Source organism: Salarias fasciatus, chromosome 14 (genome assembly GCF_902148845.1).
Source record: "Salarias fasciatus chromosome 14, fSalaFa1.1, whole genome shotgun sequence".
NCBI classification, from domain to species: Eukaryota; Metazoa; Chordata; class Actinopteri; order Blenniiformes; family Blenniidae; genus Salarias; species Salarias fasciatus.
This window is the reverse complement of record NC_043758.1, coordinates 36,885,369-36,956,645: the sequence shown is the minus strand read 5'-3', so window position 1 is coordinate 36,956,645 and position 71,277 is coordinate 36,885,369. Positions and strand designations below refer to the sequence as shown.

Sequence of the window (71,277 nt, the reverse complement as noted above, 5' to 3'; positions counted from 1 at the left end):
AAACTTGAAAAAAGTTGAAAAAGTTTGAAAATGTTGCAAAAAGTTGAACAACATTGAAAAAGGTTGAAAACACTGCAAAAAGTTGAATAAACCTGAAAAAGTTTGAAAACACTGCAAAAAGTTGAAAATCGTTGAAAAAGTTGAAAAACGCTGCAAAAACGTGAAAAAAGTTGAAAAAGTTGAAAAACGCTGCAAAAAGTTGAAAATCGTTGAAAAAGTTTGAAAACGTTGCAAAAAGTTGAAAAAACTTTTAAGAAAGTTGAAGAAACAACAGAGTCAGTGTCAGAGTAACAGAGGATCAATAGAGCTCCAGTCTGAATGGAAAAGTCCAGACTCATCAAGCAGCAGTCAGCACAACAGGTGTGTCTGTTGCTATGGAGACCAGCTGCACAGCAGCCATGACAGTGAACCAGCAGTTCTTATGGAGTGCGCATGGTTGAGAAAATGTCATTCCTCGAGGACCCAGAGGTGACATTGAAAAAGATTTTTTCACAATCAGATTCAGAAGTCTTTCATGAATTTAATGGTGCAGGAATCATGTCTGTAGGATCATCCATTCAGCCACCGCGATGGTGCGAACATGAGAGAAGTTTTGGATTTGAGTGAGAAAATCTCTCTCCAAAATGCATTGGAGCGGATGGGAGAAAATCCTGCGCTCTCCTCACAGAAATGCAGCTGGAGAGAGAACCGTTTGAGATAGAGACAAAATGACTCAATTGTACGGGTCACAAGAAAAGTGGCTACGTTTAGAGAGGTAATTGTGTAGATTGAGCTAGAAATGTGGCCAGGGGGACGAGAAAAGAATTATTTTTTTGGTTTGAATCCAGAGCCTCCCGCACTCTAAATTCCTTTCTCCCACTCTAGCTTTTCCAATACACACCCATTGTAAACTCCAAAAACGGCTGAAATGCTCTCCGTACTTGAAGGCTCACAGTTTGAATTTGGTAAAAGATGTGGACATGATATAACACACCTAAATAGTGGACAAAAATGCCTACATTTTGCAAGTAAAATGACGTGTCTACGTCAAAGTATGACAAAGTTGTAAGGGGTCAAAGTTGAAGGAGTTGAAAGGTCAGTTGAAGGGTTTTCCCATTGACTTCAATGTTAAAAATAATTTTAAAAAGTTGAAATATTTCAAAAAGTTGAACCAAGTTGAAAAAGTTGAAAAAGGTTGAAGAAAGGGTTTAAAAAGTTGAATATTTTAAAAGTTGAATGGTTAAAATCGGTTAAGATTTGAAGAAGTTATACGGTTCCAAAGTTTGAAAAAATCTCCATCCGTTAACATGGTGCAAAAAGTTGCACAAAAGTTGAAATATTTCAAAAAGTTGAAAAGATATTAAAAAGTTAGAACATTGCCAGAGTGTCCTTAAAAAGCTGCACAATTTGATATATGAATGGTTCAAATCGGACAAGATTTGAAGGAGTAGAAGCGTGTCGAAAAACGGCGGAAGAAGTCAGAATAATAATAATAATAAAGAAACAGGAAAATAAACGTGTGAATGCCTCAGGCATTCACACAACTAGAAAAAATTTGCAGTTCCTGAAGAAACTGCAAGTGTGAATGCTGAGCTGAAAATGTTAAACTGTAATGCAGAAAAACTGAATAAGAAAAGGTGACAAACCCTGAAATGAAGTTGAAAAATGTTGAAAAACTTTGAAAACACGGCAAAAAGTCGAAAAAGGTTGAAAAAGGTTGAAAAACAATGAAAAAAGTTGATAAGCGTTGAAAAAAGTTGAAAAAGTTTGAAAAAATTTGAAAACACTGCAAAAGTTGAAAAGGATTGAAAAAAGTTGAGAAAGGTTGAAAATTTTTGAAAAATGTTGAAAACACTGCAAGAAGTTAAAGGTTAAAAAAAAAGTTGAAAAGGTTGAAAAAGTTTGAAAACACTGCAAAAAGTTGAAAAGCGTTGAAAAAAGTTGAAAAAGTTTGAAAAAGTTTGAAAAAGTTTGAAAACACTGCAAAAAGTCTAAAAGGGTTGAAAAAAGTTGAAAAGGTTAAAAACACTGCAAAAAATTTAAAAACGTTGAAATACCTTGAAGAAGCAGTGGAGTCAGTGTCAGAGTAACAGAGGATCAATAGAGCTCCAGTCTGAATGGAAAAATCCAGACTAATCAAGCAGCAGCAGCACAACAGGTGTGTCTGTTGCTATGGAGACCAGCTGCACAGCAGTCATGACAGTGAATCAGCACTTTTTAATGGAGTGCGCATGGTTGAAGAAATGGCATTTCTCGGGGACCGAAAGGAGAAATTGAAAAAGATTTTCACACAGTCAGATTCAGAAGCCTTTCATGAATTTAATGGTGCAGGAATCATGTCTGTGGGATCTTCCATTCAGCCACGGCGATTGTGCGAACACGAGTGAAGTTTTGGATTCAGGCGTCTCGAAATGCATTGGAGCGGATGGGAGAAAATTCTGCACTCTCCTCAAACAAATGCCTCTGGAGAGAGAACCGTTTGAGATAGAGACAAAGTGACTCAATTGTACGGGTCACAAGAAAAATTCCTACGTTTTAAGGGGTTATTGTGCAGATTGAGCCAGAAATGTGGCCGTACGGACGAGAAAATAAATTTTTTTTTGGTTAAAATTCAGAGCTTCCCCCACTCTAAATTCGAATCTCCCACTCTAGCTTTTCCAATACACACCCATTGTAAACTCCAAAAATGGCTGAAATTCTCTCTGTACTTTAAGGCCCACAGTTTGAATTTGGTAAAAGATCTTGAGATGATACTACATACCTGAATAAAGGACAAAAATGCCTACGTTTTAAAAGTTAAATGACTTGTCCATGTGAAAGTATGACAAAGTAGTAAGGGTTCAAAGTTGAAGGAGTTGAAAGGTCAGTTGAAGGGTTTTCCCATCCACTTCAATGTTAAAAATAATTTTAAAAAGTTGAAATATTTCAAAAAGTTGAACAAAGTTTAAAAAGTTTAAAAAGGTTTAAGAAAGGGTTTAAAAAGTTGAATATTTTAAAAGTTGAATGGTTAAAATCGGTTAAGATTTGAAGAAGTTATAAGGTTCCAAATTTTGAAAAAATCTCCATCCGTTAACATGGGGCAAAAAGTTGCACAAAAGTTGAAATATTTCAAAAAGTTTAAAAGGTTTTAAAAAGCTAGAACACAGCAGGAATGTCCTTAAAAAGCTGAACATTTTGATACTTGAATGGTTCAAATCGGACAAAAACTGTAGGAGGAGTTAAGCGTCAAAAAACAGGGGAAGAAGTCAGAATAATCTTAAAGAGAAACAGGAAAATAAAGGTGTGAATGCCTTCAGCATTCACACAACTAGAAAAAATTTGCAGGTCCTGAAGAAACTGCAAGTGTGAATGCTGAGCTGAAAATGTTAAACTGTAATGCAGAAAAAGCTCAATAAGAAAAGGTGAAAAACCCTGAAATAAAGTTGAAAAAGGTTGAAAAAGGTAGAAAAACACTGCAAAAAGTTGAAAAAGTTTGAAAACACTGCAAAAAGTTGAAAAGGGTTGAAAAAGTTGATAAAGGTTGAAAAATGTTGAAAAGGTTGAAAAATGTTGAAAACACTGCAAAAAGTTGAAAAGGGTTGAAAAATGTTGAAAAATGTTGAAAACACTGCAAAAAGTTGAAAAAAGGTTGAAAAAGGTTGAAAACACTGCAAAAATTTGAAAAAGTTTTAAAAAGTTGAAAAAGTTTGAAAAAGTTTGAAAACACTGCAAAAAATTGAAAAAGGTTGAAAAAATTTGAAAAGGTTGAAAAAGTTTGAAAACACTGCAAAAAGTTGAAAAAAGTTGAAAAACTTTGAAAAAGTTTGAAAACTCTGCAAAAAGTTGAAAATGGTTGAAAAAAGTTGAAAAAGGTTGAAAACACTGCAAAAAGTTGAAAAGGTTTAAAAAAGTTTGAAAACACTGCAAAAAGTTGAAAAAGTTTAAAAAAGGTTGAAAACACTGCAAAAAAAACTTTACAAGGTTGAAAAAGGTTGAAAACACTGCAAAAAGTTGAAAAAGGTTGAAAAATGTTGAAAACACTGTAAAAAGTTGAAAAAGGAAGAAAAATGTTGAAAAAGTTTAAAAACAAAGCATAAAGTTGAAAAATGTTGAAAAAGGTTGAAAACACTTCAAAAAGTTGAAAAAAGTTTTAAAAAAAATTGTAAACACTGCAAAAAAAACTTGAAAAATGTTGAAAAAGGTTGAAAACACTGCAAAAAGTTGAAAAAGGTTGAAAAAGGTTGAAAAATGTTGAAAACACTGCAAAAAGTTGAAAAAAGGTTGAAAAAGGTTGAAAACACTGCAAAAAGTTGAAAAAGGTTAAAAAATTTTTGAAAAGGTTGAAAAAGTTTGAAAACACTGCAAAAAGTTGAAAAGAGTTGAAAAAAGTTGAAAAACTTTGAAAAAGTTCGAAAACTCTGCAAAAAGTTGAAAATGGTTGAAAAAAGTTGAAAAAGGTTGAAAACACTGCAAAAAGTTGAAAAAGTTTGAAAAAGGGTTAAAAACACTGCAAAAAGTTGAAAAAGTTTGAAAAAGGTTGAAAACACTGCAAAAACTTTTAAAAAGTTGATAGAGGTAGAAGGAGCAGTGGAGTCAGTGTCAGAGTAACAGAGGATCAATAGAGCTCCAGGCTTAATGGAAAAATCCAGACTAATCAAGCTGCAGCAGCACAACAGGTGTGTCTGTTGCTATGGAGACCAGCTGCACAGCAGCCATGACAGTGAATCAGCACTTTTTAATGGAGTGCGCATGGTTGAAGAAATGGCATTTCTCGGGGACCGAGATGTGAAATTGAAAAAGATTTTCACACAGTCAGATTCAGAAGCCTTTCATGAATTTAATGGTGCAGGAATCATGTCTGTAGGATCATCCATTCAGCCACGGTGATTGTGCGAACACGAGTGAAGTTTTGGATTCAGGCGTCTCGAAAATGCATTGGAGCGGATGGGAGAAAATTCTGCACTCTCCTCAAACAAATGCCTCTGGAGAGAGAACGGTTTGAGATAGAGACAAAGTGACTCAATTTTACGGGTCACAAGAAAAATTCCTACGTTTTGAGGGGTTATTGTGCAGATTGAGCCAGAAATGTGGCCGTACGGACGAGAAAAGAATGTTTTTTTTGGTTAAAATTCAGAGCCTCCCGCACTCTAAATTCCTTTCTCCCACTCTAGCTTTTCCAATACACACCCATTGTAAACTCCAAAAATGGCTGAAATTCTCTCCGTACTTGAAGGCTCACAGTTTAAATTTGGTAGAAGATCTTGCAATGATATTACATACCTGAATGGAGGACAAAAATGCCTATGTTTTAAACGTTCAATGACTTTTCTATGTGAAAGTATGACAAAGTTTTAAGGGTTAAAAGTTGAAGGAGTTGAAAGGTCAGTTGAAGGGGTTTTCCATCCACTTCAATGTTAAAAATAATTTTAAAAAGTTGAAATATTTCAAAAAGTTTAAAAAGGTTTAAAAAGTTTAAAAAGGTTTAAGAAAGGGTTTAAAAAGTTGAATATTTTAAAAGTTGAATGGTTAAAATCGGTTAAGATTTGAAGGAGTTGAAGGGTTTCAAAGTTTGAAAAAATCTCCATCCGTTAACATGGGGCAAAAAGTTGCACAAAAGTTGAAATATTTCAAAAAGTTTAAAAGGTTTTAAAAAGCTAGAACATAGCAGGAATGTCCTTAAAAAGCTGAACATTTTGATACTTGAATGGTTCAAATCGGACAAAAACTGTAAGAGGAGTTAAGTGTCAAAAAACGGCGGAAGAATACAGAAAAATAACTAGAAAAAATTTGCAGTTCCTGAAGAAACTGCAAGTGTGAATGCTGAGCTGAAAATGTTAAACTGTAATGCAGAAAAACTGAAAAAGAAAAGGTGAAAACCCCTGAAATAAAGTTGAAAATGGTAGAAAAACACGGCAAAAAGTTGAAAAAGGTTGAAAACACTGCAAAACGTTGAAAATTGTTGAAAAAGGTTCAAAACACTGCAAAAAGTTGAAAAGGGTTGAAAAAAGTTCAAAAACGTTGAAAAAGTTTGAAAACACTGCAAAGAGTTGAAAAAGTTTGAAAAAGGTTGAAAACACTGCAAAAAGTTGAAAAATGTTGAAAAAGGTTCAAAACACTGCAAAAACTTGAAAAGTGTTGAAAAAAGTTGAAAAAGTTTGCAAAAGGTTGAAAACACTGCAAAAAGTTGAAAAATGTTGAAAAAGGTCGAAAACACTGCAGAAAGTTGAAAAAGTTTAAAAAAGGTTGAAAACACGGAAAAAAAACTGGAAAATGTTGAAAAAGGTTGCTGCAAAAAGTTGAAAAGGGGTGAAAAAAGTTGAAAAAGGTTGAAAAAGTTGAAAAAGGTTGAAAACACTGCAAAAAGTTGAAAAATATTGAAAAAGTTTGAAAACACTGCAAAAAGTTGAAAAAGGTTGAAAAAAGGTGAAAAATTTTGAAAAATTTTGAAAAAGTTTGAAAACACTGCAAAAAGTTGAAAAATGTTGAAAACACTGTAAAAAGTTGAAAAGGGTTGAAAAAAGTTGAAAAATATTGAAAAAGTTTGAAAACACTGCAAAACGTTGAAAATTGTTGAAAAAGGTTCAAAACACTGCAAAAAGTTGAAAAGGGTTGAAAAAAGTTCAAAAACGTTGAAAAAGTTTGAAAACACTGCAAAGAGTTGAAAAAGTTTGAAAAAGGTTGAAAACACTGCAAAAAGTTGAAAAAGGTTGAAAAAAGGTGAAAAATGTTGAAAAATTTTGAAAAAGTTTGAAAACACTGCAAAAAGTTGAAAAAGGTTGAAAAATGTTGAAAACACTGTAAAAAGTTGAAAAGGGTCAAAAAAAGTTGAAAAAGGTTGAAAACACTGCAAAAAGTTGAAAAAGTTTGAAAAAAGTTCAAAACACTGCAAAAAGTTGAAAAAGTTTGAAAAAGGTTCAAAACACTGCAAAAAGTTGAAAAAGTTTTAAAAAGGTTGAAAACACTGCAAAAAGTTGAAAAAGGTTGAAAAAGGTAGAAGGAGTAGTGGAGTCAGTGTCAGAGTAACAGAGGATCAATAGAGCTCCAGTCTTAATGGAAAAATCCAGACTAATCAAGCAGCAGTCAGCACAACAGGTGTGTCTGTTGCTATGGAGACCAGCTGCACAGCAGCCATGACAGTGAATCAGCACTTTTTAATGGAGTGCGCATGGTTGAAGAAATGGCATTTCTCAGGGACCGAAAGGTGAAATTGAAAAAGATTTTCACACAGTCAGATTCAGAAGCTTTTCATGAATTTAATGGTGCAGGAATCATGTCTGTAGGATCTTCCATTCAGCCACAGCGATTGTGCGAACATGAGAGAAGTTTTGGATTCAGGCGTCTCGAAAATGCATTGGAGCGGATGGGAGAAAAATCTGCACTTTCCTCAAACAAATGCCTCTGGAGAGAGAACCGTTTGAGATAGAGAAAAAGTGACTCAATTTTACGAGTCACAAGAAAAATTCCTACGTTTTTGAGGGGTTATTGTGCAGATTGAGCCAGAAATGTGGCCAGGAGGACGAGAAAATAATTTTTTTTTGGTTAAAATTCAGAGCCTCCCGCACTCTAACTGCCACTCTCCCACTCTAGCTTTTCCAATACACACCCATTGTAAACTCCAAAAACGGCTGAAATTCTGTCCGTACTTGAAGGCTCACAATTTAAATTTGGTACAAGATCTTGCAATGATATTACATACCTCAATAGAGGACAAAAATGCCTACATTTTAAAAGTTAAATGACTTTTCTAGGTGAAAGTATGACAAAGCTTTAAGGGTTCAAAGTTGAAGGAGTTGAAAGGTCAGTTGAAGGGGTTTTCCATCCAATTCAATGTTAAAAATAATTTTAAAAAGTTGAAATATTTCAAAAAGTTTAAAAAGGTTTAAAGAGTTTAAAAAGGTTTAAGAAAGGGTTTAAAAAGTTGAATATTTTAAAAGTTGAATGGTTAAAATCGGTTAAGATTTGAAGGAGTTGAAGGGTTTCAAAGTTTGAAAAAATCTCCATCCGTTAACATGGGGCAAAAAGTTGCACAAAAGTTGAAATATTTCAAAAAGTTTAAAAGGTTTTAAAAAGCTAGAACATAGCAGGAATGTCCTTAAAAAGCTGAACATTTTGATACCTGAATGGTTCAAATAGGACAAAAACTGTAGGAGGAGTTAAGTGCCAAAAAATGGGGGAAGAAGTCAGAATAAAAATAAAGAAACAGGAAAATAAAGGTGTGAATGCCTTCAGCATTCACACAATAAATAAACAGGAAAACAAAGGTGTGAATGCCTTCAGCATTCACACAATAATAAAGAAACAGGAAAACAAAGGTGTGAATGCCTTCAGCATTCACACAATAAAGAAACAGGAAAACAAAGGTGTGAATGCCTTCAGCATTCACACAATAATAAAGATAAGGAATGTAATAGTGTGAATGCCTTCAGCATTCACACAACTAGAAAAAATTTGCAGTTCCTGAAGAAACTGCAAGTGTGAATGCTGAGCTGAAAATGTTAAACTGTAATGCAGAAAAACTGAATAAGAAAAGGTGAAAACCCCTGAAATAAAGTTGAAAAAGGCTGAAAAAGGTAGAAAAACACTGCAAAAAGTTGAAAAAGGTTGAAAACACTGCAAAAAGTTGAAAAATGTTGAAAAATGTTGAAATCACTGCAAAAAGTTGAAAAGGGTTAAAAAAAATTGAAAAAGGTTGAAAAAGTTTGAAAACACTGCAAAAAGTTGAAAAAGTTTGAAAAAGGTTGAAAACACTGCAAAAAGTTGAAAAAGGTTTAAAAAAAGTTGAAAAGGTTAAAGTTTGAAAACACTGCAAAAAGTTGAAAAGGGTTGAAAAAAGTTGAAAAAGGTTGAAAACACTGCAAAAAGTTGAAAAAGGTTGAAAACACTGCAAAAAGTTGAAAAGGGTTAAAAAAAGGTTGAAAACACTGCAAAAAGTTGAAAAAGTTTGAAAAAAGTTGAAAAAGTTTGAAAAAGGTTGAAAACACTGCAAAAAATTATAAAAGTTGATAAAGGTAGAAGGAGCAGTGGAGTCAGTGTCAGAGTAACAGAGGATCAATAGAGCTCCAGTCTTAATGGAAAAATCCAGACTAATCAAGCAGCAGTCAGCACAACAGGTGTGTCTGTTGCTATGGAGACCAGCTGCACAGCAGCCATGACAGTGAATCAGCACTTTTTAATGGAGTGCGCATGGTTGAAGAAATGGCATTTCTCGGGGACCGAGATGTGAAATTGAAAAAGATTTTCACACAGTCAGATTCAGAAGCCTTTCATGAATGTAATGGTGCAGGAATCATGTCTGTAGGATCATCCATTCAGCCACGGCGATTGTGCGAACACGGGTGAATTTTGAATTCAGGCGTCTCGAAAATGCATTGGAGCGGATGGGAGAAAATTCTGCACTCTCCTCAAACAAATGCCTCTGGGGAGAGAACCGTTTGAGATAGAGACTGTTATGGCAATTTTATTTAATAAAATTCATCAGCCGGCGAGTTCGTTTTGGTCTTTTTATTAAGCTGTACAGCAGGAGAAGTCACACAGTCAACAGAGTAACAAAGTGAGTTCTGCCCTCGCAGGGGCGTGCAAGCCTCTAATAACTATCTGCTGCGTTCACTCCCAGGGGCCTTGACTGCACCCAGCCGCAGGCTGGATACAGGAAGACTCCCACGAGTGCCCGCAGCTGCTACGCTAAGATTATCAGGAAAAGTAAATTCTAGACAAAGCAGTCGCGGTTCCCCACACATCGGAGTGTGGGAGCTACGGTTGTTTATAAAAAATACCTCTGTGAGCACTACAAGTGAGAAAAAGCATGCATACATGAGAAATTTCCATTACATTCCCCCCTTTTGATTAAATCAACCATGGTTTAATCAACTTCAACACATGGGAGATGCCAACAGACCCCCCCCCACATCAGTCAATCAACCCCAAATCATCAGCAGGATCAACATCAGAATCATCAGAGAGATGAGCGAAAAAGGATGCAGACAACTCAGCGGAATGAAGCAAACTATAATGAGCCAAAGAAGCCGTGAACATGCGAGCAACCAGACAACGGACCAGGGGAACAATGCAGCAGGAGAAAACCCCCAGAATCGATAGGAAAACAGCTAGCATGCCAGCGACTTTAGTAAGCCAAGCCCGCCAGCCGGCCCCAGCCAGCCAGCCCCAGAAGTCCCATCCAGACGAGGGGACACCCGTCTCCTGAGCATGTAGTTCAGCCAGGAGAGAGGACAGCTGAGCATGGATATTAGTCATGTTATCAGAGACGTCAGGAACCCAGGTGCAGCAGCGATCACCTATGAGAGCACAGACCCCTCCCTTCTCAGCGAGAAGGAGGTCCAGGGCCACCCTGTTCTGCAGGCCCATGACACGCTCGGCCTTCTGCTCATCTGTGAGGAGATCAAAACCTTCAGTGACGAGACCGGTGAGGTTCTCCAACTCCCATGCAAGCGAGTTAATCTCATGCTGGTTACGAACAGTGCCATGCCAAGGGAAAAACCCCCCCCAGAACGCCTGCCCCCACCCTATGCGTCTCTTGTCCTCCGGAACTGCAACAGCCCGCTTCCGGAGACGATGGACACCTGGGATATCAGCAGCAGAGGAATGCACAGTCACAGCAGGAATCAAATGGGCCAAATAGCAGGTACCAGACCAGTCTCTCGGCAGATAAATGTAGGATCTATGGCCACAAACCCACACCACGTCCGTGGGACACCCATAGCCCGCCCTGCTGGGGAAGGATACGATGTCCCCTTTCAGAACAGTTTTAGCATCCCATTGGAGAAACAACGAAGACATGTTAGCAAAAACAGAGTAGTTCAAGTAGATCATAGACCAGAGCGGTGAACCACTCCACCAGGTCGACGCATGGGGAGAGGTAGCATTAGGACATGGCTGATGATCCACAGAACAGGACACATTGAGAGTGAACGCACAGCCAACAGTGTCACCCAAATGGGAACGGGTCCGAGCAGGTTGCCGCACGCACAAGGGAGGTGGGCCAAAAGGAGAATGTAGGCCCCTGAGCTCGTAAATAGTACCTGTGTGTGCACACGTGAAATTAGTAATATTAGAAAAATGCATGGGCTCTCGGAAAGGGGTCAGCGGGGGAACAGTTGCATTCGGGTATCGCAGTGTAAGCAGGGTTTGATTTTTGCGGTAGCGGATAAAGGTGTATAGAGAGTCGGAGAGGTAGACGGGATGTGGGATCAGCAGAGTGTTAGCAGGGGTAGCATGAGGCATAAAAGCACACACAATACAACTAGAATTATGCAGTCCCCGAGCTACCGCGCGGGCAGCTCTCCACCACAGGTTGTCCTGGGGCCCGGCGAGGTCCTCCACCACGTGCCCACGGTGCGGAGCCACTGCCAGCACTGGCAGCAGCATCATCAGGACCAGGAACATCTCCATCGTTGCCTCGTGGAGGGTGGACTACCTCACACGGGAGCTGACCTCAGGGATTATTCTGCCCTGTGGCTGGGAGATCAGCTGTCGGAGCCGGCGGTGGCACCGTAAGGAGCTTACAGTGACTCGCGTGGATCCAGGTAGCTCGCTCTGCTACCTTCATGGCAGTGTGAGTCACCAGCAGGACTTGGAACGGACCGAGCCACCGTCTGGCTTTCCAGTGCTTCCTGCGGAAGTCCTTCACCAGGATCCAGTCCCCTGGGTTCAGTCGGTGTAGAGGGCCTTCAGCCGGGCGCGGAAGAGCCTCCTTCACGGTCTGCCTGATCTGAAACAGAGTCTTGGAGAGATCGGCACAATAAGACACCATGCTGCTGTCACACATATCAGTAGACAAGGTTTGCCAGCGCGGAGGCTCCAAGCCTGTCTGACGCGGGCGCGCGAACAGTGTCTCAAATGGACTGAGACCTGTTCTGGCTCTCGGACGCATGCGCATGGCCATCAGCACAAGAGGAAGAGCTTTAGGCCACGAAAGGCCCGTGTCCTCACAACATTTAGCCAGCTTGGCCTTCAAAGTGCCATTTTCTCTTTCCACTGCTCCTCCAGACTGTGGATGATAAGAGCAGTGTGTGCGTAACTGGAACCCCAATCTGTTGCTGACCTCCGTCAGCGCCTTATTTACAAAATGGGTTCCGTTATCACTCGTGATTCTGGTGGGAATGCCCCACCTCGGAATGATTTCAGTCAGGAGTGCTTTGGCTACCGCTCCGCTGTCCGCATGTTTGGTGGGAAAAGCCTCCACCCATTTGGAAAACATGTCAACAACCACCAGGCAGTATTTCTTACCCTCTGCAGGAGTCAGTTCCACAAAGTCCATCATCAGGTGGTCAAAAGGGAACTCAGACGGCAGGTGAGCAGCGCTCCCCACAGGCCGGACATGGCCGACATTGTGAGCTGCACACACCAAACATGTCTTACAGTGCCGGTGGCTCAAACCACCACCTCTGACCGACGTGGACGGCGGCGCGTCTGGAGGAGCAGACGACACGATGGCTGGCTTCCTGTGCTCAGGGATTTTGCTCGTCACCCTGATTCTTGGTACAAGTTACAGTTTCCCGTACAAGAAAGGTGCAGGTTCGGACTCCCAGAGCACCGGTCACGGCGGCGCCCAGGTCGGGGTGACGTACTCCCGGGTGGGCGTCGGGAGACCGCCGGTGGCGCCTCCGGCCGGCCCGGTGTACTACGGTGGCAGCTACCCTGTCGGTCCGCTGCCGGAGAACCGGGGACCGGCCGCGGTCCAAGATGTGACCTGTTGTACCATTCCCCCCTTGGAGACATGATCAACACCATGAGCAAGCTTAGCAAAATGAGGGAAGAGGCGGCGAGGGAGACAGGGACGTCCATCCGAAGACACCCACACCCCGTCAGCGAACCTGCACCCGCTTGAGGACCAAAGCCGGCGATCATCAGGCGTAGCTAGCGATTGAACCTCAGCAAGAGAAGCGGAGGGGGCCTCGGAGTCAGCAACAGTCAGCTGAGGAGCCGGAGGTGCACTCGCCGCCCGTCTGGCAGCTGCATCAGCAGCAGCGTTCCCCCTGGAGACTGAATCCGCAGAGCCTGTGTGTGCAGAGCATTTCACAACAGCAACAGCAGAGGGTAACAAAATAGCATCCAACAGATCAGAAACTTGAGATGCATTCAGGATCGGTTTACCACCAGACGTCAGAAAATTCCTGTGCTTCCACAGGACACCAAAGTCGTGCACCACGCCAAAGGCGTAGCGAGAGTCCGTGCAAATGGTGACAGTTTTCCCCCTGGAGAGCTTACAGGCCTCAGTAAGGGCCACTAGCTCCGCAGTCTGAGCCGAGAAGTGAGCCGGAAGGGAGCCGGACACCAGGGTGTCGTGATCGGAGCAAACAGCAAAACCCACCCGGTTTCTTCCGGTCACATCGCGAGAGGAGGAGCCATCTACATACAAGATGAGATCAGAATTAGGCAAAGGAGAGTCAGAAAGATCCACCCGCGGGGTGCAGACCTGTGACAAGACCTGATCACATTGGTGAGGCTCCCCATCTTCCTCGGTGGGGAGGAGGGTTGCCGCGTTAAGCCTGGTGCACCGCTGAACAGTGATGTTAGGCATGTCCAGCAAAACAGTAGTATACCTGAGCCAACGCGCCGCAGAAAGGTGCGAGGTACGCTGTTCAAGTAGAATGACCGACACAGAGTGTGGTACCATAACAGTGAGCTGAGAATAACCCACTATGTCTCTGGATGCCAAAACCGCCTTCTCCGCCGCCGCAACAGCACGCAGGCAGTGTGGGAGCCCCGCAGCCACCGCATCTAGCCGCGAGGAGTAGTACCCCACCGGACGAAGCAGGTCCCCATGAGCCTGTAAAAGAACAGATGACATGAAGCCATTCTTCTCATCCACCATCTGTGTGAATGGTTTGGTTGGATCAGGCAGAGCCAGAGCCGGAGCAGAGAGGAGGGCCTCCTTCAAAGCCACAAATGCAGCCTCGGCCTCCGTGGTCCACGGGACTGGTTCTTGCGCCGCAAGGTGTGACCCATAGATACACCTGGTAAGAGGGGACTCAAGAAATGAATAGTTAGGAATAAAATTCCTACAATAACCAGTCATGCCTAAGAAGGACATCATTTGTTTCTTAGTGACGGGTTTTGGAATGTTGCGTATCGCAGAAACGCGGGAGTCTGACAGCTTCCGAGCGGAGCAGGAGATCACATGCCCCAAGAAGGTGACAGTGGGGAGAACATACTGCAGTTTCCTCCTGCTGACCTTGTGACCCTGCTCACAAAGATGACGCAACAATGCAAGTGTGTCAGTTTGACACTGCTCCTCCGTAGGCGCACAGACCAGGAGATCATCCACATACTGCAGAAGGACCGAACCTGGGGACAGCACAAGGGAGGAGAGAGAATCACGCAGTGCCGCATTATAGATGGTGGGAGACTCACAATAACCTTGACACAGCCGTGTGAAGGTGTACGGTTTTCCTTCGAATTCAAATGCAAACCAGTACTGTGAATCCGGGTGAACTGGAACAGAGAAAAATGCATTTGACAGGTCAATCACAGAAAAAAACGTAGCTGTGGACGGTATCTGAGATAAAATGGTGTGTGGGTTAGGAACGGTGGGAGACCTGGGGACCACCGCCCTATTCACAGCTTGCAGATCCTGAACAAATCGCCACTCCACTGGTTCACCAGGGCCCCTAATTTTCTTCACAGGAAACAGCGGAGTGCGCACTGGTGAGGAGGGGCAGGGCACAATCACCCCTGCTTTTAGCAACGAATCAAACACAGGAGTTATGCCTGCCACGGCCTCCTGTTTCAGCGGATACTGCTTCTGACAGGGCCGGAAAGAAGATTTGGGTGTGATGACTGTTACGACCCAGGGTCGTTGGGAGGTCACAGGGAGTGGTCTGTTGTGCTCTGCTGCTGCTCCGGCCTCTCCCCTCTGCACAGGTGCTCCAGATTACGGTGATTGCTCCATGGAGCAGTATAAAAGCCAGACCGTGCATGCGCTCGGGGTGGTCATTGTCTGGTGGTCGTTGTCTGTGGGTCGTCGTCGCTGCCTGGCTCCTCCGTTGGCTCCACCCGATGACGTTCTCCTGCGGGGTTCCATTCCTGCTTGTCGGCTGCGGGCTCCTGACCTCCTGATGGCCTCCTCCTGCGGCGTCCTGCTCCTGCTCATCGGCTGTGGGCCTCGGCCTTCCTGATGGCATCCACCATTCACCTTTTTGGTTATGTTAATGGATCTTTTGTTTACGTTATTTCATTAAATCTTCCTTTTACGCACAGTCCCCAGTCTCTGTCTCCCTCGTTTTGTTGCGGCTTTGAGCCGGCCGTAACAAACGTGGGGGCTCGTCCAATCAAGCGGCGGTGTGTTTGCTCACATGTGGCAGACGTGGGAGTTTTCATCCGCATTTTGTTTTGGTTGTGTTTCGGCTTGGTTTGTTGTTTGTATTGATTTGAAGTTTGAGCGCGTCCGTGGAGCAATCCTTTGTTTTGTTTTTTGGTCTCTGGTCAGGATTGTCTGCGTGTCTGGCAGTCGGGGAGTCCCCCGTGACGTCATTGCCCTTATTTGGGATTTGTTTGCGCTCTTGGGGAGACACGGCTGGGAATGCGTTTTGCTTCCGGGTTTGGCGGCGCTGTGAAGTCATCCGTGGTTTTTGGTCTAGTCTGTTTGGGAGACATTATGGTAAGTGTGTTACTTCTGATGTATAGCTTTTGTTTTTGGTTGTAAAAGACGAGGATTATCCTTGTAGGCTTAAGGCTCCGTTCTCACAAGGAGAGCGTGCGCAGTGGGTGGTTTTAGGGACGGAGACAAGCTGCGGGTTGTAGCATCCCATTCCCTTTCCCCTTACATCGGCTCGGGGTGTGTGCAGGGCGTTTTCGCCGCTGCGAGCAACACGTAATTCCCACCGCCACGTCTCCAGAAGACTAGGGAGGAGTTAGCCTAGGTTTTTTTTTGGTTTTGTTGGTTAGATAGCGGATATCCTCGGCTTTGTTTGTTTTGGCTGTACATCAGGTCGTTATCACTTGAGCTTTGTGGTCTCCAGGTTGGTTTGTTGGGCCATGGATGACGTTGTGGAAACTTTTGTTGCGTCGCCAAGCATTGGTAAATTGGAGTTTTGTGATAAAAAGCAGATTTCTGCCATTGGGAGGCATTATCAGGTGGATGTTGGGGATTTGAGAAAAGGTGTGGATCAGGTTAGAGGAATTTTGAGAGCTGCTCTGATGGAGAAAGGCGTGTTGAAGGAGGAGCAAATCGTGGATCCACCTGGGGCATCAGCGGGTGCCATGTTAACTTTTGAACAGCAGAAGGAGTTGTTGCTGTTACGGTCACAAGCTGACGAGCAAAGAGGTCGTTTGGAAATTGAAAAACTGAGGCTTGAAAATGAGAGGCAAAGAATGGAGCTAATCCGTGACGGCAGATTGGAGGGTGACATGCGTCCACAGGGACTGCGTGGAAGTCAATCAGATGATCTGAGTGATCTGCGGCTGGTTCCACGGTTTAATGAGGAGGACCCTGAGAGTTTCTTTTCTCTATTCGAGCGTGTCGCGGAGGCCAGGAATTGGTCGGATTCGACTCGTGTGCTTTTGTTGCAGTGTGTGCTAGTTGGGAAAGCGCAGCAGGCATGCTCTGTTTTGAGTGGTGTTGACGGCGCCCGGTACTCGACGGTTAAAGCTGCGGTTCTAAAAGCTTACGAACTGGTTCCCGAGGCGTACAGACAACGTTTTCGTGGTACGAAACGGGGTGATAAGTCACACTTGGAGTTTATGCGCGTCTTGGTGTCGAATTTTGATTGCTGGTGCTCTTCAGCAGGTGTGAAAACCAAGGAGGATCTGCGTGAGCTTATTTTGTTGGAGCAATTCAAGAATTCAGTGTCTGAGCAGATTGCCGTTTATGTCAGTGAGCGTGGAGCTACGTCTGTGGCAGAGGCTGCTGCTCTCGCGGATGATTACCATCTTATTCACTTGGGCAAAACGTGCGATTTTGGCTACCGTGACAAGTTTAAAAGGTCAGATGGAGCGGAGTTTACGTCTGGTCGTGTTCGTGACTCTGATCAGATCTGCAACTATTGTCACAAGCGTGGACACTGGAAGAAGGATTGTTTGGCACTGAAGTCTCGTTTGAAAGCTGCACCTTCTAAGCCTGTGATGTGTGCTGCATCGGCTGTTGGTCCTGTTGGTCCTGGTTTTTCGGAGGCTACTACTGGGGTTGCTCCAGAGTTGAAATCTTACATGCCGTTCATTACTGAGGGCTTTGTCTCTCTTGTGGGCAGTCGTGAGCGTGTGCGTGTGAAGATCTTGCGTGACACTGGCTCGGTTGATTCCTTCATTGTAGCTTCTGTGTTACCGTTTTCTGAAAAAACCTCTCTCGGCACATGTGTGCCTATAGTGGGTATGGGCATGAGTGTTTTGAGGGTTCCGCAACATAAAGTGATGCTTGACTGTGATTTCTTTCAGGGTGAAGTCTCCATTGGTGTTCGTCCAGCATTACCAGTGGATGGAGTAGCTCTGATTTTGGGGAATGACATTGCCGGTAGCAGGGTGTGGGCCGGTATTCCCCCTCCAGTCAAAGTAATCAGTGAACCAGGCGAATGCACTCATGAAGATGAAGTTCAGATGCCTGAAATCCTTGGGGCTTGTGTGGTTACTCGGTCAAAGAAGAATGTCAACACGGTCGGAGATGATTCTGCTCATGATTTTGCACTGCCTGTTGCTCCGTGGTCCATTTCTCGCAGTGAGCTTGTGAAGGAGCAGGAGGCGGATGGTACCTTGAAGGAGCTCTTGGATCAGGTTGGCTCTCCTTCTGAGGTTAGAAGCCGTTCTCATTGTTACCTTTTGCACGAGGGCGTGCTTATGAGAAAATGGACACCTCAGTTTGAAGGTTTTGTTGGAGGACCTGTTTACCAAGTTGTTGTGCCAGTGCAATTTCGTCAGATTGTCTTGCAGATTTCTCATGACCAGTGTGGCCATCTTGGCATCAGGAAAACATATGACAGAGTTTTGAGGTATTTCTTTTGGCCTCGCCTGAAAAAGGATGTCTCTGCATACTGCAAGTCCTGCCATACATGCCAGATGACGAGTAAACCAAACCAGATTCTCAAGCCTGTGCCTCTCAGTCCGATTCCACCTATTAGTCAGCCTTTTGAGCATCTGCTGATCGACTGTGTTGGCCCTTTGCCACTGTCTAGGTCAGGTGCTAGCTTCCTGCTGACGGTGGTGGAAAAGTGCTCTGATCTGGATTGTTTGAGCTCTACTCTGGAGCGTGGAGCTAAAACTCGGCTTTGTTCTGTCGACTTGCTGAAACCGTTCTTCTCTCCAGACACCGGACTGCAATGGGGGGAAAGCCCGTCAGATGCTCATCCTCAGTGTGTGGCTTCGGCTCCAGTGGTGGCAGAGCTGGGGGCCGGAGATCCGCCTGAGTCGGATGAAGCGGTGGTGTCTGGACGATTGAGGAACAGTGGGTTATTGCGGCAGTTGGACATGGCTTTGGCTTATGTGTGTCTGTGTAAATGCGCTCAGGTTGTTGGTTGGATTGAGGATTTCCTGTGTCTGTTTGGTGTTGTTTCATCATGTAACACCTTGACTAAATACGACAGTGATGTCGGTGATTCACCACCAATTAGGCAGAGGTTCTGGTGGTGGTCCGGTGGTCGTGTCCGCGGACCTTGACCTGCTCACCTTCCTCGGCAACCTGCAGTCGCCAAACCGGCGGCTGATGTGATGGGCCTTTTCCTCCAATCCTACACGTTGGAGATCAGACACATAAAAGGCCGTGACAATGTCGCTGACGCATTGTCTAGGTCCCCTCTACGTGACAAGGTGGGTTGATGAACACTCGTAAGTCCTACTACTCAACCCAAGAACTGTTTAGTATGTTTTTTTCCCACTGGTTTTTTTTTATAGGTTCTTGGGACTGGGTTAGTTAGGGCCCCTACTCGGGTCCCTTTTTTGTAGGGGGGGGGTGTTACGACCCAGGGTCGTTGGGAGGTCACAGGGAGTGGTCTGTTGTGCTCTGCTGCTGCTCCGGCCTCTCCCCTCTGCACAGGTGCTCCAGATTACGGTGATTGCTCCATGGAGCAGTATAAAAGCCAGACCGTGCATGCGCTCGGGGTGGTCATTGTCTGGTGGTCGTTGTCTGTGGGTCGTCGTCGCTGCCTGGCTCCTCCGTTGGCTCCACCCGATGACGTTCTCCTGCGGGGTTCCATTCCTGCTTGTCGGCTGCGGGCTCCTGACCTCCTGATGGCCTCCTCCTGCGGCGTCCTGCTCCTGCTCATCGGCTGTGGGCCTCGGCCTTCCTGATGGCATCCACCATTCACCTTTTTGGTTATGTTAATGGATCTTTTGTTTACGTTATTTCATTAAATCTTCCTTTTACGCACAGTCCCCAGTCTCTGTCTCCCTCGTTTTGTTGCGGCTTTGAGCCGGCCGTAACAATGACGACAGGCTCACACCCCCTTATCAGTCCGACGTCATATTTGTTTTCAGCCCACAGCTGCTTTGGCAGCGAGTCAAGGGCTGCTGCTGTGGAGGGAGAGGCACAAGGAGAGAGAGAGAGAAGTGAATCATACTGGCACTCCAGCCGCACAGTACGCTGACAGTGAACAGCACTAGGGAGTGCTTGACAATACACGCGAGCTGATGAGGAGTATAAAACATGTGGGTCAGAAGTGGGCTCCCAATCTTTAGCTCTGGAAGCCTTCAGCATAAATGCCCCTAAGTGTTTCCAAGCCCGGTTCGACGGTCGAGCCAGCGAAATGTGAGGTGAGGAACCTCCCCACCCTCGAAATAAGGGACTCTGAGTCGGTGTGAGTTGGACCGAGAGAGCACAGAAAGATTTGTCCCACACCAAGCACTGAAGGATGAGTCTATCATGTGTTTGCTTAAAGAACTGCTCCTCATACTCGTCATCTGGACCTTCACGACAGAAATAAGACGTGCAGTGCAAATCTGCCGCCTCCATGAAAACTGAGGAGGGCGCCACTCTAGCCCGACATAATTCCAGCCAATGCAAACTTGTCGGTTGTTGACCAATCTTCCATTGATACACATAGTTTGGGGTCAAAGGGCAATATTTGACCATTGTGAGTGTGCTCATGTTGTCCTCCTCAGGGCCAGTGGGGGGTCCCGAAATAGACAACCCCTCAGGTCCTGACACAACCGTGAGCCTGAGTTGACACATCAGATCCCTGCCCAGCAAATTGATCGGGCATAATTTAGAGAGGAGAAATTTATGAGTGAACTGCGATCCTGTAGAGGGTGAACAGGTTAATGGAACCGTAAACCGCTCCCTCTGCTGATGTCCAGATGCCGATATGGACAGGATGGAATCCCCACTCAGTCCTGGGGCGGGAGTGAGGACACCATCCTGAATAACAGAATGGGTGGCACCCGTGTCCACCATAAAATGTACATTTTGGCCATTAACCACCAGGATGTAAATGGGAAACTTCTTGTATTGCTCTTGTGATAGGAAGATGGGTGTGTGCATCTCATCCACATTGACCGTGTGTGTGTGTGTCGTCTCAGCATCTACTGTGTGTGTGTGTGGCGTCTCGCTATCTACTGTGTGTGTGTGTGTGGTGTCTCACTTCCCTGTACCGCTGCAGCTGAAATATCAGCGGTGTAATCCTCCGTCCCTGGGATCGCCTCCCCCCACTCGCACCGTCAGTCCGCGTGTGGAGCTTCCTTGCCACTCTCGCGTTCCTCCCGGGCCTGGGGGCATTTTTTTGCCCAGTGTCCACGTTGCCCACATAGAAAACAGCAATCCCTGTCGACCGATTGACGATATTGCTTGCGCTGGCATGTACCACGTCCCCCGCTCCTGCGACCTCCTCGTCCTTTACCCCGACCCCCCGCTGGTGGGGGTCCCGAGTACATGGTCAAGGCAGCCTTATGAAGATCAGCATCCCGTCTCCCGGCCTGCTTGTTCACCTTATCTCTGATGATGTCCTGAGCGTGGCAGCAATGCCGTCTCAGGGTTGCGAGGCGGACTTCGTGTCTCATGCCCACATACAGCTGTCGTACGAGGGCCCCCATCTCGGGTAACAGTCCGTCCACAATAGTGGCACACAAGAGCTTCTCCCAGGGTTCAGCATCATCTCCCAGCCTAGGAGGACGCTGTAGTCCAGAATGGCGATTGAAGACCTCTTCAGCTCTGTGCAGAAAATCCTCAACCAGCTCCTGAGGCCCCTGTTTCAGAGTACGCAGTGCAGCGAGATTGGTGCGGTGGGGAAACGCCGTATTTATCGATGCGGTAAGTACTGTGATGGCATTACGGAAACCCGCATTGACCACATGGGCCCAGTCCGGATCTTTCAGACGGGCTTCATCCCCGGGTATACTGTCCCGTATCTTGGCCAGGTCACAGGGCTTCAGCTTCAGGGCAAGAATTTTTCTTATCTCCGCTCCGGTAGGTCTGTATTCTTGGCAGAACGCTGCAAATTCAAGCCCGAATTTCTGTCCATTGTCAACCGGATCAGGGAGTTGCTTTCCGTGCAGCTGAACTTCCTCTGGAGACCATGGGTGGTACACCAGAATTGGACCGTCAGCACCAGCAACCTCCACCATCGGAGCGGTCACAGTGGATGAAACCGCGTGTGGAGATGGAGATGTAGAACGCTGCTGGCGCCGGCTGCGGGTGCCGATAGGAGACCTGGTGGGACTCGGAGTCGTAGTTGAATCCGGGGCAGCTCCTCCTCCCATAGCTCCATCTAGCAGTGGTGGTGGCTGGTCTTGAGGATGACGGCGTCGAGGGGGGTGCGAGTCCAGGTCGGGGTCCACCTTCATGGCAGCCAATGCCTGTACAGCGGGAGCATAAGGCGAGGAAAGTGAAACATCATATGTTGGCGGTACCGATTTCAACGCATTATCTTTTCTGTTTCCCACATCTCCACTCATATCCAATGCCCCCCCCAGTTTGCGCATAGTCGCTTTCTTCTCTCTGTTTTCTGCTTCCGTTTTCCAAATTGTAATACACTTCTTGTGCATCTCCAGTCGCTGCACATGTTCAGGCTTCAACTTCCCCTTCGAAGTCATCATTTTATCCCATTCCGCCTGAATGTCTCTTTCGACCTTCTTTATCTGATTCACAATCAAACTGCCCCCCTCGGGGAAACCAAACCTTTCACTCCATTCTCTCACACAGACCACACACTCAGACCCATATTTTTTCGACATGTCGTTACATATTGGGGTGTCTGGAGGACTCTTCTCTTTAACAGATCTGTTACCCATTTTCAATTGGACGTCTCCAACGGCCTTTTCGCCTCTACGGTCCCAGCCCAGACCCGAGGGTGCAAAAGTGCTAAAAAACCCTCTCCAATCTCTCTCCCACTCCAAACACTAACACTCTGGGAGGATTGAAGTTTTATGCTGTTATTATAGTGACCGGCACTACATCAGTCACTCGCCCTCCAACCAATCCAATATGAAAAGAACTCACCGGGTGCTTGTAGGAGTTTTCCCTCAAAGGGGGGAAAACCAGTTCGTGGATCCTAGCGGTGGTCCGGTCGGCAGGTGCGAACCCAGTCCCCGTAGAGTCCGTCAATGGCGGTAGGGCTGCAGCAATTTGTCCGCAGGATGGCCGATCACCGGGTCCCCGTCCCCCGCCGGATTCCACTCGTAGGATCCTGTTCGTGACGCCAACTGTTATGGCAATTTTATTTAATAAAATTCATCAGCCGGCGAGTTCGTTTTGGTCTTTTTATTAAGCTGTACAGCAGGAGAAGTCACACTGTCAACAGAGTAACAGAGTGAGTTCTGCCCTCGCAGGGGCGTGCAAGCCTCTAATAACTATCTGCTGCGTTCACTCCCAGGGGCCTTGACTGCACCCAGCCGCAGGCTGGATACAGGAAGACTCCCACGAGTGCCCGCAGCTGCTACGCTAAGATTATCAGGAAAAGTAAATTCTAGACAAAGCAGTCGCGGTTCCCCACACATCGGAGTGTGGGAGCTACGGTTGTTTATAAAAAATACCTCTGTGAGCACTACAAGTGAGAAAAAGCATGCATACATGAGAAATTTCCATTACAAGACAAAGTGACTCAATTTTACGGGTCACAAGAAAAATTCCTACGTTTTGAGGGGTTATTGTGCAGATTGAGCCAGAAATGTGGCCAGGAGGACGAGAAAATATTATTTTTTTTTGGTTAAAATTCAGAGCCTCCCGCACTCTAACTGCCACTCTCCCACTCTAGCTTTTCCAATACACACCCATTGTAAACTCCAAAAGTGACTGAAATTCTCTCTGTACTTGAAGGCCCACAGTTTAAATTTGGTAGAAGATCTGGAAATGATGTTACATACGTGAATAGAGGACAAAAATGCCTATGTTTTAAAAGTTAAATGACTTTTCTATGGGAAAGTATGACAAAGTTTTAAGGGTTCAAAGTTGAAGGAGTTGAAAGGTCAGTTGAAGGGGTTTTCCATCCACTTCAATGTTAAAAATAATTTTAAAAAGTTGAAATATTTCAAAAAGTTTAAAAGATATTAAAAAGCTAGAACATAGCAGGAATGTCCTTAAAAAGCTGCACATTTTGATATCTGAATGGTTCAAATCGGACAAAATTTGTAGGAGGAGAAGCGTGCCAAAAAACGGCGGAAGAAGTCAGAAGAGGAATGTAATCGTGTGAATGCCTTCAGCATTCACACAATATTAACTAGAAAAATTTGCAGTTCCTGAAGAAACTGCAAGTGTGAATGCTGAGCTGAAAATGCTAAACTGTAATGCAGAAGAAGTTCAAGAAGAAAGGTTGAAAAGGAAGTTGACAAATTTTGACAAAGCTTGAAAACACTGCAAAGCGTTGAAAAAGGTTGATAAAGGTTGAAAACCTTTGAAAACACTGCAAAAAGTTGAAAAACCTTGAAAAAGGTGAAAACGCTGCAAAAAGTTGAAAAAGGTTGAAAACACTACAAAAAGTTGAAAAAGGTTGAAAAAAGTTAAAAACAGTTGAAAAAGATTTAAAACACTGCAAAAAGTTGAAAAAGTTTGAGAAATGCTGCAAAAACTTGAAAAAGGTTTAAAAAGTTTTGAAACATTGCAAAAAGTTGAAAAACTTTTAAAAACAGTTGAAAACACTGCAAAAAGTTGAAAAAGGTTGAAAAAGGTTGAAAACACTGTAAAAAGTTGAAAAAAGTTGAGAAAGGTTGAAAACGCTGCAAAAAGTTGAAAACAGTTGAAAAAGGTTGAAAACGCTGCAAAAAGTTGAAAAAGGTTGAAAACGCTGCAAAAACTTGAAAAAAGTTGGAAAAGTTTGAAAACACTGCAAAAAGTTGAAAATCGTTGAAAAAGTTGAAAAGCGCTGCAAAAACTTGAAAAAAGTTGAAAAAGTTTGAAAATGCTGCAAAAAGTTGAAAAACATTGAAAAAGGTTGAAAACACTGCAAAAAGTTGAATAAACCTGAAAAAGTTTGAAAACACTGCAAAAAGTTGAAAATCGTTGAAAAAGTTGAAAAATGCTGCAAAAAGTTGAAAAAGGCTGAAAAAATTCAAAAACACTGCAAAAAGTTGTAAAAAGGTTGAAAACACTGCAAAAAGTTGAGAAATGTTGACAAAGGTTGAAAACACTGCAGAAAGTTGAAAAAGTTTTAAAACACTGTAAAAAGTTGAAAAAGGTTGAAAAAGTTTTAAAACACTGCAAAAAGTTAAAAAAGTTTTAAAAAAGTTTAAAAACACTGCAAAAAGTTGAAAAAGTTTGAAAAAGTTGGAAAACACTGTAAAAAGTTGAAAAAAGTTGAGAACGGTTGAGAACGCTGCAACAAGTTGAAAACAGTTGAGAAAGGTTGAAAACACTGCAAAAAGTTGAAAAAGGCTGAAAAAATTCAAAAACACTGCAAAAAGTTGTAAAAAGGTTGAAAACACAGCAAAAAGTTGAGAAATGTTGACAAAGGTTGAAAACACTGCAGAAAGTTGAAAAAGTTTTAAAACACTGTAAAAAGTTGAAAAAGGTTGAAAAAGTTTTAAAACACTGCAAAAAGTTAAAAAAGTTTTAAAAAAGTTTAAAAACACTGCAAAAAGTTGAAAAAGTTTGAAAAAGTTGGAAAACACTGTAAAAAGTTGAAAAAAGTTGAGAACGGTTGAGAACGCTGCAACAAGTTGAAAACAGTTGAGAAAGGTTGAAAACACTGCAAAAAGTTGAAAACAGTTGAAAAAGGTTGAAAACGCTGCAAAAAGTTGAAAAACACTGGAAAAGATTGCAAAAACACTGCAAAAAGTTGAAAATCGTTGAAAAAGTTGAAAAAGGTTGAAAACGTTGCAAAAAGTTGAAAATCATTGAAAAAGTTGAAAAACACTGCACAAAGTTGAAAAGGGTTGAAAAAGTTGGAAAACACTGTAAAAAGTTGAAAATCGTTGAAAAAGTTCAAAAACGCTGCAAAAACTTGAAAAACGTTGAAAAACCTTGAAAACGCTGCAAAAAGTTGAAAATCGTTGAAAAAGTTCAAAAACGCTGCAAAAACTTGAAAAAAGTTGAAAAACCTTGAAAACGCTGCAAAAAGTTGAAAATCGTTGAAAAAGTTGAAAAACGCTGTAAAAACTTGAAAAAAGTTGAAAAAGTTTGAAAACACTGCAAAAAGTTGAAAATTGTTGAAAAAGTTTGAAAACACTACAAAAAGTTGAAAATCGTTGAAAAAATTCAAAAACGCTGCAAAAACTTGAAAAAAGTTGAAAAAGTTTGAGAACGCTGCAAAAAGTTGAAAATCGTTGAAAAAGTTGAAAAACGCTGCAAAAACTTGAAAATCGTTGAAAAAGTTGAAAAATGCTGCAAAAAGTTGAAAAAGGTTGAAAAAGTTTGAAAACGCTGCAAAAAGTTGGAAAAACTTTAAGAAAGTTGAAGAAACAGCAGAGTCAGTGTCAGAGTAACAGAGGATCAATAGAGCTCCAGTCTGAATGGAAAAGTCCAGACTCATCAAGCAGCAGTCAGCACAACAGGTGTGTCTGTTGCTATGGAGACCAGCTGCACAGCAGCCATGACAGTGAACCAGCAGTTCTTATGGAGTGCGCATGGTTGAGAAAATGTCATTCCTCGAGGACCCAGAGGTGAAATTGAAAAAGATTTGTTCACAATCAGATTCAGAAGTCTTTCATGAATGTAATGGTGCAGGAATCATGTCTGTAGGATCATCCATTCAGCCACCGCGATGGTGCGAACATGAGTGAAGTTTTGGATTTGAGTGAGAAAATCTCTCTCCAAAAAACATTGGAGCGGATGGGAGAAAATCCTGCGCTCTCCTCACAGAAATGCAGCTGGAGAGAGAACCGTTTGAGATAGAGACAAAATGACTCAATTGTACGGGTCACAAGAAAAATGGCTACGTTTAGAGAGGTAATTGTGTAGATTGAGCCAGAAATGTGGCCAGGGGGACGAGAAAAGAATTATTTTTTTGGTTTAAATTCAGAGCCTCCCGCACTCTAAATTCCTTTCTCCCACTCTAGCTTTTCCAATACACACCCATTGTAAACTCCAAAAACGGCTGAAATGCTCTCCATACTTGAAGGCTCACAGTTTAAATTTGGTAAAAGATATGGACATGATATAACATACCTGAATAGAGGACAAAATTGCCTACATTTTGCAAGTAAAATGACGTGTCTACGTCAAAGTATGACAAAGTTGTAAGGGGTCAAAGTTGAAGGAGTTGAAAGGTCAGTTGCAGGGTTTTCCCATTGACTTCAATGTTAAAAATAATTTTAAAAAGTTGAAATATTTCAAAAAGTTAAACAAAGTTGAAAAAGTTTAAAAAGGTTGAAGAAAGGGTTTAAAAAGTTGAATATTTTAAAAGTTGAATGGTTAAAATCGGTTAAGATTTGAAGAAGTTATAAGGTTCCAAAGTTTGAAAAAATCTCCATCCGTTAACATGGGGCAAAAAGTTGCACAAAAGTTGAAATATTTCAAAAAGTTTAAAAGATATGAAAAAGTTAGAACACTGCCAGAATGTCCTTAAAAAGCTGCACAATTTGATATATGAATGGTTCAAATCGGACAAGATTTGAAGGAGTAGAAGCGTGTCAAAAAACGGCGGAAGAAGTCAGAATAATAATAACTAGAAAAAATTTGCAGTTCCTGAAGAAACTGCAAGAGTGAATGCTGAGCTGAAAATGTTAAACTGTAATGCAGAAAAAGCTCAATCAGCAAAGTTGAAAAACCCTGAAATAAAGTAGAAAAAGTTTGAAAATGTATGAAAACGCTGCAAAAACTTGAAAAAGGTTAAAAAAGCGGAAAAAAGTTAAAAAAGTTTGAAAAAGTTGAAAAAAGGTTAAAAAAGCAGAAAAAAGTTAAAAAAGTTTGAAAAAGTTGAAAAAAGGTGAAAAAACTTGAAAAAGTTTGAAAAACTTAAAAAAAAAGTCATAAAAGCTGAAAAATTTCAAAATACCTTTAAAGTTGAAAAAGTGGAACAGAGCAGTAAACAGCAGTGGAGTCAGTGTCAGAGTAACAGAGGATCAATAGAGCTCCAGTCTTAATGGAAAAATCCAGACTAATCAAGCAGCAGCAGCACAACAGGTGTGTTTGTTGCTATGGAGACCAGCTGCACAGCAGCCATGACAGTGAACCAGCAGTTCTTATGGAGTGCGCATGGTTGAGAGAATGTCATTCCTCGAGAACCCAGAGGTGAAATTGAAAAAGATTTTCACACAATCAGATTCAGAAGTCTTTCATGAATTTAATGGTGCAGGAATCATGTCTGTAGGATCATCCATTCAGCCACAGCGAGGGTGCGAACATGAGTGAAGTTTTGGATTTGAGCGAGAAAATCTGTCTCCAAAATGCATTGGAGCGGATGGAAGAAAATTCTGCACTCTCCTCTAACAAATGCATCTGGAGAGAGAACCATTTCAGATAGAGACAAAGTGACTCAATTGTACGGGTCACAACAAAAATGCCTACGTTTTGAGGGGTTATTGTGCAGATTGAGCCAGAAATGTGGCCGTACGGACGAGAAAAGATTTTTTTTTTTGGTTAAAATCGAGAGCTTCCCCCACTCTAACTGCCACTCTGCCACTCCAGCTTCTCCAATACACACCCATTGTAAACTCCAAATACGGCTGAAATTCTCTCCGTACTTGAAGGTTCACAGTTTAAATTTGGTAAAAGATCTGGACATGATATAACATACCTGAATAGAGGACAAAAATGCCTACATTTTGCAAGTAAAATGACTTGTCTACGTCAAAGTATGACAAAGTTGTAAGGGGTCAAAGTTGAAGGAGTTCAAAGGTCAGTTGAAGGGTTTTCCCATCCACTTCAATGTTAAAATTAATTATAAAAAGTTGAAATATGTCAAAAAGTTGAACAAAGTTGAAAAGACTGAAGAAATGGTTTAAAAAGTTGAATATTTTAAAAGTTGAATGGTTAAAATCGGTTAAGATTTGAAGAAGTTATAAGGTTCCAAAGTTTGAAAAAATCTCCATCCGTTAACATGGGGAAAAAAGTTGCACAAAAGTTGAAATATTTCAAAAAGTTTAAAAGATATTAAAAAGGTAGAACATAGCCGGAATGTCCTTAAAAAGCAGCACAATTTGATATATGAATGGTTCAAATCGGACAAAATTTGTAGGAGGAGAAGCGTGCCAAAAAACGGCGGAAGAAGTCAGAAGAGGAATGTAATAGTGTGAATGCCTTCAGCATTCACACAATAAAGAAACAGGAAAATAAACGTGTGAATGCCTCAGGCATTCACACAACTAGAAAAAAATTGCAGTTCCTGAAGAAACTGCAAGTGTGAATGCTGAGCTGAAAATGCTAAACTGTATTGCAGATGAAGTTCAAGAGGAAAAGTTGAAAAAACCTGAAACAAAGTTGAAAACAATGAAAAGGTTGAAAAAACCTGTGAAAAGTTCCAAAAAGGTGATTAAAGTGGAAAATGGCTGAAAAAGGTGAGAAAGGTAAAAAAAAAAAAAAAATACAAGTTGGAATAGTTTAAAAAGGTTGACATTACAAAAGCCTGAAAAAAAACTCAAAGTTGAAAAAAATTGAAACACTTGAAAACAGTTGAAAAAACAGGAAAAAGGTAGTAAAAGCTCAAAAAGGTTGAATAATTTATTCCGGTTGAAAAAGCTGAAAAATTTGAAAAAAACCTGAAAAAGTCAGAAAAAACTAATGTAGAAAAATCTTGAAAAATATTCAAAAATATGAAGAACTTTAAAATGTTTACTCAGCTCAGAAATGAAAAGGTTGCTTCAAACTTGAAAAAAAAAAAAAAAACTCGGACAAGTGTATATAAGCATAAATATAGCTGCACTGTTTTCAACAGTTTAAAGAAACAAAGTTGTGTCATAAAGTTGGATGTTAAAATCTGAATTAAAACTTAAATTGTTATAAAACTAATTTGATGTAATGCGATGTTCAAACAAAGTTAAGGCAGAATATTTTTGGAAACTAAAATAAGGCAGCAGTTTTCATGTAAAATACAAACATTTTATTAACTATTTAGCAGTTCTAAACTTGAACATTGACAAAAGAAAATAGCATATATTTAGTGTTAACATCTCACAATTTCACGTTTCAGTGAATAGGCCAACAAAACTGTGTCATTTATCTTGTTGTAAAAGACAACATATGTAACTGAAACCCAACAGATCCACATGAGCAAGCATCAGCGACTGTGGAAAGGAAAAACTCCCTGTTAACAGGAAGAAACCTTTGCAGAACCAGGCTCAGAGGTGGTGGCTTTCTGCTATTCCGGTTGGGCTTCAGGGACAAAGAAGAACATGCAGTCGAGGCTCGTCGTACCTCCCAGATCAGTCAGGACAGCTGTCCTCTTCTGAGTCCTTCAAGAGTCAGACTGAGTTCTAAATGTCCAGCAGCTCAGACCAGCTGTTTCCTCCAGATGAAGCTTGCTCTGTCCTTGGCTGGACGGCTGCTGCTCTCACAGCTCTTGTCCATGTTGTGGGAGAGGCAGAGAGAACAGGAGACCCAACGGGACCCTGTTGTGGTTGGGTTGGTCATGATGGAGGAAACAGGAATCAGTCCTCCTCTTCATCAGCGCTGCAGAGTCCGGTCACTTTGATGAGGAGAGACTTGCAGCAGCAGCAGCAGCTCCACAGTGAGGCCATCAGCATGGAGGCTCCTCTGAGGTGAAGGTGGAGGGCAGAGGGAAACACTCCATCCTGCTGACAGAAGGTGGATGTTAGTCGGAGAACAAGACACATTCAGAGGTTTCACCTTCAACAATCCATGAAATACCTCGAGACGCTGCAGTGCAGGCCCACATCAGGACTGGAGCTGAAGTTTGTTCCTCTTGGTTCAGTCAGAGTGTCTGCAGACAACAAGGCAGGACGGACAGAGGACAGACAAGTGAGGATTCATGAGACATGTGGGAACAATCTCACTGCATGTTTCAGGATTGGTGAAGTACCTGCAGCTCCGCTGAGAGGACACATGGGGACTGACTGGAGGACGTCTGGTCTGGACATCCAGCAGTGTCCTCAGAGCAGCAGGACGTCCTCTGCTCTCAGGGGAGAATGAAGGCCGGCAGGCACCGTCCTGTCTCACTCGCTGGAGAATGTCTGGTGGTACCAGGGACGTCCACGTCTCTCTCATGTCCAGTACTGATGACTGCTTGATGGCTGATGGACATGCTGGGACTAAAGACACTGATGCTCTGCAGGACCTGACAGGTGAATCTGACAGGCACTCTTGGAGACGGCTCAGACAGGTGACTCAGAGGACCACACAGTGGACAATCTGGAGGTCGTCCAGCTCCAGTCCTCAAAGGGGACTGAAGAAGGACTCAAACTACTGGGCAGGTGTTAGTTACACCACAGAGCATGTGACTGAATGAAGCTCTGACCCAGAAGAGTGTTGTGGCCTGTGCATTCACCAACCCTGACCCAGACCCACCCACATGATGAATGCACAGGCCTACAGTCTTTTAGTCATTGAATTTTAGATTTAAATATTGTCAATTAGAAAGTGGGGATCTCAATGCAATAATCACTTCAAGAAAAACATAGTTACCTTTGAAGATTTTCACACACCTTCCCTAATTCATGAATGGTCAAACACAGAACTGAAACATCAGAAAAAGGTTATTCACAGTTAAGGAATTTAATTCAACAATCACTTCAAAAATCACTTCAAAAAAAGCATGATTTCTTCAAAATCAGTTTTTCACATACCTTACCTCATTCATATGCTATCAAACACATAATTGAAACAATAAAATAAAAAAAGTAGGCATGATTCAGTTCTGTTAATTAACAAAGGCCTTACCTCATCAGCCACCTACAGTCTTAATGGAAAACGACAAATGATTAGAACACTGATCAGGCCACTGAATGAAATCAAGACATCCGAAGTCGTTCTCTGCTTCACACGTAGCTGAAAGTCAGGACACAGTAAACAGGATCATGATAGCTGTGATATGTTCTCAGGACACCAGACTGGACACAGTGGTCGGGCTGTGAAATGAAAATCAGGTCCAGCAGTGTGTTCTTCTCTGTGGTGGAAGCAGTGATGAGTTGAGCATAACCTCTGGTCTGAAACAGCTCCAGAATGGGCTTCTTGGCTGTAGATGAAAGGTTTTCATTAAAGTCTCCACAGACAATGATGGGCTGACAGTCGAGAATCTCCAGAGAGTCCAGAAGGCTGCTGAGATTAGCCAGGAAAGAAGTCATCTCATAGTTAGGAGGTCTGTACACTGCTGCGATGATAGCACTCACTGGAGCATCAACCTTCAAGGCCACAAACTCAAGATCAGTGACATTCAGCAGATACTGCTTCTCTCGAGCTTGGATGTGGCTTCTCACATAGATGGCTACTCCTCCACCACCTCTGCTGGCAATCTGAGGGAAGTTGCTGTAGGACAGGTGTCTGTTACGTCTGAACAGGTTGTAGCCTGGTAACTGAAGACTGTCTGCAACAAAGGAGCCCTGCAAATGGGTTTCAGTGAGACACAAGATGTCAGACAAACACATTTCATGGTGGCTCTTGATGTCATTGATGTGAGCCGGTAATCCCTCAGTGTTATGGTGAATGATGGTCAGGGTATCAGGTCTGCTCAGGATTTCTCTCATCTGTAGAAGGGGCATCATCTCAGCTGGACTGGCTTGTCTCATGCTCTCCAGTGCTGCAGTGATCTGTTGACTGGCGTAGAACTTACTCTCATCCATGTCTACAATGTAGAGTCCACTGAGGGAGGTGACTCTGCTCACAGCAACATAAGCCATCCCAGGTTCAAAGATGTTCTTCAGTGACACCACAGCAGACTGCATACTCATTCCCTGGACCTTGTGGATGGTACATGCAAAAGCTAGTTTGATGGGGAACTGTCTGCGCACCACACCTTTCTGCTTCAGGTTGTCTTCCTCTCTCTGAATATAAACCACATCATCATTTTGCTCTGAAGACACATGGCTGTCCATTCGGAGACCCAGCTTAGTGACATGATCATTTTCTGAGATGCAGCGCACCAGAGTGCCAAAACTTCCATTGACAAGACCACTTTGCACATCAATGTTTCTGGTCAGCATGACTCGAACGCCCTCAGCAACCTGTAGAGAGTCTGGTAGCTCATTTCTGCCTCCTTTCACTGGTGTTTGTTTCCGTGTCATTCTGCCAGACTGAGGATCTTTCTCGAAGTCATCTGCATCAATGGTGATTATATTGTCAAACAGTTCAGCCAGCCTTGCAGAGTTGTGTGCATCCACCTGTTTGTTAGTAGCATAGATGTGCAGGACATCAGTTGGACAATGAGCTGGTTCTGTTACAGTCTGATAAATCAAAGCTCTGTCAGCTTCAGACAACTCAGCAGACTTGTCTTTGACTCGGATCCTGTTCAGCATCTCTGCAAAAGCAACATCATCTTTCTGCCGCATGATCTCAGTCAGAGTGATCATCTGGAAATGCTCGTGCCACAAGTCGATTTCAGAGGGGTCAAACACACACAGAGGAGTGGAATGCCTCACTGGAGGAAGTTGATAAAAATCTCCAACAGCAATGACAGAAACTCCTCCAAAAGGTCTCTGACTGCCTTTGATCTGCTTTAGTCGAGCATCAACGTAGACAAACAACGGCCTGGAAACCATGGACACCTCGTCAATGATCAGGATTTCAGCGTTGAGGAGCTCTGCTCTGACTTCATCCAGCTTGTTACCAAGACCTTGGATTGGAGGTTTGAGACTTCTGGGCAGCTTCAGCAGTGAATGGAGAGTTGAACCTGAAATGTTAAACGCTGCTGTTCCAGTGAAAGCCGTGATGTCAACCTCGTCACAATGGCGTGGAACATTTCTCAGGATCTTCGATGCTTCTGAGTGAATACATTTGATTAGATGTGATTTCCCACATCCAGCACCTCCATTAATGTAATAGAAGAACTGCTCTGGACGAAGGCCACAGACTCTGCGAATGCACCATTCTCTCACAGTGTAAAAGAAACTAGCCTGCTTTAGGTTGAGACTCTGATACATGTGTCTTAACACAGCTGGATCGATCACAGGAGGCTCTCTGGTCACTCTGGCTTCACTGACTGCATCAGCTTGACGGCTGTACTCAGGGACATTTTCCTGCTCAGGATCATCAGGATCTGGTTGTTCTGCATTATCATTGTAGTCCAGTCTCACAACTTCAGACTGAGGAGCAAGGTTACACCACTCATCCATCACACCTTGATTCTCTTGAAACTCTTCAACAGCTTTCTCAATCTCTTCACTGTTTTTCTCATATTTTTCTCTGTTCTGTTTGACGATCACTTCCACCGACCGGCCGTGGTTCCAGCCTGGCAGCTGAACCCAGCCGGCTCTGTAAAAGCTCTGGTAGGTTGGAAAGCCTGGTCTCTTCAGTTCCTCATCTGATCTGTGTGGAAGGTACAGCTTCAGTAATCTGCCATGGAAGTTCTCAGAATCTCTTTCCTCTGAGCAGCGGTAATATCTGATCACAGCTGGCTTATCATTCTTTCTCCTCTGTACAAAGCCCATGTCATTCAGCAGTGGAAACACATCTGTTCCTTTGTTCTCACGGACAAACCTGCAGGTGGCAGCAAAATCAGCCATGCACATTTCCTCAAACTCTGCTGTTTCTGGTCTGTTCTTATACTTATCTGCCAAAGATGTCATCCAGATGTTTGTACATTCATCAGTGGTGTTCTCAAGGAAAGACAGAGGGCGACTCATTCTCAGAGGGTTCTCATCTGTTGGTATGAAAACTACAGCTCGGGAACACTTCTTCATCTTCAGTCCACATGCTCTGGCAACACATTCTTGTGCACTGATTTCTCGTTTCTTGGAGTAGGCCTGCATGACTGCCTTCATCTCCTCACTGTCATTCACGTTGCTGCTGTTGGAGTTATTGATCACTGTTTTCAGGTACTCTGAGAGTCCAGCTTCCTTCTTGGTGATGTACTTGGTCAGATAATGAATACAGCCATAAGCATTCAGGATGTAGGACACGTCAATGTTAGCATCCCAGGCTGTGAGCAGGTGTGGATTGTAGGCATTGATCCAGCAATCCTTTGGATCTCGCTTCAACAGGACTGCGCTGGATTTGTTCAGTTCATTCAGGTAAAACTCATATTCAGCCACGGTTAAATCACACTGAGCCAGAAGCTGATCTAAACTCATGGAAGCTGCTTCAGGTTCATTCAGGAGTCTGTTCAGAGGTCTCAGCTTAGTCTTTGCAGTTGCAGTATGTTTACCACCATCAGGTCTCGTGATCATTACGTTTCTGCAGGGAGGTTTGGGAAACCCGAAACGGCACCCAGAGCCAACACTTTTGAAACACGTCTTGGTGTGTGTACGACTGTGTTTCTGGACTTCACTGACTTTCTTGTACAGGTCGGGTTGAGTGTGAGGGTCAGGGAGCTGAGCTGTGATGTATCTGGACACAAAATCACACACAGTCTGATCATCATCCTTTTCAAACACAGGGGCACCTTCAACCCAGAGCAGACAGTGAATGTGAGGACTTCCTCTGTGCTGAAACTCCACTCGATAAAAGAAGTCCACAACTTTACCCAGTGGCTGAGCAGGCGAAAGCAGCAAATCTCTGAATAAGGCCTCCACTCGCTTATCAAACATGCGCATTGCTGTCACAGGATTACTTCTCAGGATGTCACATTTTTCTGACCAGTCCAGCTCTTCAAAATTCACATCCTCACCTTGTTGTCTCTTGATTGCTTCAATCACTTCAGGCCATCGCATCTCAGCAGCTGAAAACGTGCAAAAGAAGGTGGGAGTGCCCAGCTGTCTTATCATGGCAAACAGTTCACTGGTTTTCTGGTGCCAGTAGGCTGGAGTACCACGTAATGCTCTCATGAAGCGAAAAGCCTCGTGGTTTCTCACTAGTTTCTCTACTTCACGTCTGTCTTGCAGCATCCCTGAGGTTATTTTTTGTCCATCTCTGGTCATGGGTTTGCCTTTTCTCAACTGGATGGTCATGCTGTTGGTAGCCAGGTGCACCTCAATCACAAAGGGCCAATCCCAATTCTACCCCTTACCCCTACCCCTTAGCCCTTAGACCTACCCCTATCACTCTCCTACCCCTTTTAGAATAGGGCTGAGGGCTAGGGCTATCTTTGCAGCACTATGAATTGGGATACCCCTTGGCCCTTTAAGCCCCGCCGCACTCCTATAACAACAAAAAATTATGGATATTAGAAATGATAGAAATTACATTAGAAATTACTTTTATTTTTTTTTAAATGGTATTATTATTTACCTTATATTTCTTTTTGAGGTTCTCCCACTTTTTTGAAGCTTGCTGGGCTGTAACTTCCCCTTCCAAGCCATTTTCTTTTATGAATTTCCTAAAGTAATACAGATATATTTATATAAACACGTTTTATTACTGACATATTATAGCTTAGACGAATAATATAATTTACTCCCAATGTGTTTTGGCGCTGGATTTTGATTTCAAAAACTTTTCTTCCTTTTTAACCTCTAAACCAGGGGTCCTCAAATACAAATCTTGAAGGTCCACATTTGCTTTTTATATACAAGCATGGGTCTGGACTTCAGCGCCTTGTGGGAGAGGAGGGGGGGGGGGGGGAGGGGGGGGTGGCGATACCGAGGACTGCCGAGCAGTGCGGTGCGACGGAGTGCGCTGGACACGCGCAGAGCGGCGCGGTGCAGAATGGTGCTCACACGGAACATGGAGCGTTTAAAGAAAGATTTTTTTTTCTTTTTTTTTTTTCCATACATTTGCCCTGGGGCAGCAGCGAGGTGTGCCGCGGTCCGGTCATGGACCGCGGTCCGCTAATTGAGGAACCCGGCTCTAAACTGAATCAGCAGTCGGGTTTCATCGGGGGTCCCTGTGTCTAACATATTACGTTAAAAACATGATAAAGGATGACGTTAATTCAGTGATTAGTGCTCTTCATAAGTTACAAATTCACGATTGGAAACGGTGCTGCGCAGCGCTAAAACGTTAATCCATGACTGGGACACTGTCACGCTAGTTTATCTATAAATTCAGTGAAGCAAATACACTTTTTATAGCTTTTTAAATAGTATACAGAAAGCAATCTTACATTTGTGCGACACCGTGATGGGCGCCATGTTGTTTTTTTCTGGCCAATGTGAAACTCCGCCTACCCCTATAGAGAATAGGGAGTATCGATGCAGACTTCGCTGAAAGGGGTGAAATAGCCCTTCCCCTTACCCCTACCCCTATTCAAAAAGGAGAATTGGGATAGCCCTTAAGCCTCGTGAACGCGCATATCATAGGGGTAGGGGTAAGGGGTAGGGGTAAGGGGTAGAATTGGGATTGGCCCAAACTGTGCAAAGAACAAATAATTAGAGTCTCTGGCAAATCTGTCATCAATGGAGAAAAGTCTGGATTTGAAGTAACTGCTGGGTGATAGTTTGACACATCTGCTCTCATCCAGGGTGTTTTGACCTGTAGGAAACTGTACAGGGAAAGCCATGGCCTCAAGTTTAGGGGTCTTAAAAAAGCCGACTGGACTGTTTCTCTCGGCAGGAGCAACACAGTAGATTCCTTCACTGAAAGACATGATTTCCTCTGCTACATTAGGAGGTTGAAGACAAGATTCCAGAGCAAAGCCACCATTGGGCATGTCGCCTTCCTGCTGTTCTTCAGGTCTGTTCTCTGGTTCTTCACCATCACATGACAGAACATCTAAACCATCCTCAGCCTCATTTTCACACAGAGCATCTTTCTCAAACCTGTCAATCTCCATCAAGTCTGCTTCATCAAACTCTTCCTCCATACCATCATCATCATCAGGCAGGGTGGGGTCACACAGCTCAGCTTCATCTCTGATAGTGATTTCAGAATACTGTGGGTGAATGTGTTTGAGTTTATGCAGGGCCTGCATCAGTTTAGGCCAGGTGACAGTCTGGAAGAGCTGATGTCCTCGGTAACACAGGCGCCTCTTCAGTTTCACTCTCATTATCTGGGATTCACTTCTCAGTCTGGGCAAAGCTTCAACTGTTTCCTGGATCTCAGATGGGACACACACCACATTTCCATGGATTGCACTCTGTCTGCCTTTAGGAAGAGGAATGATTTTAGCAAAAGGAATGCACTTGCTGATCAGATGTCTCTCTAATCTGTTCAAGTCTGACAGTTCTGATGGGATGTCAACAAGCTCCAGGTTATTGTGTATAGCCAGGGAGGGCATGGCTCCACGTCTCAGGTGATCATGGCAGGTATGACAGATCCACTCTTTCTTCCTTTCATCAGGAACTTTGCACGGTTCTTCACTTCTGCAGCTCTCATTACAGTGATGAACAAACTTTCCAGTGAGACAAGCTGCCACCAAGTTGGGATTTTTCAAATACTTTGCTCTGGTACAAACTTTAACTTGATTAGGAAATGAAGCTTTATGACACACAGTACATACGAATGTTGGTCCAGCCTTGATCTGAGACCTGAAAATGGATATGGCCTGTCCAAACAAACTGTTGTCTTGTTGCTGTGGTTCTCGGTGAATCTGACGGTATTTACGTCTTATCTTCAAGGCACACCTCATATTATGCATCGTTCTAAATGCTAAATTGTTTTGATGCCTCTCTTGCATGATCTTTCTCATCAGCAGCCTGTGTTTACTTCTGAAAGCTTGGTCCTGCAAATAACGTTGTGTCATATAAGATTTCTGCCGTTGTCTGAAGATTTCAGAGATTCTGTAATGTGACGTTATGTATTGTTTTTGTTTCTGCTTGAATACAGGATCACTTCTGTACTGGTCTCTGATGTATTGTTTTTTCTTCTGCTGGATTAAAGGGTCATTTCTATAGAGGTCTCTCATATATTGTTTTTTCTTGTGTTGGAATAAAGAATCGTTTCTATAGAGTTCTCGAATGCATTGTTTTTTCTTCTGCTGGATTAAAGGATCATTTCTATAGAGTTCTCTTAAGTACTGCCTTTTCTTCTGTCGCATTACATCACTGTTTCTGTACAAATTTCTCATTAAATCTCTGTGTGTTTGTCTGACAGCAGCACTGTTTCTGTAGGACTTCTTAGTTTGATTTCTCTTTCTCTCTTTCACTGTTTCAGTTGCATAAATTCTTCTGGAAGAACACTTTTTACTTTCTCTGTATGTTGGGTTTGAAGCATACTTCTCTCTATGTTTACGATTCCGATCATCTTTTCTGAGGGAATTCTTTCCTGAAGCCAACCTTCTCTGAATCTTTCTTCTTTTATGTTTGCTGAGTTTTGACAGTTTATCAGAGGTTTCTTTCACCACAGCTGGTCTTTCAGTTTCTGGTTGCACTGAAGGGACATCAACTTGTTGATTCAGGGACACTGACACTTGGCTTGAGCTGCTTTCTAAACAAACCTCATTGTTCGTTGTGTTCAGACTGTGTGAGTTTGATTCATCAACAACAACAGGTGTCTGTACAGAGTGTGAAGCAGCAGGTTGTGGACTTACAGGTCTGATGCTGACAAACGTCACAGGTTTGAACTCATAATGGGTCGTGGATGAGGCGCCATGCTCTCTGTAGCAGCGCAAGAGTCGATTCACCATGTCTTGGAGATGTTTGAACGTCACCATCACAGCTGTTCCAGGCTCTTTGTATGAACCATCATCTTTTCTGGAGTGAGGATCAAAGAAGCCATATCTGCCACTGGGAGTCCTGAACACTGCAATACACAACCTCGTCATGATCAACAGAGCATACTGCACATCATTAGTCAAACAGTTCAGCCTGGAAGACAGGGAAAGGTAGGTCTCAATATATCCAGCTGGTGGGTTTCCAAAGCTGCCATTGTAAGAAAGTATGGACAGATCAGCTGTAAGAGTAGAGCTGCGAGAAGGAACGAGGTTAGGGAGTTGATCAGAGGCCAAATGTCCAGAACCATCGGTGTGGATGTTCGGGGTATTAATAACCTGTTGATATAAAAAGTTCCCTTTATCCAGAACCAGGTCCAGGTCTGCTTTTGAGATCGTCTCGTTCTCATGGAGGAAAGCCAGAAAAGTTAGAGAGTTACATGTACACTGTTTGTTTCCATTGTCACCATACCTGGCAGAGCTCTGGCTGCGGGAAGCACACAGTCGAATCTCAGAGGGCAGTTCTGTTATTATCACATTACCTTCATCATGTCTGCTCATGACAACATCACTGCTGACACCTTTGACTTCATCAGGAACCAGTAAGACAGCCGCCATGTTCTCACAGAGATTAGAAGAACCTTCTGCTGACTCAGGAGTTGGATCGTGGGATTCAGTCTGCTGCTGGAAGCGACATTTCTGAGCTTGAGATCTCTTGTTGGTGCGAGGCATTGTGACAACAAAACTGGAAAATATAAAGAAGGCAGACAAGTGTAGATCAACACAGAATGTATTATGTCAACACAAGTAGTTTGATATGAGTTTTTTTGTTTGTTTGTTTGTTTTGAAATCGAAGGGTTTTTTGTTGGGGGGACACTCAAAATTCGGGTCGAGTCCCAAGTTCAGAAGGGCCCCAATAAATTGAGATGACGGCGGTATGTTTCCCCAATAAATTGAGTTGCCGCCAGCACAGCTTGACAGAAAAAATTAATATGCCAAGTCAAAAGTGACAAAAATAAAACAAAAAATCCGGCAGAGTGGGACAGAGGAGAGGGACAGAGGAGATGGACAGCGAGACAGAGGTCCAGACATAGGAGGAGACTGACAGGACAGATAGAGTGTTCAGACAGAGCAGGAGAATGACAGGAAAGACAGATTTTTTTTTTTTAGATAGAGGGGGACAGAGGAGGGGGACAGAGGAGATGGACAGCAAGACAGAAATGTAGAGGAGAAGAGATCTTCAATGAAGATGGGTGGAGGAGGTGATCCGGGTACCTGCAGGACAGAAACAAAATGAGCGACTGTTTAAGGAAACAGCAAAATCAGCAGACAAAATGATCAGAACAATCTGTCACTGAAGGCAAAACTGTGAAAACATCCCAGAATTCATGCTCTCACTGATAATTCTTTGACACGTTCCAAGATTTAAAATGTGATTTTTAGATGTGAGGGATAATATAACATTCAGCTGAGGACATGTACGTTTCAGTAGAGTCTTCTCTGGGGATGTGCTCGCTCCAATGCTGTCCTATTTTGCAATACTCGTTAAATACTGGCTCATTACAGTAACCGATACCTACAACACGCCAACCAGTGAGTTCTCAGTACCAGTGAACCAGTTGCCACTGTACAGCAGGTCTGTGTGTGGTCAGAAGAGCAGTAGTAAGAGCTGGAGCCAGAGGATGTGGTGATTGTTCGAAGGATTAAATAATGGGAGGTTTCCTAATGTGCCAGTCTGTGCTTGGCCTGCTCGCTGCATGTCGGAGTTTGTTTTGTTTTTTTTTCCCCATCTGCCTGCTGCCCCTCAGCCGGTGTCGCCACTCTCTGGATTTTATTTAAGCTGTCTTTCAGGCCAGCAGCACAAGGAGAAAAATGTGATTGGTTTGTTTTGATTAACACTCCAACAGTCCTGTCAGTCGCACAGTGTGTGTGTGTTTGTGTGTGTATGAGGGAGTGTGCTGCATGTGTGTCTGTGTGGTACCTGCATGTGGCTCCTGTGAGTGTGTGTGCACGTGTGCACAGAGAGAGAGAGAGAGAGAGAGAGAGAGAGAGAGAGAGAGAGAGAGAGAGAGAGAGAGAGAGAGAGAGAGAGAGAGAGATACACGTGGAGGATAGGAGGGATGGATTGATTTTGTAATGTTTTTTTTCTTCTCTTGAAATGCTTTTGCTTTTTATAAGGAAATATTGATAGAACATATCGCTCTCGTCTTTGTTAGGCTGGGAATCTTAAAACAGAGTGAGAAACTCTTAGTTATTTCACCTGTCTTTCACCGAACGTGTTTCAAGATTCAGTAACTAGACAAGTTGCTTGAAATAAGAATCATAAAAAAGGAATTCAAAATACAACAACTGACTTCAAACATGACCAACAACATAAAAGAGAAACCAGACAACTTCCCTCACAACTCATTATCACACATGTTCAGTGTTGACAGCATGATTGAAATATTGAGGAGGTTCTCAAAGGATCACATGATCTATTTCAGATTTATGGTTTCTGTTTTTCACACACAAAAAAAAGTATTTCTTTTACAGTTTTCACTCAGAAACCCTCCTGGAGACATTGTAAAAACATCCAGACTTATTAAGAGCCCACTTTATGAATCAGACATTTAGTAAAAACCTTCCTTTACTGTTTAAACAAACTTTTCTATGAAGTAATCATCACTAAAGTCTTGGATGAAGTTTCAGTAATAATTAAAATAGAGAGATTACTGCTTAAAAAATAGATTTCACACACACTGGATCTCAGCCAAAAGGCTGAGCAGTGATTTTAAAAAAGACTTATATTGTGAAGAAACAAATAATTCCTCCAATGGGGTATTTCACAGCTTCACTACTTCCTGAAAATAGCTGTGCACATTCATTTCCTGTCTTACATTATTGGCCAAACTGATTAATCCAGGTGTGTCTGGTTTAGACTGCTGCAACAAGACACACCTGGATTAATCATTTTGGCCAATAATGCAAGACAGGAAATGAATGTGCACAGTTAATTTCAGGAAGTAGAGGAGCTGTGAAAATGGCCCATTCTTTGTTCAATGAAAAATAGACGTACAGTTTGTGTTTTCATATTTTTTTAAACAAAGTAAGAGGTCACTCAATCCTGTTTCAACTGTTTCAACTTAAGAATTCTCATTTCTTTAACAGAACAGAGAGAGAATCAATTGTTTGTAGTTTACTATTTCGTTTTTTTTTTTTTTTTTTTTTCTTAACCTGAAAATAAGCTGTATTTAAAAAGTATTTCAACTCTTTTGGATACTTCTGACAAATGTCTACATTTAAAAATCTTATTTCAACATTTATTCTCAAATAAAATATATTTCCTACACAGACATATGTTGATTAGGTTTAAGTGACTTCATTCACATATTTAGTATTTATATCTCATATTTGGGCTTATTTTTTTTGTTGCAGTACAGAAAGAGGAAGAAATGTGCTCAGTGGTTCAATAGAAGACAATTCTTTCTTGATCCCAGAGAGAAACTGTTTGTCTTCCTGGTCCACACCAGTGTTGTCTGGCCCTGTTCCTGCAGAGCCTCTATCCAGCAGCTTCCAGCTCAGTCTCTGCTTCAACACACCTGAGTCTAATGACTGTGTCCTCAGCAGCTCCCAGCAGAGCCACTAACAGCCTGTTACTGCAGCAGGTGTGTTGAAGCAGGCTGGACTCCACTGAGCCACACAGAGCAGACACTGATAATATGCTTCTATTTCAATAAAAATTACTGAAGCTCTATTAAACAGTCATGTGTGTGAAGTTTGACACTCACCAAATCCAATGGCAGAGAAAGGCAGTTCTCTGTGTGAAGAGAGACATGAATTAAACCTCTGGTCAGCAGGAAACTGATGAAGAAAACTGCTGAGTCATGCTACATCTACTTCAAGCCTTACTGTTCACAGCTCATGTTAACAACAGCAGCTGGTGAGAAAAGCTCACAATGAAGCTAAGCTTTAGAGAAAGCACTGAACACTTTAACACACTTGAAACATTAATTAACACCACTAAGCTGGCTTCATGTTAGCCACTTAGCTTCTGCTAGCAGTGCCTGCTAGCTAGAGCGTTAGCCGTCATTAGCATCATCAAACACACTTTTAGAGATAACGTAACTCTTATTCATTCGACCCAAGAGAGACCCCAGAGACTAGAGAGACTCTCTGAAGCCAGTGAAAGCGACCAAGGTACGTTTTATCAGTTTGATTTCCTGTTAAATTGACATCATCAGATTCCAAAAAACGGGTCATTTTCTCGTTTTTTCACAAAACGAAAAAACGAGAATTCAACTCGTTTTTTCGTTTTTCCGTTCTGACTGACAAAATGGATTTTCGACTTGTTTTTTCTTTTTTGACAGGTGGCTTTTGACAGGGGCGGGGCTTAACACTACTCGCTCCTGATTGGCTCATGTTTGCACCGTGCTCTTCAGAGTAAAAGTCTTTACACGATTCTTTCTGACTGCAGCTGCTCCAGCCTCCTGTCAGGACTGCAAATATCTCATCGTAGCTATATTACTACTACGCAAATATGATGACTCAGTGCTTTGCTGCTCTTTGGTTGTAATTGTTGGCCTCTGAACTGCATGTTTTCGACTCCTGACTTCATGAAAGTAGTTACAAAAAATGACCAGCAGGAGTCGCCATGTATTGATCTCCTCATCTCTCAGTGTTCCGTGCTCAATGTCTTAATCAATCGAAATGTGAAAAAAAAAAAATGTTATACGGTTGTTTATTAGTCAAGCTCTCAGTGGACTGTAGCGTCAATCATCTGTGATCAGTGGAGGAACACAGTGGAGTTCTGCAAGTTGTAGGACTGTTTTCATGTGTTGCCACGTAAATATCATAAATCCAGGACAACAGCTCGCTTCAATACACGTTTCAAACGGTACTTCTGACAGAGAAGCATCATAATTCATTCCCACATATGACATGATCACTGAAACTGGAGCCATTACAGTCAGAATGGTCTTATTGTTGTTATACAGTGTACAATGAAATTGGCTAGTTTCTCTTTTCCAGTGCAGGCACAACAAATATAACAGTGTTTGACCACACTTCCCTTGTTCTGGACAATAATAATGTAAAATCTGAGATGAACATCAGTCCTCTTTATCTGTGCTTGGGAATGGTCAGTATCCTTTCTGGTCGTCTCATGTCAGCAGTGTGATCCCATGCTCTCAGAATGTTGTCATACTGGGTAAAAGTCGGCCTGTGGATTTATGTTGATAAATATAGTACAATAACAAAAAGACCATTCTGACTGTAATGGCTCCAGTTTCAGTGATCATGTCATATATGGTAATGAACTGAGATGCTTCTCTATCAGAGGAACCATTTGAAATGTGTATTGAAGCCTGCTGTTGTCCTGGTTTTATGATATTTACATGGTAAAAATATGAAAATAATATAACAATAATCTGCATAACTCCACTGAGTTAATCCACTAATCACAGATGATGAGGCTACAGTCCAGTGAAGGCTGTAATAACTAGAAATAACCACATGAGATGTTTTTATTTTTCAGTAAATCCACATTTCTATTGATTATTTAAGACATTAAGGGTATAAATTCGGAGTGATGATGAGATCAATACAGGGTGACCCCTGCTGGTCATTTTTTGTAACTACTGGCCCATATGCACGCAACATTTCCGCGTTCTGTCTCAGCTGGCATAGCAACTTCCGGTGCGGCTCGGAAACGGCTAACCCAAGCCTGCGAGCCAGCCTTCTGTTAGGATCTGTTCGAGTGAGCGGCTGCTCTCTGTTGGCTCCAGACCCCGGTCAGCACCGCGCAAAATGCAAGAAACTGAGGAGAGATTGCGAAAAAAAAAAAAAAAAGGATCACAACAGCCGAAAAACCGGCGGTGGTTTGACGCCATGGACCGAATTTATGATCATAGAGCAGCGAGTGAAGGCAGAGGAGGCTGTGAGGACAGCACGGCACGGCCGCCCAGCTGAGGTGGCGCTGATGGTCAGTTTTGATGGTAAGCGCGCTAGCTGGTTAGCATTAGCACGCGGCTAGGCTAGTTAGCTTTACACCCAGCTGGACTTCTTATTCCATGTAGCATTGTCGTGTTGTATGAAGTGTGGTATGTGTAACGTTTCTGCAGGCGGACAGGAGTCACTTCTGGACCAGGAGTCCTTCTCTGGGCCCAGGGGGGAGGAGGGAGGAGCAGGATGGAGCATCCACTCCACCTCCACCTCCAGCCAGACTCTCCTGTGTTATGAAGCCTGAGCAGCTCTGAGGTGAGCAGCAGCCCTGTTCATGTTGTAGATACTGCAGTAAACCATTCAGCATCCATACTGGTATTCTATCAAGTAAAAGCACAGAGATCCATTCACCACTGCTGCTCCAGCTGGATACAGGGCCCAGTGGACAGCACAATGGATGCAGAGCACTGAAATAAATAAATGCTGCTGTTTCCGAAGCTCCAGTTTGCTCTGTGAACTGTGGATGTTTATGTTGAACAGCTGTCTCTCGTCCAGTGTTACAGTGAACACAAACTACTGAAGTAACAAAAACTGCTGGACAAACGACAACAGATCATATTGAATCCATTACAGAAGAGCAGTCAGCTGATCGGCCACACTCTGCAATTACACCCTGAATAACATCCAGCAATGTTACTGTCCAGGAACATCTCCACCAGCTGCACCACAGGGTCTGATGGGTGGAGGCAGGGTGTGGGTGGCAGTGCCATGCTCAACTGCTCTCTTTCCCCCTTTGCTTTTTAACCAGGAGGAGGCTGGAGCACCAACCAGACCTGACGGTGGTCTTGACAGAAATCCAGGCTTCAGGTGAGCTGGGAGCTGCAGCGTGATGAACATGTCCATCAGGAGGAGCAGCAGGAGGAGGAGGAGCGGCGTCTGAACCTGCAGTTCCTTGAAGATGAAGCAGGGCAGCGAGGCTGAATGAGGCTGATTTGGCCTCTCAGCAGCAGCAGAGCCAGGCCTTCAGACGTTCCTGCAGCGGGTCTCTCTGCTGGTCCAGACTCCGAGAACCCACAGGAGCAGCTCAACAACTGCTGGTGTTGATGTCCTTTCCAATAAAAACAGTTTTCACCCCATATGTGTCTGAATTCACTGGTTCTTGCTCAACACAAGCACAGCAGTGTTTTTGCATTTGGCATTTCTTTCTAAGTAGTGGTGCTGAATGGAGATGAAATAACTCCATTTGTAAAGGTTGCATGTGGTGTTTTGAATATTTTACATGGTGATTATCATGAACTTCAATCCAGATAACTCTGCACTGCGACACGTTACAGTAACGGTGCTTTATGGAAACACACTTCAGTCTGACTGCTGCTGAAGAGCCAAAGGTAAGGTGGAGCCAGAGTCATCTACATGTAGGAAGAAGTCAGTACTGATTTAATCTTAACGTGTTACATCTTTTAACACAACTGTCACTATATACAGCCTGTTATCAACCTACTTTTTTGAGCTGGCCTCATGTTGACAAGCATGTAGCCTGCACAATTCCTAAGACTAGTTTGAAACTGTAAACCTCCTGACAGTGCTGTCAGAGGAATTTATGAATGTTTCCCAGGTATGGGCAAATCTATGCTTCATATAGAACAGAATAGAGTATCTCACCATGGAGACATTTAGTTATGGAGGCTTGAAGAAAAACCGGGTGCAAAAAAAATTAGGAAATTTGAAAATAAAGAATAATTTAAAGAAATTTAAAAGAAGAAAAGATCAAACTTAATATACAACAGATCTAAAATATAACTGCTACTACTAAAATATAACAGGAGCTATAATATGTACAAATATGTACAGATATTTTTAGTGCAACAGAATGAGTGTATAATAAAGTGTCTATGATTGGCAGGATCATAAAGTGACCATAATAAAACAACCAGGTAAAGTCAAAATGTTCAAACATTTTCTCACCTATGATTTTCAATGAGTTTGCCATGACTTCATAATTTGGTGCCGAATTTCCATGACCAAAACACAGCTTCACTGAAGTGGATATTTATTCGAGTATTGAAACATTAGGTGCTGAGCAGAGCTCCTCAGAGCTCCTCCACTCGTCGTCTAATGTCTCCTCCTCATCATCATCTCCACTCCTCTCGGTCTTTCCTTGGCAGCGTCTCTTCTGCTGAGTGGAGTGTTATTTAAAACGCAGCCCGCCTCTCTCGAGGCTATATTGTACACACCAACTGTACTAAAAATAGTAAACAAACAAAGAAACGTTGATTTGAAATAATAAAAAAAAAAACATTATAATCTGTGATCACTTGGAGATCGAAGTCGAAAGGACACCGTCCGTAGAGGGCGTCCACTGTAACCGGAAGTTTTTTGTGCGGTCTGAGATTTCAGCGGAAATGACGTCACGTTGCTCCGTGCATAGCGCCTAACAATCAGGACCAAAGAGCAGCTAAGCACTGAGTAATTATGTGTGCGTAGTGATAATATAGCTACAATGAGATATTTGCAGTCCTGACAGGAGGCTGGAGCAGCTGCAGTCAGAAAGAATCGTGTAAAGACTTTTACTCTGAAGAGCACGGTGCAAACATGAGCCAATCAGGAGCGAGAAGTGTTAAGCCCCGCCCACCTGTCAAAAAAGAAAAAACAAATCGAAAATCCATTTTGTCAGTAAGAACGGAAAAACGAAAAAACGAGTTGAATTCTCGTTTTTTCGTTTTGTGAAAAAACGAAAAAACGAGAAAATGACCCGTTTTTTGGAATCTGATGATGTCAATTTAACAGGAAATCAAACTGATAAAACGTACCTTGTCCATTTTCAACCTTATTCAACTGTTCTCAACTTTTTACAGTGTTTTCAAACTTTTTCAGGTTTTTTCAACTTTTTGCAGTGTTTTCAACCTTTTTCAATGTTTTTCAACTTTTTGCAGCGTTTTTCAACAATTTTCATTTGTCTTGATTAGGCTACATGTTACATTTACAGTATAAAATACAGTACATACACTTACCTTCTGTAATTCCTTGTAGGTCACCAGACGGCTGCGGGAGGTGGAGGAGCAGCCGTCCTGTATGGTGGACCATCCTGGGTTGGAGCCTGTTTGCCTCAATGTGTTCTCTCTGCAGAAAGCCTGCCAAATATATGGTGCTAACTATGGTCCTTTACGGCTGACAGGAATACACCAGTATGCTATGCTTGTATCTAATTCAAAAATGTAGTCTTACTTTGGTTCAGTGAGCATAATCTTACAATTGTAACAAAACGTGATGAATGTGAATTGATTTTGCTTCTTTTAAAACTGCATATTTCTTCCAAAAGCCGTTGATCTGTACATCATTCATGTAATCACAGAGTCACTTCTGTAGACAAGCATTTATTGACATCACACACTTTACATATAACCCACAACATGGGGCCAGCCTATGACTGGCAATGACCTCCTCTGTGTCAGGCCGCTGAACTGTGCAGTCAGGTCCTCTGGAATGGGGATGGCCAGGACTGCCTCTGTGTATGGAGCCGGATCCTTGAAGATTTCTTCAAAAATGAGGTCCATCATCTCAGCAACATACCCTGTTTCAGAAAAGACATGCACAAAGAAACTGTTGTTTTTGTTTTGTTTTTTTAATTTTACAATGACAGAGTTTTTTCCTAAATACGTCCTGGTGTTTGGCACTTTATCTGATTTACTGTTTTCACAAGGTTGTTTTTGGTGTGTTGAAGGTTCTTTCCAAAACAGATGTCTCGGTTGAAAAAATTAATAAAAGAATATGACACTTATGGAATGTTGGCTCTGTCTTTAGTTGTTTTGCTCTACATTCTCCCTTCATGGCCTTTGGAAAGTGGACCTTGAAGAGGGGCACACCTTTGTTTGTTTTGGCTTGTGGTCGGTTGGCGTTTTCATTATAATACATGGCAGCCAGGTAGAGCCTGGAAGTACAGGAAAGAGAAAATCAAAGACGTTAACGCTGACAGACACTTTTCGCTAGACACTCACACAATTTCTATGTAACCAGTTTATTTTACCTTTAATTTCAATGAAATATAAAAACCTGGAGAGTCTGCCCTCATGTTGCCACCAACGATTACTTTGTCCTCCTGACTGAGCCGCTGCAGCATCACATTCTGCAGTGTCTTCCAGTGGCGAATGACTGCAGGCTCAATGAAGGATCTGGCATGCCGGCGAAATGTGTCATATTGTCATAGTTAGAACCATATTGACAGAGTCAAAGGAAATGTCAAAGAGTTTGAATGGTCATAGGTGGAGTCCTGCCCTTTTGAAGATGCCACTGAAGAGGTGTCCTGTAATTGATCTGAATCCCGCTCCTGCTCCTCGTCCAGGTTGAGACGAGATCTCTTTGAAGGTTTCTTTACTGGTGTTGATGATAAATAAAAAGGATCTCTAGTGGATGTCCCAACACCAACATCCTAGCAGGACACAGTAGCCTGGACACCTGTGAAAAAATACAATTTTTACTAAAGGAAGTCTTTCCATGACACATAAAGACAGTAATACATTACATTATACGAGAGTGGACCCAAAAGTTCCCGGACTGTGGTTATAACTTTTTATTTTTTAATCTTCGCAATTGTTTGAAACTGTCACCTCCAAAATACTCTCCTTTGGCTTGAATACAACACTGCACCGGAGATTTTCACTGTTCAGAAGAGTCGCCATGACCGTGCGTAACTGTGCCGATAAGATAGAACTTCGATTTTCCCTCCCCCGCCTGTATGCCTGTCTTACCTTTCTGCTGCCGCTCCAGTTTCATCTTTGACAACAAAAAGCCGTCGCCCGGGGCCAGATCAGGGGAATATGGCGGTGGGGAGGCTGGCTGGTCACGGTTTTAGTCAAAAAATATGCTTTACGCACAACATTTTGTGCTATTTCTGTGCGTAACGGGGCGTCCTGTGGTCTGCTGTCTGCTACGATGCGGCCATTTCCGGGTGCCTTCGTCTCCCTGCTTCTAATAACCGCCTGAGGATGATCAGTCTGGATCTCTACAATACTCCCATCAGATCTGCAATGCCATCAAAAGTCCTGCGTGGATCTACCAGGACGTCTTCTTCAGTTTTTGTGACGTTTTCCTCTGTTCTGGAAGTGGATTGTTGTCCTCTGCGTGCCTGGTCTTCCCGATGTAATCTGATCACTCTTAAAGGGCCCAAACCACTCAGACACCCTAAGAATCCTTCTTAAAGAATGTCTGCAACATGGTGAGTGTTTCTGCCGCTGTTTTTCCCAATAAAAAACAAAATGTTTTGACAGAGCGCATATCAGTGGATATTCGCCATCTTGAAAAATCGAAGAGCGGGGTGTAACTCTGTCAACATAAACAGTGACTGTCAGCTGACCGCTTCACTGGGAAGACCAAACCTGGCACAGTTATGCATGAGGCTATCCTGTAGCGACATCTAGCGGCCAAAGTCGGAAATTCATTGGATTTTTTTATTAATAGAATCAGTCCGGAAACTTTGGGGTCCCCCCTCGTAGGTGAATAGTATTATAAAAGGTAAATGATTACTTACTTCATCAACAATAAATGAACTACACTTGACTACAGACCTTTACTTCTGACATGAGACTGTAGAGTCCTCCAGGACAGCTGTGTGCCTCCAGAACGGGTCTCCAGTGGGTCAGTCTGGCATGCAGCATCCCTCGATGCAGGAACATCTGTAGTTGCAGTTGATGTGCTGGCCTGCATACAGGAAACAGAGGTTACACCTGCATCCTCTCAAATACATAGCTACAACAGCAACAAATACTGCAAAAATGACATGTGCACAGCTCCATTACTTGCTGCAGTTCTGACAGCACCTTTGTTTACTGTCTTTCATGATAGGATGAACTGATTCATCCAGGTGTGTCTGACCAGTTCATCCTGTCACGAAAGACTGGAAATAAAGGTTCTGTCAGAACTTCAGGGAGTAGTGGAGCTGTGCATCTCGACCACTGTATCCCCCCTTTCACTTATTCCCTGTAATTCAACTACTACTACTATCACGGAACAAAAACTATCGTTAGCATCTTGGTGCTAAGTAAAGGCTAATGCCTGAGGAGGTGTACATTATCACCGTCCATACATTATCCCTTACGTACATAATGCTCGTTTTACATGAAATATATGTTCATACGGCAGTGTTTACTGCAAGGAAAGAAGTTTGATGGGGGGGGGGGGGGGGGGGGGGGGGGGGGGGGGCGTGTGGTGTCATTGCTAACGCTGCTAACGGCTAATGCTGCTAACACTGCCGTGTTCGACTGTCGGAGAGTTTTTTTTTTCTCTCTCTGGTGGAAACCCTGATACGTCTTCTCTTCAAAGTCCCCTGATATTATTTACCGTTGTGTGTTAAAGTAATATGAGGAGAGGACTCCATGTTAGCAACAGTAACTTACGTTAGCTGCCATGCTAAAACCACTTTCCAACAGGCTAAAACACTCGGAAGGACAATATAGTATAAAGCAACATAACATGGTAAAACAATCCGTGTATCATTCGTTCAATTGATATTCAATTAAGAATCAAAAAACTAATTATTGAAAAATGAGTCGTTTTTCCTTTTTTCATTTTTAAAATAAAAACAAACAAATGAAAATTGGTTCGTTTTTCAATATCCCGTTTGTTAAGACAGATCAAATAAAGGAAAGTTGAAATGCGGCCACAGAGCAGACTTTAATGTGATTTTTCAATTTCTTCGATCTCCGTGACCCGGAAGTTCTATCGTCTGTGTTTTAGTTTTTGCCGGCGGGAAACGTGGGCGGGTCACGTCAACCTGTAGTCCAGCACGCACTACAGAAGGATCAGGCCGAGTTTTGCCCCGATCTTCTCCTCTCGACCGAAGCCGGCAAGGTCCAACTGTCGGGAGCATGATAACGCTAATGAGTTCGGTTCCGATCCTCTTCTGGTGTGCGGTGTGTTCAGAGAGATGTTTTTCGATCGGAGCCTCTCGGGAGGCGTCGGAAGGGGAGATCGTAGATAATGAACATGTTTAATATTTCTGATCGCAAATCCTGTGGAGTGTGGAGCTCTGAGAGGAGCTGATCAGCTCCGAGCTGACCTGTCCACACCCTCGAAATAAAGCTCCCTGATTGGCTGGTGCTGCTGCTTAAACAAATCCCCTCCCAGCTGTCAGAGATGGAGACATATGTGAAATATATTCACTATATGACAGTGAAAGAGAAAAGTCAGAACTCCTAAACTTAGCAGTGCAGAAAGTGAGAGGTTAATCCTGCTCATTCATCTGCATCGCCAGTCCTGCAATAATCCCAATGTTTGAATTCATCTCCACTATTACCATCATTGGAAAAAAAAAGAAAAAAAAAAACTTTCACCGCCTTCAGAGAGACGAGCAACGAATAATTAAACTTCACTAATCAAAGCTCAAGGAGTTTTTATTCAGGTGTAAACTATCCAATCTGGGAACAAAAAGAATGATTTAAAATATGTGGTGATTTAAAAAAGTAGCTTTGTCAGAGTCTGCTACTGCTCCACTAGGCAGTACACTACAGGAAGTTGTTTTTTTTTTCTTTTTTTTTTTCCTCATTCTTCCGTTATGGTTAATGTAGGACTTGTGATGCAGATCGGAGTTTGGGTCTGAATGGAGGAAATACAGTTTATCCAGGAGCGATCCAGGTATTGAGCATTGACCATCACTTTCTGCACTGCTGAGTTTATGAGTTCTGACTTTTCTCTTTCACTGTAACGTCGAGAATATATTTCATTCACATATGTCTCCATCTCGAACAGCTGAGTGGGGTTTTTTTTTTTTAAGCAGCAGCACCAGCCAATCACTGAGCTTTATTCCGAGGGTGTGGACAGGTCAGCTCGGAGCTGATCAGCGCCTCTCAGAGCTCCACACACCACAGGATTTGCGATCAGAAATATTAAACATGTTCATTATCTACGATCTCCCCTTCTGACGCCTCCCGAGAGGCTCCGACCGGAAAAAGTCTCTCTGAACACACCGCACACTACACGAAGATCGGACCCGAACTCATTAGCATACTCGCGGACCTTGTCGGCTTCGGTCGAGAGGAGAAGATCGGGGCAAAACTCGGCCTGATCCTTCTGTAGTGTGTGCTGGACTACAGGTTGACGTGACCCGCCCACGTTTCCCGCCGGCAAAAACTAAAACACAGACGATAGAACTTCCGGGTCACGGAGATCGAAGAAATTGAAAAATCACATTAAAGTCTGCTCTGTGGCCGCATTTCAACTTTCCTTTATTTGATCTGTCTTAACAAACGGGATTTTGAAAAACAAACCAATTTTCATTTATTTGTTTTTATTTTAAAAATGAAAAAAGGAAAAACGACTCATTTTTCAATAATTAGTTTTTTGATTCTTAATTGAATATCAATTGAACGAATGATACACGGATTTAAAACTTACAGCTTCCACGTTTGTAGCTTGGTCACGGACAGCTGGAACCGATCCAGGCTTTAGCTTCAGCTTCTTGGCGAATCCTGATGTAAACTGGCCCTTGTTGTGAAAGCAGTCCGGAGTGAAGTGGTGAGCGCACATATACAACTTTTTAGGCGTTCTTGCGGGTGCGTCTTCCTCGAAAATGAAGTGAATCCACTGGACCCTCAGACAAAGGCGGCAAAAACAGACTGCGGTGCTTGCTGGTGCAGCCGACAACAGAGCAGCTGCCGGGCTTCGCATGTTCCTTCGCCATGTTTACTGAACCAGCAGCGTTTTCCGGGGTGCTGAATAAACATCAGTGGCCCAGTTTACATGGGTGTTTTTTTCAATCCGATTGTAAACAATCGTATTAAACGGAGTGTATACATGTACGGCATACAAAGCGATCCACGATGAATCCTCGTTTACAAGGACCCTGGGTGAAGCGGATTATACAGCGTCCTGTGACATGCGCACAAAGTCTCACGAGGAACTTGGTCTTTAGCTCCGCAGCAGCAGTCCTCAGCGCTGAGCAGAGTGTTTTTATCTGCTGATATCTGCTCAAATAATGTCCCAAAAGTCCATGAAACGCTGCTGAAGGAGCGGCTGCTCCCCTAGCTGCTGTATGGGTGGCCGTTTGTGCCATACACCGCCTGGTAGAAAACGCCGTTCAGAACGGCGCTTTTAACGCCGAGCGCCGCCAGGCGCTTTTATTTTGAAACGCCGAGCGCCGCCAGGCGCTTTTATTTATGATATCTGATATCTGCTCAAATAATGTCCCAAAAGTCCATGAAACGCTGCTGAAGGAGCGGCTGCTCCCCTAGCTGCTGTTTGGGTGGCCGTTTGTGCCATACACCGCCTGGTAGAAAACGCCGTTCAGAACGGCGCTTTTAACGCCGAGCGCCGCCAGGCGCTTTTATTTTGAAACGCCGAGCGCCGCCAGGCGCTTTTATTTTGAAACGCCTTCCGGCGTCTAGAACGCCGAGCGCCGCCAGGCGCTTTTGGACGCCTGGAGCCGCCACGCGCTCCATAATATGCTAATATTCTCCTCCCCTGAAGTTTGGCCAGCCAGTAAAAGGTATCGCTCTGCAGCCAATGGGATCTTCTTAGGCAAGACATGAGCAATGCACTATCGATGTAGCTATCCGAAGCTATCAGAAAGTGTTGGACCGTTCTGGACACATCTGTCTGATGGTGAGTTGCTTTCACCCCTACTGTCAAATTAACGAACTCTGCCTTACCTCTGTAACTTTGAAAAATAATTTTTTTTTTAGCAATGGGGAAAGTTGGTTTGAAGGCTAGTTAGCAATTACCTTTTGCTTTCTCACTTTAGTTTTTAACACACGTTGCATTAATAAAGCTTAAGCATATCACTACTCACCTAGGCTTTATACGAGGCATTCATGTTATTGTGTACTGTTTAATTCCGAAGAGGAAGCTAAAGTAGTCATTGACTTACATGAGTAAATGTATGTTTGTTTTGGACCATTGGGCCTTCTAGTTGCAGTCGTAGACATTCCAAAGTTCATCGGGATGTCTAGAGAAGCTATGGTTTATTTCTTAAGCTTAAGATTATAAAAGGAAGAAAAACAAATGTAAACTTTGCACTAACAGGGCTTTGTGTCACTTATATAAACATAGCAAATTAACTTCTTCCTGGTGCCTTTAGTGCTGATTAATACAGTTTAATGCTCAAATACTAGTCTGCATTGTTGCACTTGTTTACAAGCCTACCGGGCAGTTACCCCACCCCCCACTGACAAGTAACTAAACCAATATGTCCTACAGTCACACTGAATTATATAGTAAAGGTTAATTGAAAAGTACATTTCAATACTCTTCCATATTGTTTTTTTTCTAATTGTGTTTTTAAAATAAAAAAAATTTGTGACTTTCAACATGAATTGTCACACTCCTTGCAGGATCCGTGGGTGTTGTGGGTATGAGTAGTTTGTTTACAAAAGTAGGATTAAAAACAATGTAGCATTTTTATTGCTGTTTCATGGACATAGACAAGATTGAATCTGAACATAAACCTCAGCTCAACAAGCTGAGCTCCATGTATCATTTGAAACGAACAGTGAAGATTGCAATTTTATTTACATTTTGATTAGTAGGGTAATTGTATTTGTATTTAGGGTATTGTTCTGTATTGTAATGTATTTTGTTTTTTGTGCATTTAGAGCAATCCGGTAGCATTATGAAGACTGTCTATTCATCTGCTGCACAGCCATTGGCCACCTTGGACAGTCCTAAGAAATGTAAGTCTGCTGCAGTAGCTGAGATCTCCTATCCTAGATTAATTTCAACTTCTATTAGACTTCAATGTTCAAATGTAAGTGCATTTGTCTAATGATAGGCCATAAGCCATGAGCTGGTGGATGTATTCAGTGTAGCCACTTGTTTGAACAACTTGAGACAGACATGTCAGTCATTTGTCACACACCAAATCTTTTGCGTTATACATTGCATTACAGAATTAGTGATATTCATATTTTGTGTCATGTGTTTTTAAAGGTTTGTTTTATGCTTCTCAAAAGTACAAAGACACCTGGGGAGGATGTTGACAAAAGACCAGAGGTGATTGAAGAATCTGTTCGCGATGCCACACTCTCCCGTACAAACACAGACCATGGAAATGTCTGGTACCTCAGGGAGGCAAACAACACTCCATTGTCTTCTCAGCAGGTTCTCCCACAAAAAGATTGTCTCCCATCTTTTGAATCACAGACATCTGAACGACTTACTGCATTCTATTTAGAAAAGTTCACATCCTGATTGACAACTCTTGACTTTGTCGTGATCATTTGATAATGAGCTCGTAATTATGCTGCAGTGTTTTTCAAACTTGCAAGTAAGGATTACCTGCAATTTTGCTCTTTGTTCAGCTACGTTCGTTTATGTTAGCTCGTTTAAAGTATGCAAGTTTTGTCCTATTTCAGTAGTATACACCCTGGTCCTGTGGAGGAAAATATACATTTACAATATCATAATAGAGGTAATCTTACATTTGCGTAATTCTGTTGGTATTGATGTACATGCAGTTTTAAGTATTTGCCAGTCACTTAAAGCAGAAATCTCGGTAGCACTTTATAATACGGCCCGCGTCTTACAGAGTAATTTCCCTTCTCTTACAGTGTAGTTTCCTCAACTGTGAAGGTAACTGTCGGACATGTACAAGTTATTTCGCGGAACCCGACGAGTACTTACACTTGTGTCTGACAGCGTAAGTGCGGTTGTCTTACAGTGTAGTTTGATGTGTCTTAATAGGTAATTTCCTAAAGTGTGGGGGTAACTTTCATAAATGTAGCATGACATTTTACAGACTCTTATGGGGTACTTACGTACGTGTTTACAGTGTAAGTTCTGAAGTCTTACACGGTAGTTTCCTGTGTTTTACCATATAGATACTTGTCAAGACAGTGTAATTTTCCTGAACATATGTGTTGCTCCCGTAGTCCCCGGCAATGAAGATCCACAGGATGGATTTTTAATAGATAGATTTTATTTTCGATTCCGAACAAGATTCATGACGTCTCCTCAGCTTCAACTGCTCTCCGACACTCTCAATGTGTAGTTCAAAGACGCTCGTTTTTCTGTGAGGCATTCAATGACATTCAGTGCCTCCAGAAACAATAAAATAAAATAAAATAAAAACACAGGATATGAATTAAACAAATATGGGGTGCCTACGAACAGCAAAAAACATTAACAATGGTTCACCCACTCTCGAAATAGCAAAAACTGTTCATATCTCTCACATATGCTTTTACTGTACAACCTTGATGTGCCACTTCCTCCTAAGAATCACCATGGACCCCTACAGATTGTGTGACCAATGACAAACTGAAATACTGTAACGTACTGATTAAAATGTTTTTCACATAATAATGACAAGACATGCAGACGTGCAAAACATCTTTATTTAATGTCTTCATTTTTCAGATACACCAATTCACCTTTTAAAGTTACCCAGCCCTGAAGATCACCCCTGTCTTTCCTTACTGTCTAACTATCCGGTACTTCCACTGCAACTACCGAGTACTTATCCAGTACTTCCACTGCAACTACCGAGTACTTACCTGTAACTACTGCTCAACAACAGGGAACCGGGCCGTATTCTAAAGCGAACACTTGTGTTCTTCACTTACTGTGCAACTACCGAGTACTTACCTGTAACTACTGCTCAACAACAGGGAACCGGGCCGTATTCTAAAGCAAACACTTGTGGGCTTCACTTACTGTGCAACTACTGAGTACTATGCCAGTAACTACCTTCCCTACCTATGCAGGTACCGGGTACTTACACTCAAAGTACCCAAGACTTACCTGTACGGGTTCTGTGATATTGCTTCCATTATTAAAGACATTTATTTTCAAAATAACCAATTCACAACTCAGAGTAAAATAATCAAAACATGATGCACTATTGATAACTTTTACTTTTAAGAAAAAATATTATATTTATTTAAACTAACAATTGGAAACTACTACAAAAGCTAAACCACTATATAAATAATATTCAACTACTATATATGAAAGTACTGCTAATTTTCACAAAAAACATTGTTGTGCCCAATTCAACAAAATAAAAGTGCCACACAAACTCCACTAAAACATAGAAAATTACAACTGCAACAATAGTTTTTCATTCACATAGATAGTCTACTTCTTAGACCTTTTCTTTTTTGATTTCTGCTTTTTCTTCTTTTTTTTTTCTTGGGCTTCTTCTTCTTGGCTCCTTCTTCTTCTTCCTTTCATCCTCTGATGAGAAAGATATTGACGACGATCTAGTTGAGATGTCTTTTGGTTTTGCTGTTGTGAGTAGAAAAAAACAATACATCTTAATTAATGTCATCAATGTATTACAGCTTGATCAATGACCACATCACATGTTTAAGGCTTACAAGTATGTGTGCTTCTGTTACATCCTGTAAAGGGATAGTTAAGGAAAAACACAGACACGCTGCTTCTTGAGTCAGATCCAAAGTATCTTTATAATGACTTAAGTCAAATTTAAACTATACAGTCTGAGTGTTTCCTATGGACTGACATTTTACATCTGCTAAAATTTACATATACCGTACTGAAAATATCAATTTTAGTCATGTATAGCTGTCATAACCAAAGTAATATCAGCATTTTACCCATAAAATATAAACACAGAAGCATTAAACACATTTTCTTATCAAATATGTACTCATCAAATGCTTAACAGTTCACAGCAAAATTATAAGCATTGCTCAGAACGCTGCTTGTGCCGCCAAGCAGTCAGCAAGGACTCTACAATGAGTGTGACGTTCACTTTGACTCTGAAAGTTACTGCAGACACCAGTATCTTACTTTCCACGTTTCTCTTAAAAAACAGAAAACATAAATACTTCTACACATGCATTATCATGACGCTTCTTACCTGTAAAGGGGATAATAAAGGAAAAACACAGACACGCTGCTGATGAACGAAGCAGCACGTTTCTTTCCACAGTTCAGCTCAGACATGAGCAATCAAACCCCGATCATTGAACACACAAAAAAATAACTTTGAAAGAAATAAAATTGTGGAAACGGAAACACTGCAGAAAACATCATTAAATAGGAACCGAATACATCTTTCCAAATTATCTCACACATTAAATTATGCTGAAACACAGATTATCCCTGTTTGGCTGAACACTGTGCTTGTTTGAATGGGAGACCAGAGTAAAACAAGACAGATAACTCAATCAACAGATCACGATGATTTTTACCTTAATCTTTTTCAGCCTTTGATGACCAAGGTACGTTTTATCAGTTTGATTTCCTGTTAAATTGACATCATCAGATTCCAAAAAACGGGTCATTTTCTCGTTTTTTCGTTTTTTCACAAAACGAAAAAACGAGAATTCAACTCCTTTTTTCGTTTTTCCGTTCTGACTGACAAAATGGATTTTCGACTTGTTTTTTCTTTTTTGGCAGGTGGGCGGGGCTTAACACTTCTCGCTCCTGATTGGCTCATGTTTGCACCGTGCTCTTCAGAGTAAAAGTCTTTACATGATTCTGACTGCAGCTGCTCCAGCCTCCTGTCAGGACTGCAAATATCTCATCGTAGCTATATTATCACTACGCACACATAATTGCTCAGTGCTTAGCTGCTCTTTGGTCCTGATTGTTAGGCGCTATGCACGGAGCAACGTGACGTCATTTCCGCTGAAATCTCAGACCGCACAAAAAACTTCCGGTTACAGTGGACGCCCTCTACGGACGGTGTCCTTTCGACTTCGATCTCCAAGTGATCACAGATTAGAATGTTTTTTTTTTTTATTTCAAATCAACGTTTCTTTGTTTGTTTACTATTTTTAGTACAGTTGGTGTGTACAATATAGCCTCGAGAGAGGCGGGCTGCGTTTTAAATAACACTCCACTCAGCAGAAGAGCCGCTGCCAAGGAAAGACCGAGAGGAGTGGAGATGATGAGGAGGAGACATCAGACGAGGAGTGGAGGAGCTCTGAGGAGCTCTGCTCAGCACCTAATGTTTCAATACTCGAATAAATATCCACTTCAGTGAAGCTGTGTTTTGGTCATGGAAATTCGGCACCAAATTATGAAGTCATGGCAAACTCATTGAAAATCATAGGTGAGAAAATGTTTGAACATTTTGACTTTACCTGGTTGTTTTATTATGGTCACTTTATGATCCCGCCAATCATAGACACTTTATTATACACTCATTATGTTGCACTAAAAATATCTGTACATATTTGTAAATATTATAGCTCCTGTTATATTTTAGTAGTAGTAGTTATATTTTAGATCTGTTGTATATTAAGTTTGATCTTTTCTTCTTTTAAATTTCTTTAAATTATTCTTTATTTTCAAATTTCCTAATTTTTTTTGCACCCGGTTTTTCTTCAAGCCACCATAACTAAATGTCTCCATGGTGAGATACTCTATTCTGTTCTATATGAAGCATAGATTTGCCCATACCTGGGAAACATTCATAAATTCCTCTGACAGCACTGTCAGGAGGTTTACAGTTTCAAACTAGTCTTAGGAATTGTGCAGGCTACATGCTTGTCAACATGAGGCCAGCTCAAAAAAGTAGGTTGATAACAGGATTGTTTTATAAGGCTGTATATAGTGACAGTTGTGTTAAAAGATGTAACACGGTAAGATTAAATCAGTACTGACTTCTTCCTACATGTAGATGACTCTGGCTCCACCTTACCTTTGGCTCTTCAGCAGCAGTCAGACTGAAGTGTGTTTCCATAAAGCACCGTTACTGTAACGTGTCGCAGTGCAGAGTTATCTGGATTGAAGTTCATGATAATCACCATGTAAAATATTCAAAACACCACATGCAACCTTTACAAATGGAGTTATTTCATCTCCATTCAGCACCACTACTTAGAAAGAAATGCCAAATGCAAAAACACTGCTGTGCTTGTGTTGAGCAAGAACCAGTGAATTCAGACACATATGGGTGTGAAAACTGTTTTTATTGGAAAGGACATCAACACCACCAGTTGTTGAGCTGCTCCTGTGGGTTCTCGGAGTCTGGACCAGCAGAGAGACCCGCTGCAGGAACGTCTGAAGGCCTGGCTCTGCTGCTGCTGAGAGGCCAAATCAGCCTCATTCAGCCTCGCTGCCCTGCTTCATCTTCAAGGAACTGCAGGTTCAGACGCCGCTCCTCCTCCTCCTGCTCCTCCTCCAGATGGACATGCTGTTCATCACGCTGCAGCTCCCAGCTCACCGGAAGCCTGGATTTCTGTCAAGACCACCGTCAGGTCTGGTTGGTGCTCCAGCCTCCTCCTGGTTAAAAAGCAAAGGGGGAAAGAGAGCAGTTGAGCAAGGCACTGCCACCCACACCCTGCCTCCACCCATCAGACCCTGTGGTGGCAGCTGGTGGAGATGTTCCTGGACAGTAACATTGCTGGATGTTATTCAGGGTGTAATTGCAGAGTGTGGCCGATCAGCTGACTGCACTTCTGTAATGGATTCAATATGATCTATTGTCATTTGTCCAGCAGTTTTTGTTACTTCAGTAGTTTGTGTTCACTGTAACACTGGACGAGAGAGACAGCTGTTCAACATAAACATCCACAGTTCACAGAGCAAACTGGAGCTTCAGAAACAGCAGCATTTATTTATTTCAGTGCTCTGCATCCATTGTGCTGTCCACTGGGCCCTGTATCCAGCTGGAGCAGCAGTGGTGAATGGATCTCTGTGCTTTTACTTGATAGAATACCAGTATGGATGCTGAATGGTTTACTGCAGTATCTACAACATGAACAGGGCTGCTGCTCACCTCAGAGCTGCTGAGGCTTCATAACACAGGACAGTCTGGCTGGAGGTGGAGGTGGAGTGGATGCTCCATCCTGCTCCTCCCTCCTCCCCCCTGGGCCCAGAGAAGGACTCCTGGTCCAGAAGTGACTCCTGTCCGCCTGCAGAAACGTTACACATACCACACTTCATACAACACGACAATGCTACATGGAATATGAAGTCCAGCTGGGTGTAAAGCTAACTAGCCTAGCCGCGTGCTAATGCTAACCAGCTAGCGCGCTTACCATCAAAACTTGCCATCAGCGCCACCTCAGCTGGGCGGCCGTGCCGTGCTGTCCTCACAGCACTCTGTCCTCTGCCTTCACTCGCTGGTCTATGATCATAAATTCGGTCCATGGCATCAAACCACCGCCGGTTTTTCGCCTGTTGTGATCTTTTTTTTTTTTTTTTGTAATCTCTCCTCAGTTTCTTGCATTTTGCGCGGTGCTGACTGGGGTCTGGAGCCAACAGAGAGCAGCCGCTCACTCGAACAGATCCTAACAGAAGGCTGGCTCGCAGGCTTGGGTTAGCCGTTTCCGAGCCGCACCGGAAGTTGCTATGCCAGCTGAGACAGAACGCGGAAATGTTGCGTGCATATGGGCCAGTAGTTACAAAAAATGACCAGCAGGGGTCACCCTGTATTGATCTCATCATCACTCCGAATTTATACCCTTAATGTCTTAAATAATCAATAGAAATGTGGATTTACTGAAAAATAAAAACATATCATGTGGTTATTTCTAGTTATTACAGCCTTCACTGGACTGTAGCCTCATCATCTGTGATTAGTGGATTAACTCAGTGGAGTTATGCAGATTATTGTTATATTATTTTCATATTTTTACCATGTAAATATCATAAAACCAGGACAACAGCAGGCTTCAATACACATTTCAAATGGTTCCTCTGATAGAGAAGCATCTCAGTTCATTACCATATATGACATGATCACTGAAACTGGAGCCATTACAGTCAGAATGGTCTTTTTGTTATTGTACTATATTTATCAACATAAATCCACAGGCCGACTTTTACCCAGTATGACAACATTCTGAGAGCATGGGATCACACTGCTGACATGAGACGACCAGAAAGGATACTGACCATTCCCAAGCACAGATAAAGAGGACTGATGTTCATCTCAGATTTTACATTATTATTGTCCAGAACAAGGGAAGTGTGGTCAAACACTGTTATATTTGTTGTGCCTGCACTGGAAAAGAGAAACTAGCCAATTTCATTGTAAACTGTATAACAACAATAAGACCATTCTGACTGTAATGGCTCCAGTTTCAGTGATCATGTCATATGTGGGAATGAATTATGATGCTTCTCTGTCAGAAGTACCGTTTGAAACGTGTATTGAAGCGAGCTGTTGTCCTGGATTTATGATATTTACGTGGCAACACATGAAAACAGTCCTACAACTTGCAGAACTCCACTGTGTTCCTCCACTGATCACAGATGATTGACGCTACAGTCCACTGAGAGCTTGACTAATAAACAACCGTATAACATTTTTTTTTTTTTTCACATTTCGATTGATTAAGACATTGAGCACGGAACACTGAGAGATGAGCAGATCAATACATGGCGACTCCTGCTGGTCATTTTTTGTAACTACTTTCATGAAGTCAGGAGTCGAAAACATGCAGTTCAGAGTCCAACAATTACAACCAAAGAGCAGCAAAGCACTGAGTCATCATATTTGCGTAGTAGTAATATAGCTACGATGAGATATTTGCAGTCCTGACAGGAGGCTGGAGCAGAAAGAAAGAATCGTGTAAAGACTTTTACTCTGAAGAGCACGGTGCAAACATGAGCCAATCAGGAGCGAGAAGTGTTAAGCCCCGCCCACCTGTCAAAAAAGATAAAACAAGTCGAAAATCCATTTTGTCAGTCAGAACGGAAAAAGGAAAAAACGAGTTGAATTCTCGTTTTTTCGTTTTGTGAAAAAACGAAAAAACGAGAAAATGACCCGTTTTTTGGAATCTGATGATGTCAATTTAACAGGAAATCAAACTGATAAAACGTACCTTGGTCCAGCGCGCTTCCCTCCACAGTTGAGCTCAGACATAAACAATCAAACCCCGATCATTGGACAAGGTACCTTTTGTTAGTTTGATTTCCTATCAAATTGACATCATCAGATTCCAATAAAATCCGTGTATCATTCGTTCAATTGATATTCAATTTAGAATCAAAAAACAAAATATTGAAAAATGAGTCGTTTTTCCTTTTTTCGTTTTTAAAATGAAAACAAATAAATGAAAATTGGTTCGTTTTTCAATATCCCGTTTGTTAAGACAGATCAAATAAAGGAAAGTTGAAATACGGCCACAGAGCAGACTTTAATGTGATTTTTCAATTTCTTCGATCTCCGTGACCCGGAAGTTCTATCGTCTGTGTTTTGGTTTTTGCCGGTGGGAAACGTGGGCGGGTCACGGGACCCTGTGGGTCAGTTTAAGGCCAGCACACACTACAGAATGATCAGGCCGAATTTTGCCCCAGTTTTCTCCTCCCTACCGAAGACAAGGTCCGGGAGTATGCTAATGAGTTCGGGTCCGATCTTCGTGTAGTGTTCGGGGGGTTCAGAGAGATTTTTTTCCGGTCGGAGCCTCTCGGGAGGCGTCGGAAGGGGAGATCGTAGATAATTAACATGTTTAATATTTCTGATCGCAAATCCTGTGGAGTGTGGTGCTCTGAGAGGCGCTGATCAGCTCCGAGTAGAGAAAGAAAGAAAGAAAGAAAGAAAGAGAAAAGTCAGAACTCCTAAACTCAGCAGTGAAGAAAGTGAGAGGTTAATCCTCAATAACTGGATCGCTCCAGGATAAACTGGATTTCCTCCATTCAGACCCAAACTCCAATCTGCATCGCAAGTCCTACATTAACCATCACGGAAGAATGAGGAAAAAAATAAATGAAAAAAAAAAAACCAACTTTAATTTAATATCCTGACTCCGTGCCTTCAGAGAGACGAGCGACGCATAATGAAATTTACCTTATCAAAGCTCAACGAGATTTTATTCTGGTGTAAACTATCCAATCTGGGGACAAAAAGAATGATTTAAGAAATTTGGTGATTTAAAAAAGTAGCTTTGTCAGAGTCTGCTACTGCTCTTAAGCGATTAGGTAAATTTCATTATGCTTCGCTCGTCTCTCTGAAGGCAGGGAAAGTTGTTGTTTTTTTTTTTCCATGATGGTTAATAGTGGACATGAATTCAAACATCGGGATTATTGCAGGACTGGCGATGCAGATGAATGAGCAGATCGGAGTTTGGGTCTGAATGGAGGAAATACAGTTTATCCAGGAGCGATCCAGGTATTGAGGATTAACCTCTCACTTTCTTCACTGCTGAGATTAGGAGTTCTGACTTTTCTCTTTCACTGTCATAATATGTCTCCATCTCTGACGGCTGAGAGGGGATTTTTTTTAACGCAGCAGCACCAGCCAATCAGGGAGCTTTATTTCGAGGGTGTGGACAGGTCTGCTCGGAGCTGATCAGCGCCTCTCAGAGCTCCACGCACCACAGGATTTGCGATCAGAAATATTAAACATGATCATTATTTACGATCTCCCCTTCCGACGCCTCCCGAGAGGCTCCGACCGGAAAACATCTCTCTGAACCCCCCGAACACTACACGAAGATCAGACCCGAGATTATCTTACTCCCGACAGTCGGACCTTGTCGGCTTCGGTCGGGAGGAGAAGATCGGGGCAAAATTCGGCCTGATCCTTCTGTAGTAGTGTATAGTAGTGTGTGCTGGCCTTAAACTGACCCACAGGGTCCCGTGACCCGCCCACCTTCCCGCCGACAAAAACCAAAACACAGACGATAGAACTTCCGGGTCACGGAGATCGAAGAAATTGAAAAATCACATTAAAGTCTGCTCTGTGGCCAAATTTCAACTTTCCTTTATTTGATCTGTCTTAACAAACGGGATATTGAAAAACAAACCAATTTTCATTTATTTCTTTTCATTTTAAAAACGAAAAAAGGAAAAACGACTCATTTTTCAATATTTTGTTTTTTGATTCTTAATTGAATATCAATTGAACGAATGATACACGGATTCAATAAACAGGTCGTTTTCTCGTTTTTTCGTTTTTGGGCAAAAACGAAAAAACGAGAATTCAACTCGTTTTCTCGTTTTTCCATTCTGACTGACAAAACGGATTTTCCACTGGTTTTTTCATTTTTGACAGGTGGGCGGGGCTCAACACTTCTCGCTTCTGATTGGCTCATGTTTGCACCGTGCTCTTCAGAGTAAAAGTCTATCTTTACACGATTCTGACTGCAGCTGCTCCAGCCTCCTGTCAGGACTGCAAATATATCATCGTAGCAATATTGCTACTACGCTAGTATGATTACTCTGTGCTTTGCTGTTCTTTGGTTGTAATTGTTGGCCTCTGAACTGCATTTTTTCGACTCCTGACTTCATGAAAGTACCTACAAAAAATGACCAGCAGGAGTCGCCCTGTATTGATCTCCTCATCTCTCCGTGTTCAGTGCTCAATGTCTTAATTAATCAATCGAAATGTGAAAAAAATAAATGTCATGCGGTTGTTTACTAATCAAGCTCTGAGTGGACTGTAGCGTCAATTATCTGTGATCAGTGGAGGAACACAGTGGAGTTGTGCAAGTTATTCTTGTAGGATTGTTTTCATGTGTTGCCATGGAAATATAAAACCAGGACAACAGCTCGCTTCAGTACACGTTTCAAACGGTACTTCTGACAGAGAAGCATCATAATTCATTTCCACATATGACACGATCACTGAAACTGGAGCCATTACAGTCAGAATGGTCTTATTGTTGTTATACAGTGTACAATGCAATTGGATAATTTCTCTTTTCCACTGCAGGCACAACAAATATAACAATATAGCAAATATACAATATAAATATCACAAAGGATAAACATTTTTTATGTGAAAGAATTTTAAAGAACAATATGTAAAAAAGTGGACCTTATGCGTGACTGTATTGCACAGGGTGAGTGGATATGATTGAGTAAACAGCGGCAGAGACAGAGCTGCATTATATTGTTGAGTAGTTGGTTCACTGTAGAGTTTAGGATGTTGATAGCTCTTGGAAAGTAGCAGTTTCGCAGGCTGTATGCCCTCACTTTAATATATCTGTAAAGCCATCAGAGGACAATAGATCAACAAGCTGAGAACTGGATGTGGTCTGTCCTCAGATGAGGTTTTCTTTTGTCATCATTTCTCTCAAAGAGGGAATCAGAAAATAAATCTTACTGTTAATTCTTACCTATGTCCATCTGGTTATTAACTCCTTAAAGTTCTGTTGAACATCCAATCATGGGAATCTGGATTATTCATATTTTTGTTTAGAAATGACAGGATCATGTGACCACAGTCTAAAACTTATCTCTCACAAGAAAGGACTGGGTCGCAAAAACTGCACTCCAGTTTTAAAAGCTTCATCAAATGTCTGGTATCATTGGATTTAGACCTTAAACTACAGCAACTCGGGTCATCCTGTGTAAATATAACATTAATCATGTCCAATTAATCTAAGTCTTAACAATGTGATTCCCCCTCTCAATCTACACCTCACTGATGTGATGCTGAAATCCAACAAAGAACTATTAATTTGGCATGCGCATAAAAAGTGTCTGCATCTCTGCCAGATCTAAACACACATGACACATATTCAAGTGTAATTTATTTGAACAAAACAATGAACAATTCAACACAACAGAACTATGCACTGAAAAACGAACAAACAAAATAACAAATGAACATCTTGCCAGGACAGAACTGGCAATTATGACAAACATTTAATTGTTGCCAGAGCTGCACACAGTCCAGCCACTTCTGTGTATGCTGGATTGTCATCTCTGCATTTGAGACAGTGGGGGGATGTGCTCCTCCACTCTTCCACACAGACTCTGCATCCCACCAGGCTTCGGCATCCTTCACGAATGCCTTCTTGTAATGTCTATGAGGTCCTTTAGTGCATTTTGAAAGTGCTCCGGTTGATAGTTCACAACACTGTCAAAGACTTCAGAAATGTCTAAATAGTGCTGTGCAAACTGTTGCTGAGCAGCTGCCTGCTGCTCCTGTGTGGGAAACGGGTTTCTGCCAAACACCGAGACTCGTGTTAAAGAGGACCCCACTTCCTGTTGATAGCAGTCAGCAGCTTCTGCAGCATCGGGCAAAAGTTCTGCAGGCACCTTCTTTGGGCATCCTTCCAGAGACAGTTGGTCAGGGATGCCTCTGCCTGATACAATAAACAAAAACAGATAAATCAGCAAGGCCTATGGTATGTGTAACATCAGTTACATGCCATCATCGATCCCAAGCAATGTGCAATCCTGGGCAACATGAAAATAAAATAAAATAAAATATCCATCATATATTAGCACAGACAGACTACCAGATGTGTGCGGTGAATTATGATTGTTAGGACAGTTACCAAATACAGAATGTCGGCACAATTATAAGAAGACTTTCATATACAGGTACATTTGATTGGGCTTTTCAAAATATTAATTTCAAAAACTGATATGCAAACCTTGGATCCTGTGTGCATTCCAGGACTGCACCATCCGGTCAAGTCCAATCTCAGCTACCTGACAGGCAAGTGTGGATGTGCAATATCTTATCAGGTTGTCCTCCAAGTCAAGCTGTTCTTGGTCAAGTAAGTGGACGAGAGCTGCTTTCAGTGGGTAGTTCACCCTGCTGTTCACCTCTGACCACATTCTTTCCACTCTGTGATTCTGTCATTTTGAAAGAGTCAACAAAAAGGATCAATGAAACATCACTTCCAATAATGTGAAGTGAACTATACAGCATTATGACAGAGATAGCAGCTAAATGATTGAGATGAAGAGAATAGAAACCAACTTACAGCTGTTGACTGTGTTTGCAAGTATGGCTGCCTTTCTGTATTGTTCCTGAAGCCTGCCAGCTTCTCTTGCATGTAAAGAGTTAGGTAAAACTCTTTACCATGGTCAACTCTGATTTGGTCCCACATCCCATACTGGAGCACAGCACTTCTGAAAAACAGCAATACATCATCATTACAAAATGTATCAACACCATTAACATGTCAGTCACTATAAGCATTGTAAAAGTTTTTTTTCCTCACTCCTCTGTGTATCCAGTCACACTCATGTGCTTCACTTGTCTCTGTCCTCATTTCCCCATGCGGGACAAATAAAGGACTTTCAATTCAATTCATTTCCAGTGTGTTGAAAGTCTTTTCCCCTGTGTGTCAGATGTATTGATGCTCTGAAAGGCCCTGGAAGTTACCTGTAAACCCCTTGATATATGGTCAAGTTGTTTTTCACTGGCATGGTAGAGTGGCTGACAATCTTGCTGGAAAATCCATCAACAGAAAGGACATGGGTCACCCCAAACATGACCAATTTCTCATTCTGGTCAATGTGCAACTTGTGACCCATGTATTCTGCACTGTATGGCACTGGATTCAAGTTTCTTGATCTCTAAAGAATAAAAAAACAAAAACCACGTTATTGTCACAATCATCTCTGACATAATTATAGCTGTAACACTTACTTGGTAACGATCTGCATGATATGGCTGGTTGACATGTCTGAGAACATGACCGACGCGCCTTTCTGACACGGTCATTCCTTTTGAGGCCAAGTAACCAGTCATCATTCTTCTTCCATATGCTGGTCCAGTCTGAAATTGGTTTTTTAAAAAAAATTAATAAATCAATAATTATAATAATATTAATATTAGTAAAAATAATAATAACAGTTCTAAAAATAAAAATGCCCACATGATTAATCACAATTACAAATTCTTTATTGCTCCCATTCTAAGTGAAGAGAGTACATAGGCAACAGTACAGAAATAAGCCCAATTAAGTGGCAAGTAAGCAAAAACATAAGGAAGAGTAATTAAATAAACAACAGGCAGGAATGATTTACTGAGTTGCTCTGTGGTGGAATCAGTGTTTTACTGAAGGAATTCCAGTGTCTGACCAGCACATCATTATCATCATTCCAGAATTATACAATTAGTGTAATGCACCAGTCACAGGCAATAACAAAAATGTTTAAGCCATAAATCCTCTTATAGTAGCTGGAGCTTTTATTTGTCTCAAGTGTAGCTGGCACCAGGCTTTTAATGGAAGGAGGCAGTTATAAGAGAGAGGCTTATATTTTAAAATTTTCAAAAAGAGCAGAAAGATCTTTTGCGTCAGTTTGAACCTAGTAAAATGTACTGAGCTCATTTATTGAAAACAAGTATCAAACAGTACTGAAACAGTAGTAAACAGTAGTGCAGTTTAGAGCTGGGGGGTATATGGAATTAATTAGAATAATTCGATTTTATTTTTTCAATCGATGTGAAAAAAATTAAATCTCAACATCGAGTTTAATGTTTTCTGTCCCTCCGCCATTTTTACCGGACGCGTGTAATACACACAGTCGCCATACCAGGAGGACTGGCGCTGTAGCACAGACTACTGTCAGTACAGCGCCGCAGCGCTTCACAGAAAAAAAGTAAAGAGAGAAGAAAAAAAACAGAAAACAGGCGGGAGGCGGCTTTTATGAGCTTTCTTCAAAGAAGCACCCGGTCATTAAAGGAGATGGGCTTTTAAATGAATATAGGTCATTATTAGAGGATTTACGGTATATTCTTAACCAAAACTCAAAGAATTTGGATGCATATATAGGCAGTGGTGATGTGGTCCCTGTAGAAGTGGGTATACTCTCAAATTTTGCCTTTTTTTAAGTAATCCAGAAAAACACCCTATTTTAGCTATGGTCACATATAAGATGAATATTCACTTTCTCCAAAATCCATCAGTAATACTTGCTCACTATTATAAAATTATCCTGACTTGATCAGGGGTTGTTAGTAGTTTTACTGGTCACACAAGCAGCCTGTATGAATGTAAAAACATTTTTTTTAATTAAAAGTATTATCTGCTGACTTTGGTCATGCAGTAATACGATTGTGGCTCACCTCTGCAATTGCTCGAGCTACTTCGACTTCCAGTCTGGAATCCGTCACCTTCCGTCTGCCGATGCCATTTTGGGCGCAGAAACGTCGTATATTTGCTTTAGAGAATCCCCTACTTAATCCACATTCATACTGAAGGTGACTCGATATTTCTTGATCAGAACAGCCTTGTCCTATCATATTTTGTATTACATTTTGGTATGGTAACAGTGTTGAATCCATCCTGATGTTTGCCTTTCCTCCCGATAGTTAAACAAATGGAGATGCAAAGGAAAAAACTTGCCATTTGAAAACTATCTTTATCTGTATCTATGAACGACTGTCAGACCAGCCAATAATAATGCCTCTCGTCATCATCACAGCCTATCAAAATGCGCGAACCATCAAGACGCGGGCCGCGATCTGGAAGGGGCTGGATTAATCAATTTGAGCGCCAATAATTTGAGCGCCAGTCGTTGAGAAACCGGTTAATTGAGCGCCAATCCGCCTCATTTCGGACCAGACGGAGCACGGAGCAGACACAAGAGACAAGAGAAAAAAATGGAGACATTTGTTTGTTTTAGAGGGAGCAAAAGGGTCATTCTGAAACTGGTGGATATGCGGTCTGACAGAATTGGACACATTTTCCAGGTATGTTGGCAATTGATATCTTCAATGATGAATTTCCTATTTCTAAACCTATAGCAACAGCTGTGTGCGAGTTCAAACAATGTCAGTAATATCTAAATTGGCGATTTATTCAATGCTAACAAAAAAATAAATAAATGAAAAGTAGAAGTTTAACAGTTAGTAATAGGCCTGTCTCACTGGCCTTGGACACTGTTGTCCAGTGACTGACTGCGGAGAGTCACAGGA

At 42.4% G+C, this 71,277-nt stretch overlaps 3 protein-coding genes and 1 long non-coding RNA gene across 5 annotated transcripts; all 4 read right to left on the bottom strand.

Annotated features, from left to right (window-relative positions):
* Positions 1-11,407: 11,407 nt before the first annotated feature.
* Positions 11,408-12,255, bottom strand: LOC115400065 (protein NYNRIN-like). The gene has a single exon (XM_030107716.1). It carries the CDS (start codon positions 12,233-12,235, stop codon positions 11,408-11,410), a length of 828 nt encoding a protein of 275 aa, XP_029963576.1. The 5' UTR covers positions 12,236-12,255.
* An 18,937-nt stretch (positions 12,256-31,192) lies between these two features.
* On the bottom strand, positions 31,193-47,333 carry LOC115399957 (uncharacterized). 2 transcript variants are annotated; one of them, XM_030107623.1, is made up of 3 exons: positions 47,328-47,333; positions 33,219-33,221; positions 31,193-32,106 (listed from the first exon to the last, which is right to left on the bottom strand). In XM_030107623.1, the coding sequence occupies exon 3, from the start codon at positions 32,101-32,103 to the stop codon at positions 31,195-31,197; it is 909 nt and encodes a 302-aa protein (XP_029963483.1). In that variant the 5' UTR covers positions 32,104-32,106; positions 33,219-33,221; positions 47,328-47,333; the 3' UTR covers positions 31,193-31,194. The 2 variants fall into 2 exon arrangements, with proteins under 2 accessions (XP_029963483.1, XP_029963482.1); XM_030107622.1 differs by lacking the exon at positions 33,219-33,221 and having other exon boundaries at positions 31,193-32,445.
* On the bottom strand, positions 32,868-35,098 carry LOC115400064 (uncharacterized). Its single transcript, XM_030107714.1, has 3 exons — positions 34,977-35,098; positions 33,177-34,696; positions 32,868-32,899 (listed from the first exon to the last, which is right to left on the bottom strand). Exons 2-3 carry the CDS (start codon positions 34,534-34,536, stop codon positions 32,868-32,870), a joined length of 1,392 nt encoding a protein of 463 aa, XP_029963574.1. The 5' UTR covers positions 34,537-34,696; positions 34,977-35,098.
* Positions 47,334-48,917: 1,584 nt separating the features above from the next.
* LOC115399982 (uncharacterized) lies at positions 48,918-53,232 on the bottom strand. Its single transcript, XR_003932748.1, has 3 exons — positions 53,142-53,232; positions 50,318-50,450; positions 48,918-49,208 (listed from the first exon to the last, which is right to left on the bottom strand). It is a non-coding gene; the product is annotated as an uncharacterized LOC115399982 (long non-coding RNA).
* Between the last annotated feature and the right edge of the window lie 18,045 nt (positions 53,233-71,277).

Coding starts and splice junctions, on each gene's coding strand:
- LOC115400065 (XM_030107716.1), bottom strand. CDS start 12,235: ATGATGGACTTTGTGGAACTGACTCCTGCAGAGGGTAAGAAATACTGC.
- LOC115399957 (XM_030107622.1), bottom strand. CDS start 32,436: ATGACACGGAAACAAACACCAGTGAAAGGAGGCAGAAATGAGCTACCA.
- LOC115400064 (XM_030107714.1), bottom strand. CDS start 34,536: ATGATCACGAGACCTGATGGTGGTAAACATACTGCAACTGCAAAGACT. Junction 32,900..33,176: donor CTTCTATTACATTAATGGAG/GTGCTGGATGTG, acceptor CATGGTTTCCAG/GCCGTTGTTTGTCTACGTTG.